At 38.4% G+C, this 72089-nt stretch overlaps 3 protein-coding genes and 1 non-coding gene across 4 annotated transcripts; all 4 read left to right on the plus strand.

Annotated features, from left to right (window-relative positions):
• The first annotated feature begins 2771 nt into the window (after nt 1-2771).
• LOC148561378 (small nucleolar RNA R71) lies at nt 2772-2879 on the plus strand. The gene has a single exon (XR_015887330.1). It is a non-coding gene; the product is annotated as a small nucleolar RNA R71 (small nucleolar RNA).
• Nucleotides 2880-32443: 29564 nt separating this feature from the next.
• On the plus strand, nt 32444-33079 carry LOC107646940 (uncharacterized). Its single transcript, XM_016351082.1, has one exon. The coding sequence runs from the start codon at nt 32444-32446 to the stop codon at nt 33077-33079; it is 636 nt and encodes a 211-aa protein (XP_016206568.1).
• Nucleotides 33080-33601: 522 nt separating this feature from the next.
• LOC148561379 (uncharacterized) lies at nt 33602-34892 on the plus strand. The gene is made up of 2 exons (XM_088490750.1): nt 33602-33852; nt 34481-34892. The coding sequence occupies exons 1-2, from the start codon at nt 33602-33604 to the stop codon at nt 34890-34892; spliced, it is 663 nt and encodes a 220-aa protein (XP_088346876.1).
• Nucleotides 34893-56749: 21857 nt separating this feature from the next.
• Nucleotides 56750-57706, plus strand: LOC148561380 (uncharacterized). The gene is made up of 2 exons (XM_088490751.1): nt 56750-56832; nt 57376-57706. Exons 1-2 carry the CDS (start codon nt 56750-56752, stop codon nt 57704-57706), a joined length of 414 nt encoding a protein of 137 aa, XP_088346877.1.
• The last annotated feature ends 14383 nt before the right edge of the window (nt 57707-72089 follow it).

Below are 72089 nucleotides of genomic sequence, written 5' to 3' on the forward strand. Positions count from 1 at the left end.
GACCTCAGGGATCACTTTCTTCTTGGCCACAACATCATAGAAGTGGTCTTGATGGGCTTTGGAGATGAACCTTTCCATCTCCCATGACTCGGATGTGGAAGCTTTTATCTTCCCTTTCCCTCTTCTAGAGGATTCTCCGGTCTTAGCTGCCATCAATGGTAATGGAAAAACAAAAAGCTTATGCTTTTACCACACCAAACTTAGAATATTGCTCGCCCTCGAGCAATAAACAAAAGAATAGGAGAAGAAGAAGAAGAAATATGGAGAGGGAGAGGGAGATGTGGTTTCGGCCAAGAGGAGTGTAGAGGGGTGTGTTGGGTGAATTTGATGAAGAATGGAGGGCTTTATATAGGGAAGGGAAGAGGGGGAAGGTTTCGGCCATATGGGTGGGTTTGGGTGGGAAATTGGTTTTGAATTTTGAAGGTAGGTGGAGTTTATGAGGTAGGTTTATTGGGAAGAGTGGGTGGATGTGAGTGGTGAAGGTTTAATGGGGAAGAGAGATTGAGGTGATTGGTGAAGGGCTTTTTAGGGAAGAGTGTTTATGGGGTTGTGTGAAAGAGAGTGGTGAGAAAAAGTGAGTGGAGGTAGGTGGGGATCCTGTGGGGTCCACAGATCCTGAGTGGATCCTATGGGGTCCACAGATCCTGAGGTGTTCAAGGAATTACATCCCTGCACCCATTAGGCATGTAAAAATGCCTTTGTACCCAACTCTGGGCGTTCAGCGCCAGGTTGGTGGCTATTTTGGGCGTTCAACGCCCATTTGTGTGCCATTTCTGGCGTTGAACGCCAGAACCATGCCTGTTCTGGCGTTCAGCGCCCAGAAGCTGCCCATTTTGGGCGTTCAGCGCCAGAACCATGCTCTGTTCTGGCGCTGAACGCCAGACAGATGCTCCTCCAGGGTGTGATTTTTCTTCTGCTGTTTTTGATTCCGTTTTTAATTTTTATATTTATTTTGTGACTCCACATGATCATGAACCTAAGAAAACACGAAAAACAATAAAAATAAGAATTAGATAAACATTGGGTTGCCTCCCAACAAGCGCTTCTTTAATGTCAATAGCTTGACAGTGGGCTCTCATGGAGCCTCACAGATGTGCAGAGCTTTGTTGAAACTCTCCAACACCAAACATAGAGTTTGGATATGGGAGTTCAACACCAAACTTAGAGTTTGGTTGTGGCCTCCCAACACCAAACTTAGAGTTTGACTGTGGGGGCTCTGGTTGACTCTGCTTTGAGAGAAGCTTTTCAAGCTTCCTCTCCATGGTTGCAGAGGGAGATCCTTGAGTTTTGAATACAAGGGAGTTCTCATTCCATTGAAGGACTATTTCACCTCTGTCAACATCAATCACAGCTCTTGCTGTGGCCAGGAAAGGTCTTCCTAGGATGATGGATTCATCCTCTTCCTTTCCAGTATCCAGGACTATGAAATCAGTAGGTATGTAAAGGCTCTCAACCTTTACTAATACATCTTCTACTTGTCCATAAGCCTGTCTTCTTGAGCTGTCTGCCATCTCTAGTGAGATTTTAGCAGCTTGCACCCCATAGATTCCCAGTTTCTCTATTACAGAGAGGGGCATGAGGTTTATTCCTAAACCAAGGTCACAAAGAGCTTTAAAGATCATAGTGCCTATGGTACAGGGTATTATGAACTTTCCAGGATCCTGTCTCTTCTGAGGCAATGTCAGTTGATCCTGATCACTTAGTTCATTGATGAACAAGGGAGGTTCAACTTCCCAAGTATCAATGCCAAATAATTTGGCATTTAGCTTCATGATTGCACCAAGAAACTTGGCAGCTTGCTCTTCAGTAACATCCTCATTCTCTTCAGAAGAGGAATACTCATCAGAGCTCATGAAGGGCATAAGGAGGTTCAATGGAATCTTTATGGTCTCTAGATGGGCCTCAGAGTCCTTTGGTTTCTCAGAGGGAAGCTCCTTATTGATCACTGGACGTCCCAGGAGGTCTTCCTCCTTGGGATTCACGTCCTCTCCTCTCCTCACAGGTTCGGCCATGGCGCTTATGTCAATGGCCTTGCACTCTCCTTTTGGATTCTCTTCTGTATTGCTTGGGAGAGTACTAGGAGGGATTTCAGTGATCCTTTTACTCAGCTGGCCTACTTGTGCTTCCAGATTTCTAATGGAAGATCTTGTTTCATTCATGAAACTTACAGTGGCCTTAGATAGATCAGAGACTAGATTTGCTAAATTAGAAGCATTTTGTTCAGAGTTCTCTGTCTGTTGCTGAGTTGATGATGGAAAAGGCTTGCTATTGCTAAACCTGTTTCTTCCACCATTATTAAAGCCTTGTTGGGGCTTTTGATCCTTCCATGAGAAATTTGGATGATTTCTCCTTGTTGAGTTATAGGTGTTTCCATAAGGTTCACCTAAATAATTTACCTCTGCTATTGCAGGGTTCTCAGGATCATAGGCTTCTTCTTCAGAAGATGCCTCTTGAGTACTGTTGGATGCAGCTTGCATTCCATGCAGACTCTGAGAGATCATATTGACTTGCTGAGTCAATATTTTGTTCTGAGCCAATATGGCATTCAGAGTATCAACTTCAAGAACTCCCTTCTTCATAGGCGTCCCATTACTCACAGGATTCCTTTCAGAAGTGTACATGAACTGGTTATTAGCAACCATGTCAATGAGTTCTTGAGCTTCTGCAGGCGTTTTCTTTAGGTGAATGGATCCACCTGCAGAAGTGTCCAGTGACATCTTTGATAGCTCAGATAAACCATCATAGAATATATCCAGGATGGTCCATTCTGAAAGCATGTCAGAAGGACACTTTTTGGTCAACTGTTTGTATCTTTCCCAAGCTTCATAGAGGGATTCACCTTCTTTCTGTCTGAAGGTTTGAACATCAGCTCTAAGCTTGCTCAGCTTTTGAGGAGGAAAGTACTTGGCTAAGAAAGCCGTGACCAGCTTATCCCAAGAGTTCAGGCTGTCTTTGGGTTGAGAATCCAACCATAATCTAGCTCTGTCTCTTACAGCAAAAGGGAAAAGCATGAGCCTGTAGACTTCAGGATCTACTCCATTAGTCTTAACAGTATCACATATCTGCAAGAATTCAGTTAAGAACTGAAAAGGATCTTCAGATGGAAGTCCATGAAACTTGCAGTTCTGCTGCATCAGAGAAACTAATTGAGGTTTCAGCTCAAAGTTGTTTGCTCCAATGGCAGGAATGGAGATGCTTCTTCCATGTAAATTGGAATTAGGTGCAGTGAAGTCACCAAGCATTCTCCTTGCATTGTTGTTGGGTTCGGCTGCCATCTCCTTTACTTGTTCGAAATTTTCAATTAAGTTGTCTCTGGATTGTTGTATTTTAGCTTCTCTTAATTTTCTCTTCAGAGTCCTTTCAGGTTCTGGATCAGCTTCAACAAGAATGCCTTTTTCTCTGTCCCTACTCATAAGAAAGGAGAGAGAAAAAGAAAAGAAGAGGAATCCTCTATGTCACAGTAAAGAGGATCCTTATTATTAGTAGAAGAAAAGAGGAAGAAATTCGAACACAGATAGAAGAGGGGGGTTCGAATTTGGTGATGATGTGAGGAAGAGATGTTAGTTAATGAATGAATAAATAGAATAGGATGAGAGAGAGAGAGGGAATTTTCGAAAATTATTTTTGAAAAGGAGTTAGTGACTTTTGAAAATTGGTTTTTGAAAATGTGTTAGTAAATTTTTTTTTTGAAAAAATAAAAATAATTAGTTAATAAAAAAGAAATTTTTGAAAAAGAGGGAAGATATTTTCGAAAATTAGAGAGAGAGAGTTAGTTGGGTAGTTTTGAAAAAGTTAAGAGACAAACAAAAAGTTAGTTAGTTAGTTGAAACAAATTTTGAAAAGATAAGAAGTTAGGGAGATAGAAAAGATATTTTGAAAAGATATTTTTGAAAAAGATAAGATAAGAAGATATTTTTGAAAAGATATGATAGAAGTTAGTTTTTTGAAAAAGATTTGAATTTTTTAAAATCTCAATTAATGACTTGATTCATAAGAAATCACAAGATATGATTCTAGAACTTAAAGTTTGAATCTTTCTTAACAAGCAAGTAACAAACTTCAAATTTTTGAATCAAAACATTAATTGTTATTGTTATTTTCGAAAATATGGTATAAAAATAAGAAAAAGATTTTTGAAAAATATTTTTGCAATTTTCAAAAATAACTAAGAATTTTGAAAAAGATTTGATTTTTGAAAAAGATTTTGAAAAAGATAAGATTTTCAAATTGAAAATTTGATTTGACTCATGAGAAACAATTTGATTTTTAAAAATTTTTGAAAAAGTCAACTCAAATTTTCGAATTTGATGAGAGAAAAAGGGAAAGATATTTTTTTTTTGATTTTTTGAATTTTTATGATGCAAGAGGAAAACACTAAAAGGATGCAATGCATGAAATTTTTAGATCAAAACAATGAATGCATGCAAGAATGCTATGAATGTCAAGATGAACACCAAGAACACTATGAATGTCATGATGAACATCAAGAACATATTTTTGAAAAATTTTTAATGCAAAGAAAACATGCAAGACACCAAACTTAGAATTCTTTAATGCTTAGGCACTAAGAATTCAAGAATGCATATGATAAACATGAAAAGACACCAAACAAAAAATCATCAAGATCATACAAGAAGACTTACCAAGAACAACTTGAAGATCATGAAGAACACTATGAATGCATGATATTTTCGAAAAAATGCAAGATGCATATGCAATTGACACCAACTTATAACATGACTCAAGACTCAAACAAGAAACACAAAAATATTTTTGATTTTTTTTTATTTTCTAATTTTTTTTTTGTTTTTTCGAAAATTATATGAAAAAGGAAAAATAAGGATTCCAAAAATTTTTAATATGAATTCCAGGAATCTTGCCATGTTAGTCTAAAGCTTCAGTCCAGGAATTAGACATGGCTCACTAGCCGGCCAAGCTTTCAAAGAAAGCTCCAGTCCAAAACACTAGACATGGCCAATGGCCAGCCAAGCTTCAGCAGGTGATCATGGATCAGCAGCAGGTGGATGAGCAATAACTAAATTGCTCTTGATAACAAATTGCAAGCCTCAGTCCAAAAGAATTTAGACATGGCTTTGCAGCCAGCCAGGCTTCACATGCTTCATGAAACACTAGAATTCATTCTTAAAAATTTTGAATAAAATTTTTGAAAAACATTTTTATTTTTTCGAAAATAGGTGAGAAAATTTTTGAGAAGAAAACAAAAAGAAAATTACCTAATCTGAGCAACAAGATGAACCGTCAGTTGTCCAAACTCGAACAATCCCCGGCAACGGCGCCAAAAACTTGGTGCACGAAATTGTGATGTCCAGGCTCAAACAATCCCCGGCAACGGCGCCAAAAACTTGGTGCACGAAATTGTGATGTCCAGGCTCAAACAATCCCCGGCAACGTGAGCAACTTGGTGCTCTGATCTCAATACATAATTGTCACAACTTCGATACAACTAACCAGCAAGTGCACTGGGTCGTCCAAGTAATACCTTACGTGAGTAAGGGTCGAATCCCACGGAGATTGTTGGTATGAAGCAAGCTATGGTCACCTTGTAAATCTCAGTCAGGCAGATATAAAGTGATAATGGTGTTTTCGAATATTATATAATAAAATAGGGATTGAGGTACTTATGTAAATCATTGGTAGGAATTTTAGATAAGCGAATGGAGATGCTTTTCGTTCCTCTGAACCTCTGCTTTCCTGCTATCTTCATCCAATCAGTCTTACTCCTTTCCATGGCTGGCTTTATGCAAGGGCATCACCGTTGTCAGTGGCTACATCCCCTCCTCTCAGTGAATAATATGCTCACGCACCCTGTCACGGCACGACTATTCATCTGTCGGTTCCCGATCATGCTGGAATAGGATTCACCCTCCTTTTGCGTCTGTCACTAACGCCCAGCACTCGCGAGTTTGAAGCTCGTCACAGTCATTCAATCATTGAATCCTACTCAGAATACCACAGACAAGGTTTAGACCTTCCGGATTCTCTTGAATGCCGCCATCATTCTAGCTTACGCCACGAAGATTCCGGTTAGGAGATCTTAAAGATACTCATTCTAGCTTAATTCATGTAGAACAGAAGTGTTTGTCAGGCACGCGTTCATAAGGGAGAAGGATGACGAGCGTCACACATAATCATCACCTTCATCACGTTCTTGGGTGCGAATGGATATCTTAGAAGCGAAATAAGAAGAATTGAATAGAAAACAGTAGTACTTTGCATTAATCTTTGAGGAACAGCAGAGCTCCACACCTTAATCTATGGAGTGTAGAAACTCTACCGTATGAAAATACATAAGTGAAGGTCCAGGCATGGCCGTGTGGCCAGCCCCTATGGTCTAAGAACAATGCGTTCAAAGATGGTCAAAAAGACTAGTAAAGGGTCCTATTTATAATAAACTAGCTACTAGGGTTTACATGAGTAAGTAATTGATGCATAAATCCACTTCCTGGGCCCACTTGGTGTGTGTTTGGGCTGAGCCTGAGTGTTGCACGTGCAGAGGCCATTTGTGGAGTTGAACGCCAGTTTCTGTGCCAGTTTGGGCGTTCAACTCTGGTTTTGGATCCTTTTCTGGCGCTGGACGCCAGATTTGGGCAGAAGGCTGGCGTTGAACGCCAGTTTACGTCGTCAATTCTTAGCCAAATATGGACTATTATATATTGCTGGAAAGCCCTGGATGTCTACTTTCCAACGCAATTGGAAGCGCGCCATTTCGAGTTCTGTAGCTCCCGAAAATCCACTTTGAGTGCAGGAAGGTCAGAATCCAACAACATCAGTAGTCCTTTTTCAACCTCTGAATCTGATTTCTGCTCAAGTCCCTCAATTTCAGCCAGAAAATACCTGAAATCACAGAAAAACACACAAACTCATAGTAAAGTCCAGAAATGTGAATTTAACATAAAAACTAAGAAAAACATCCCTAAAAGTAACTAGATCCTACTAAAAACATACTAAAAACAATGCCAAAAAGCGTATAAATTATCCGCTCATCACCAGCTACTTGATTTTCTGACCCTTTTCTATCTTTTATCTCAATATCAAACTCCTGAAGGAGCAACACCCATCTGATTAATCTTGGTGTAGAATCCTGCTTAGTTAGAATGTACTTCAAAGCAGCATGATCAGTATAAACAATAACCTTAGAACCAATTAAATAGGACCTAAACTTATCAACAGCATACACAATAGCAAATAATTGTTTTTCTGTAGTTGTGTAATTCTTTTGGGCATCATCTAACACACGGCTAGCATAGTAAACGACATGTATAAGCTTACCATGCCTCTGCCCTAAAACAGTGCCTATAGCAAAGTCACTAGCATCACACATTAATTCAAATGGTAAATCCCAGTCAGGGGGAGCTATGATGGGGGCAGAGGTAAGGTTTGCTTTCAGAGTTTCAAAAGCATGCAGACATTCAGCATTGAAAACAAAGCGAACATCAACAACCAACAATTTGCTTAATGGTTTAGTAATTTTAGAAAAATCCTTTATAAATCTTCTATAAAATCCTGCATGACCCAAGAAACTCCTGACTGCCTTAACATTAGCTGGTGGTGGTAATTTTTCAATTACCTCCACCTTTGCTCTATCAACCTCAATTCCCTTACTTGAAATTCGGTGTCCAAGAACAATACCTTCTGTAACCATAAAATGACATTTTTCCCAATTAAAAATAAGGTTTGATTCTTAACACCGTTTCAAGACAAGAGATAAATGCTTAAGGCAATATTCAAAAGAATTACCAAAAATAGAAAAATCATCCATAAATACCTCAATGAACTTTTCAACCATATCAAAAAAAATTGAAAGCATACGCCTCTGAAAAGTTGCTGGAGCATTACAAAGTCCAAAAGGCATTTTCCTGTAGGCAAATACTCCAAAGGGGCATGTGAATGCTATCTTCTCTTGATCTTGAGGGTCCACTACAATTTGATTATATCCAGAATATCCATCTAGAAAATAATAAAAAGCATGACCGGCTAACCTCTCAAGCATCTGATCAATGAAAGGCAGGGGGAAGTGATCCTTCTTTGTAGTAGTGTTTAGCCTCCTATAGTCTATACACATTCTCCAACCCGTGACTGTTCTTATAGGAATAAGCTCATTCTTTTCATTCTTGATCACTGTCATCCCTCTTTTCTTGGGAACTACCTGCACAGGACTTACCCAAGGACTATCAGAAATAGGGTAAATAATACCTGCTTCCCATAATTTCATTACCTCTTTTTAGACCACCTCTTTCATAGTTGGATTGAGTCTCTTTTGTGGTTGCACAACTGGTTTAGCATCATCTTCAAGGAGGATCTTGTGCATACACTTGGTTGGACTAATCCCCTTCAAGTCACTAATGGACCACCCAAGAGCTGTTTTATGGCTCCTGAGCACTGAAATAAGCGCTTCTTCCTCTTCAGGCTTCAGGGAAGAGCTAATAATCACTGGATAGGAATCATTTTCACCCAAGAACACATATTTCAGAGAAGGAGGTAAAGGTTTAAGCTCAAGCTTGGGGGCTTCTTCCTCTGCTTTAGGTGTGTGAACTATAGCCTTCTGGGGTGGTGAATCATCAACTTTAACTAATTCATACTCATAAATAGGATCCAGAATGTCATCAAGCACCTCAGCTTTCAGTACCTCTTGAACAAGTGGTTCAATAACATCTATTTTCATACACCCTTCAGAATCATTAGGGTACTTGAGAGCTGGTGCACGAAATCACAATCACACTTTTGCAATTCCGCACAACTAACCAGCAAGTGCACTGGGTCGTCCAAGTAATACCTTACGTGAGTAAGGGTCGATCCCACAGAGATTGTCGGCTTGAAGCAAGCTATGGTTATCTTGTAACTCTTAGTCAGGATATCAATAATTCTCAGATTTAATTGTAAAAAGTAAAAGAACATGAAATAAATACTTGTTTTGCAGTAATGGAGAATAGGTTGAGGTTTTGGAGATGCTTTGTCTTCTGAAGCTCTGCTTTCCTGCTGTCTTCTTCTTCATGCACGTAAGGCTCCTTCCATGGCAAGCTTTATGTTGGGCATCACCGTTGTCAATGGCTACTTCTCGTCCTTTCAGTGAAAATGTTCCAAATGCGCTGTCACCGCACGGCAAATCATCTGTCGGTTCTCGATCATGTCGGAATAGGATCCATTGATCCTTTTGCATCTGTCACTACGCCCAACACTCACGAGTTTGAAGCTCGTCACAGTCATCCCTTTCCAGATCCTACTCAGAATACCACAGACAAGGTTTAGACGTTCTGGATCTCAGGAATGGCCGCGAATAATTCTAGCTTATACCACGAAGACTCTGATCTGAATCATGAGGCTAAGAGATATTCATTCAATCTAAGATAGAACGGAGGTGGTTGTCAGGCACGCGTTCATAGGTGAGAATGATGATGAGTGTTGTAACGACCCAACTTCCAGCATGTCTAGATCATACTAGAAATCGAATGTTACCAACTTGTTTTTCCTTTTTGTATTATTAATTAATAAATATAAGCCTGTACGTTGTTAAAACCCCGCGAATTTTACAAGTAAATTTTTTTTAACAAGAATAATTTAAAGTCGCATACCTTCCATATATCAAGGGATAATTAAACATTCACATACATAAGACAAAAGATAACAGAATATGGAACAACACACTATAATATACATCATGTTACAGAAGTGGTTCAGTTATTTAAGCATAGAGCTATGGTACAGCACCCCTAAGTCAGTGACTCATATAGTATATACATATATGTACATAAGACGCCCCAGGGCCTGGCCTGACCAAAAGCCCCTAAGCTGGCACCCAGGTTAGCCTAACTCTGATATATGCCTATTCCCTCTAATCATGCTAACAAAAGTGAGGGAGACACTCTAATGTACTGAAGTTAGACTAGGCGTTTCAAAAAGTCTCCTCAATCCTGGTCTAGAGTACCTCACGAAAAATCACCGGGCGAATGGTGATGCTCGCCTGCTGGCGCCTCACCTGGCTCATCGTCATCGCTGCCAGAGGAGATAACTATGAAGTTAGGATCTTCCTCTGGATCTTCTTCTTCTTTGTCCTCTTCTTCTGCCGGAGTGATAGCAGAGGAACCACTGCTGGCCACAGGAACCATAAAAGGATAGCTACCAAACAAAATACAGTCGGGAGAAGGAGGTGGCGCCTCCATGATCTGATCATACTCATGTCCCTGCTGCTCATCAAAGACTGGAGGCTCGATCGGCTCAGGTAAAGGATCATGCTCGGGTGGTAACACAGGAACACCCCACTCATCAAGGACAAAGGGTGCAGGAGGTGCCTCATGGATATGCTGGGCAGGTATAGGCACATCAAGTAGAGGAGGTTTAGGTGGAGGAGGATAGTCAGGTGGAGGTGGCATCTGCTCCTCAGGATGAGGTATCCCAGGTCCGCCGGGGTGTAACCAAGATAAAGGAAAGTCATAGGGTGCATCAGGATTAAAGTATGCTGTCCTAATAGGGTACTGGAATGATCTACCACGAACTACATAATTACGGATACGAGGTACCGCACAGTAGATGTAATACTCGCCACGCACCGGGTCCTCGTGGATGTATGGTGGATCAATCTCGTAGAATAGGACTCCCGTGTCCATCTGTAGAGGTGTAAGGGGTAAGAACTGGGGAGTTCTTAGTAAGGTCGGGGTTTACAGTTAAGTTCGTTTATAATGTCCGTGGTCATAGAAGTATAAATAAATATAGAGTAATATGTACATAACAGCAACATAAATTAACACATGAACAAGAGAAAAAATAGGAAGTAAATGCACATTCACACATTAATATGCAATCACACAGTTATGCTCAAATAAACAAGGAATAGAACAAGAACACAAGAAGATTAGCAATAAATAATGCACAAACAAGTATGATGCATGTCTGTCCCTACTGCAGGTAATGAGCTCATTTGTCGTTTTCGACCCGCACCCGACGCAATCCGACCGTCCAAGTCAGATAAGGCCTTCCCAGAACTTAATCCCAGATTAAGTACCGCATACCCTCTACCAAGTGCTCTCGACTTGCAGGGCTGGTATTTGCTCAGGTCTCAATATACCGCAGGTATGCAAGTCAGGCCTCTACCAAGCATTCAGCTTGCAGGGCTGGTACTACTCTACCGCAGCCTGTCTGGGAAGCAACATCACAATACGGGCGTCCCCGCACAACATTCACAAGCATTGCCCGAAGGCTCATAATTCACATATAACCATACTTTCCATCATTTAGCAATCATCATAAATCAAGCATTACAACATCACAGAAAGCTCATTTTACAATTCTCTGTTTACTCTGTAAGGTCAGGTACACAGCTATATCACTTTTAACTCTTTTTCTTTTTAACTTAAACACAGGTTTCAAAATCTTGTTTCTTTACCTCATATACCTCTATATCTTCTCTTATACCTCTTTTTAGGTGTTTAGTAAAGGAAATTAGAGAATTCTCGACTCAAATCTGCCTTCCTGAGGCTTTCAGGGAAAACTGTCTTTTTATCAATATTTTATTATTATTAATAAAATAATATTATTATTAAAATAATATTATTAATAAAATAATATATTAATATTTTATTATTAAAATAATAATATATTATTTAACGTTCAAAAATTGCATTTTGACCCCCGGACTTATTGGAAATTGCACTTTGACCCCTATAACTTTTAATATTTGCACTTTAGCCCCTCAACTTTTGATTAATTAATTTTCAACTCCAAACTTTTTTATAATTGCATTTTGACCCCAAAACTCCTTGAATACACGTTTTCATGTTTTTCCAAAAACCAAAAACATTTTTTTTCAAAAGTTCATCAGATTTCTGCTTGATTTTCAGCTAGTTTTTCAATCTTTTCGGAAACCGATTTGAACCCGATTTTTATCAAACCAAAGAGAAACTTTTCAGCCATCAAATACACATCAAATAAGCATAAAAAATCATGATTTTCATGGCTGAAATGTCACGTTTTTCAGCAGCACCAACAGCCACTTCAAAACCATCATAAACATGATTTTCAAGCATTAAACAACAAGTTTCCATGATCAAACCATCACACAAACACCCAAAATCAAATCTAAAGCAACAAGATCTGGTTTAACACTTCAAGAACACAGCCAATCATTGACTAATTTACCAAACCTTACTTCCTTTGCTGCTGTCCAAGATTGCACCAAAAACAAGCTTCCAGAAGCACTTTTATGCCTATTTTATCATCAAAAACAACTTTAGAATCTTATGAACCATGAAGGCTGAAGCTTCATGATGATGAAAAGAAGGTTTTCCTCACCTTAAGGTAACTAGAAATCACGTTTTCTTGGAGCTTTTGGTGATTGAATAAGAGAACCTAAGAAAGAACATGAAGAAAACATCATTAACTTAAGGAACCACCATGGCCGAATCTTCAAGGAGGAGGAGAAGCCTTCATACCTTGATTTACTCCATGAAAAGTGACATAGAAATGAAGAGGAGGAAGAGGTGAACACTTTGGTAAGATTAGATTTTTGATAGGGGTTTCGGTTTGAGAAAGAACGGAGAAAGTAGCTCAGGTGTTCATGGAAACTTCATGGTTTTCTTTCATGGTGTTCTAAGCTTTTCCAAGAACAAAAATGATAGCCAAGCTTTCCAAGGGAGGCCGTGGCCTTTGGATGATGATTATCCAAAAGTTACTTGTCAAAATATCTCAGGAAAGGATAATTACTAAAGCTAGATGTATTAGAACTTAAGTAATTACACTACTAATGGATAAACATTAAGTTACTTAGTGTAAATGACACTAGTAACTGGATAATCATAAGAATAAAAGATATATGATGAAGCATTAGCAGTGCTAAGTTCATCTAAGAATGCCGGTATTATCCGTTACCGGTAGATTTCAAGCTCAGTTATTATATTACTAAACATAGATCAACATTAATCACAGTAGAGAAGATAATAATATAATATTCTGAATAAAATAATAATATATGAATATTATATTAATATAATTTTCTCTCGAAATTCGTGACCGGCTCGTCACATAGAGACTAACCACGGAAATCAGAATTTTGAAATTCGGGCCCGAAGTGGCTCAAAAACGCAACTCTTCGCGACGTGCCTACTTAGATTAGGAGAGGTGTCCTGTGCAATCAAGCTGCTGACTCAGCAGCTTGATGACGCAGCACCTGTGCAGTGGAGGTGCTGATATGCATAGAAATTCCTAAAAATTCTGTAAAAATTCCGTTTGATCCCGAAAAAGCGCCGTTTCTTCGGGGCTAGGCCGTTACATTCTACCCTCTAAGCTGTTTGTCACTTCGTTCCACAATTCTGACTGGTAGGGTTTGATATGTCAAGTCTGCTCACAGCTGTACTGTCTCTGGTTGTAAAACATGGCTTTCGTCGGGATTATACTTTTTGAGTTGTGAAACATGAAAAACATCATGAAGGTTTGACAAATAAGGAGGGAGAGCTGCTTGGTATGCTACTGGACCGACTCTTTTAAGAATTTGAAAAGGACCTAAGTATCGTGGATTCAATTTCTTAGTCCTAAGAGCTCTACCTATTCCAGTCGTAGGTGTCACTCTTAAAAAAATATGGTCACCTTCGTTAAATTCTAAGGGCCTACGCCTATTATCTGCGTAGCTCTTTTGTCGACTTTGGGCAGTTTGAATCTTCTCTCGAATGTGCTTAATCTGTTCGGTAGTTTCTTGTACCAAGTCTGGCCCCAAAATCCTGCCTTCCTCCTTGTCATACCAGTATAATGGTGATTGACACTTTCTTCCATAGAGGGCTTCATATGGTGCCATTCTAATACTCTGTTGATAACTGTTGTTATAAGCAAACTCAATCAATGGCAAGTATTTGTCCCAGTTACCTTGTTGGTCCATTACGCAAGATCTCAACATATCTTCCAAGGTACGAATTGTTCGTTCTGTCTGTCCATCAGTCTGTGGGTGATATGCTGTACTTAAGTGCAACTTCGTCCCAAAAGCTTTCTGTAGAGCTCCCCAAAATCTAGAAGTAAACCTTGGATCTCTGTCTGACACAATTGATGAAGGTATTCCATGCAATCGTATTATCTCCTGAATGTATAACCGGGCGAGTTTCTCCAAGCTGTGACCAATTTGAATTGATAGAAAATGCGCTGATTTTGTCAATCGATCTACAACTATCCAAATTGCATCATGCCCGGCAGAGGTTCTTGGTAACCCAGTAACAAAATCCATCGTAATCTCTTCCCATTTCCATTGCGGTATTTCCAATGGTTGCAGGGTTCCAGGTGGTTTTTGATGTTCCACTTTAATCTTCTGGCAAGTGAGACACTTTGAAACATACGTTGCTATATCTTTCTTTATTCCCGGCCACCAGAACATCTTCTTCGGATCTTGGTACATTTTAGTCGTTTCGGGATGGATAGAAAATCTGCTTTCATGAGCTTCGGTCAGAATATTCTTTCTCAAGTCCTCCTGAGCAGGTACACAAATTCTGTTCCTATATCTCCATATTCCCTCTTTATCTTGGAGTACCTCTTCCGGCTGGTCTGCCTTCATCCGTGTTAACAATGTCAGCATTCCTGAATTCTGGGCTTGAGCTTGCTGAATAGCTATCTTAAAGTCAGATGTTAATTGTAGTCGCGCCATAACAACTCCTCTTGATGTCTCTCTCATTCCTAATTTTAAGTTTTCAAAGGCTGAGATCATTTCTTCTTCCTTGATCATCATCCAAGATATACCCAAACTCTTCCGACTCAAAGCATCTGCGACTACATTTGCCTTCCCAGGATGATAGCTCAACTTAAAATCATAATCTTTTAAGAATTCCATCGATCGCCTCTGCCTCATATTAAGGTCTTTCTGATCAAAGATATACTTCAAACTCTTATGATCAGAGAAGACTTCAAATTGGGCTCCGTACAAATAGTGCCTCAAAATCTTAAGTGCAAAGACCACTACTGCTAATTCCAAATCATGTGTTGGATAGTTCCTTTCGTAAGGTCTTAGTTGTCTCTAAGCATAAGCTACCACATTCCTATGCTGCATCAATACACATCCAAGTCCCTTAGAAGAAGCATCACAATACACCTCAAAAGGTTCCTGTGGGTCTGGTAACACCAAAACTGGCGCCGTCGTTAACTTTTCCTTTAAAGTTTCAAAGCTTTCTTCACACTTCTCTGTCCACTAAAACGGAACTTCCTTCTTAGTAAGGCGAGTCAAAGGTAAAGCTATCTGTGAAAAACTCTTGATAAATCGCCGATAGTATCCTGCTAACCCCAAGAAACTACGAACTTCTGTAACTATCTTGGAGTGCTTCCATTGTACTACGGCCTCTATCTTTAAAGGATCTACAGTTATTCCATCTCGTGTGATCACATGTCCCAAGAATGCCACTTCTGTCGCCCAAAATTCACATTTTGACAACTTCGCATATAGCTTCCGTGCTCTTAATATTTGCAACACAATCCTCAAATGCTTTCCATGTTCTTCTTCTGTCTTGGAATAGATGAGGATATCATCTATAAAGACTACCACAAACTGATCTAGATACGGACGAAAAATGCGATTCATATAATCCATGAATACAGCAGGAGCATTAGTCAGTCCAAAGGACATAACCGCATATTCATAATGACCGTACCTAGTTCGAAAGGCAGTCTTAGGTATATCTAATTCCTTCACCCAGATTTGATGGTAACCTGACCACAAATCAATCTTCGAGAATACTGTCGTACCTCTCAGCTGGTCCATCAGATCATCTATCCTTGGGAGTGGATACTTGTTCTTGATTGTGATCTTGTTCAATTGCCGATAATCCACACATAACCTCATTCCACCATCCTTCTTCTTTACTAGTAACACTAGAGCTCCCCATGGTGATACACTCGGACGAATAAACTTCTTCCCCAGCAATTTATTCAACTGCTTCTTTAACTCTACTAATTCCAATGGTGACATCTGATACGGTGCTATAGAAATCGGTCCGGCTCCAGGAACCAGATCAATACTAAACTCTATCTCTCTCTGAGGTGGAAACTCAGGTATATCATCCGGAAAAACATCAGAAACTCCTTCACCACTCGGATTTGCTCCAAGTCTTGTTCATTAGTTTCTGAGCTAGCCAATAGTAGAATGTAACCCTCTAACCCACTATTACTAGAAATAACTCTTAGGGAATTCAAATAGAAAGTACAAGACTCAACTGGTTCAGTGTGCATTTCAGATGATGGAAATGTAGCAATTCGTTTAAAACAATCAAGGAAAACATGATGCTTGGACAACCAATCTAGACCTAAGATAATATCTAAACCACACAAAGGCAAACAAACCAGGTCATGTATAAAAGTCTTAGCCTCAATAACAAAAGGCACCTGTTGACATACTTGACTAGTCAAGGCATTTTGAGATGTGGGTGTACGAACAATTAGATTATAATCTAACATGGCGAAATCTAATCCCAACTCATGCGCAACAGTCTCAGAAATAAATGAATATGATGCACCAGAGTCATACAGTACAGTTAAGAATCGAGATTTGACATAACACTGACCTTGAATTAGGGAGTCTGATTTCATTGCGTCATCAGCAGTCATAGCAAACACACGTCCTTGCTGTCGCGGCCTCTCTATTCCTTGTACTGGCTTCTTCGGACAGTCCTTAGCCATATGTCCAGGCTGACCACAAGAAAAACAGATAACGCCTGTAAGCTGACAAGGTCTACCTCCATGCTCCTTTCTGCACTGCCTACATACTGGTGGCATCTGCGCCTGCTGAGGTCGCTTACCCATATCCTGTCTCGTTCTTCCTCCATTCCCTCTTGTAGGACGTGCATGAACATTTCTATTCTGATTGTACCTTCGTGAAGGCATTGCTCCCTGCTTAAAATTCCTTCCCTGAGGAGCTGTATACCGATTATAATTCTGAAAAGAGGATCCTGGGCGATTCATCCGAGCTGCAGCTATCTTCTTAGCACAGTCCTCTACTAGCTGACTCTTATTAACCAACTCCGCAAAATTCCGTATTTCCAATGGAACCACTGAGTTCAACAAATCTTCACGGAGTCCCCCTTCAAATTTCAAACATTTCCACTCTTCGAAATCTACTGGATTCCCTTGACAAACCTTGAAAAAACGACATAAATCTTCAAACTTCCTTGTATACTCAGCAACGGACATACTTCCCTGTTTCAACTACATCAACTCTATCTCCTTTGCCTCACGAGTAGCTCTAGGAAAGTACTTCTTATAGAACTCTTCTTTGAAAACATCCCACAAAATATTACCCTCATCTTGCTGCAGTAAACGTTGAATGCCCTGCCACCAGTGCTGAGCATCCCCTTCCAACATATAAGTAGCAAATTCTACATACTGTTCTTCCGGGACATGCTGTGCGCTCAAGGACCTTTCTATGCCTCGGAACCAATTATCAGCTTCAGTTTCTACAGTCGTACCCTTGAACTTCGATGGATTAACTTTCAAGAAAGTAGCTAATGTCATAGGCCTATCATGATTCATGTTATCTCCATCACCATTCCCACCATTCTCACCATTACGGTCATTGTTACGCTCTCCATTACGTTCCCCCAGAGGGTTAACTGCTCGGGTAGTAGCAGTCGCCGTTTCACGCACAGCCTCAGCCATAGCGTGAATCACAGCAAACAGATTATCATCGTTTCGTGGCGGATTGTTAATAGTAGACCATTCCCGATCGCTACGTCTCCGTGGAGGCATCCTGATTCTGTTCATACCAAATAATCAATACCAAGGTGATCAGTCTTAATACCTCAGATTGGGCGTGAACATTATCAGAATGAAAGCATAAAGACATTCATGCAACACATATCACATAGATACCCTATAAGCATGAGATACACCACAGAGCATGCAATCAAGCATGATTCAGTCCATTCCCCAGGCTCTAACAGGAAGAACCGCTCTGATACCAAATTGTAACGACCCAACTTCCAGCATGTCTAGATCATACTAGAAATCGAATGTTACCAACTTGTTTTTCCTTTTTGTATTATTAATTAATAAATATAAGCCTCTACGTTGTTAAAACCCCGCGAATTTTACAAGTAAATTTTTTTAACAAGAATAATTTAAAGTCGCATACCTTCCATATATCAAGGGATAATTAAACATTCACATACATAAGACAAAAGATAATAGAATATGGAACAACACACTATAATATACATCATGTTACAAAAGTGGTTCAGTTATATAAGCATAGAGCTATGGTACAGCACCCCTAAGTCAGTGACTCATATAGTATATACATATATGTACATAAGACGCCCCAGGGCCTGGCCTGACCAAAAGCCCCTAAGCTGGCACCCAGGCTAGCCTAACTCTGATATATGCCTATTCCCTCTAATCATGCTAACAAAAGTGGGGGAGACACTCTAATGTACTGAAGTTAGACTAGGCATCTCAAAATGTCTCCTCAATCCTGGTCTAGAGTACCTCACAGAAAATCACCGGGCGAATGGTGATGCTCACCTGTTGGCGCCTCGCCTGGCTCATCGTCATCACTGCTAGAGGAGATAACTATGAAGTTAGGATCTTCCTCTGGATATTCTTCTTCCCCGTCCTCTTCTTCTGCCGGAGTGATAGCAGAGGAACTACTGTTGGCCACAGGAACCATAAAAGGATAGCTATCAAACAAAATACAGTCGGGAGAAGGAGGTGGCGCCTCCATGATCTGATCATACTCATGTCCATGCTGCTCATCAAAGACAGGAGGCTCGATCGGCTCAGGTAAAGGATCAAGCTCGGGTGTAACACAGGAACACCCCACTCATCAAGGACAAAGGGTGCAGGAGGTGCCTCATGGATATGCTGGGCAGGTATAGGCTCATCAGGTAGAGGAGGTTCAGCTAGAGGAGGATAGTCAGGTGGAGGTGGCATCTGCTCCTCAGGATGAGGTATTCCAGGTCCGCCGGGGTGTAACCAAGATAAGGGAAATTCATAGGGTGCATCAGGATTAAAGTATGCTGTCCTAATATGGTACTGGAAAGATCTACCACGAACTACATAATTACGGATACGAGGTACCGCACAGTAGATGTAATACTCGCCACGCACCGGGTCCTCGTGGATGTACGGTGGATCAATCTCGTAGAATAGGACTCCCGTGTCCATCTGTAGAGGTGTAAGGGGTAAGAACTGGGGAGTTCTTAGTAAGGTCGGGGTTTACAGTTAAGTTTGTTTATAATGTCCGTGGTCATAGAAGTATAAATAAATATAGAGTAATATGTACATAACAGCAACATAAACTAACACATGAACAAGAGAGAAAATAGGAAGTAAATGCACATTCACACATTAATATGCAATCACACAGTTATGCTCAAACAAACAAGGAATAGAACAAGAACACAAGAAGATTAGCAATAAATAATGCACAAACAAGTATGATGCATGTCTGTCCCTACTACAGGTAATGAGCTCATTTGTCGGTTTCGACACGCACCCGACGCAATCTGACCCTCCAAGTCAGATAAGGCCTTTCCAGAACTTAATCCCAGATTAAGTACCGCATACCCTCTACCAAGTGCTCTCGACTTGCAGGGCTGGTATTTGCTCAGGTCTCAATATACCGCAGGTATGCAAGTCAGGCCTCTACCAAGCATTCAGCTTGCAGGGCTGGTACTACTCTACCGCAGCCTGTCTGGGAAGCAACATCACAATACGGGCGTCCCCACACAACATTCACAAGCATTGCCCGAAGGCTCATAATTCGCAGATAACCATACTTTCCATCATTTAGCAATCATCATAAATCAAGCATTACAACATCACAGAAAGCTCATTTTACAATTCTCTGTTTACTCTGTAAGGTCAGGTACACAGCTATATCACTTTTAACTCTTTTTCTTTTTAACTTAAACACAGGTTTCAAAATCTTGTTTCTTTACCTCATATACCTCTATATCTTCTCTTATACCTCTTCTTAGGTGTTTAGTAAAGGAAATTAGAGAATTCTGGACTCAAATCTGCCTTCCTGAGGCTTTCAGGGAAAACTGTCTTTTTATCAATATTTTATTATTATTAATAAAATAATATTATTATTAAAATAATATTATTAATAAAATAATATATTTATATTTTATTATTAAAATAATAATATTTTATTTAACTTTCAAAAATTGCATTTGACCCCCGAACTTCTTGGAAATTGCACTTTGACCCCTATAACTTTTAATATTTGCACTTTAGCCCCTCAACTTTTGATTAATTAATTTTCAACCCCAAACTTTTTAATAATTGCATTTTGACCCCAAAACTCCTTGAATACACGTTTTCATGTTTTTCCAAAAACCAGAAACATTTTTTTTCAAAAGTTCATCAGATTTCTGCTTGATTTTCAGCTAGTTTTTCAATCTTTTCAGAAACCGATTTGAACCCGATTTTTATCAAACCAAAGAGAAAATTTTCAGCCATCAAATACACATCAAATAAGCATCAAAAATCATGATTTTTATGGCTGAAATGTCATGTTTTCCAGCAGCACCAACAGCCACTTCAAAACCATCATAAACATGATTTTCAAGCATTAAACAACAAGTTTCCATGATCAAACCATCACACAAACACCCAAAATCAAATCTCAAGCAACAAGATCTGGTTTAACACTTCAAGAACACAGCCAATCATTGACTAATTTACCAAACCTTACCACCTTTGCTGCTGTCCGAGATTGCACCAAAAACAAGCTTCCAGAAGCACTTTTACGTCTATTTTAACATCAAAAACAACTTTAGAATCTTATGAACCATGAAGGCTGAAGCTTCATGATGATGAAAAGAAGGTTTTCCTCACCTTAAGGTAACTAGAAATCACGTTTTCGTGGAGCTTTTGGTGATTGAATAAGAGATCCTAAGAAAGAACATGGAGAAAACATCATTAACATAAGGAACCACCATGGCCGAATCTTCAAGGAGGAGGAGCAGCCTTCATACCTTGATTTACTCCATGAAAAGTGACATAGAAATGAAGAGGAGGAAGAGGTGAACACTTTGGTAAGATTAGATTTTTGATAGGGGTTTCGGTTTGAGAAAGAACGGAGAAAGTAGCTCAGGTGTTCATGGAAACTTCATGGTTTTCTTTCATGGTGTTCTAAGCTTTTCCAAGAACAAAAATGATAGCCAAGCTGTCCAAGGGAGGCCGTGGCCTTTGGATGATGATTATCCAAAAGTTACTTGTCAAAATATCTCAGGAAAGGATAATTACTAAAGCTAGATGTATTAGAACTTAAGTAATTACACTACTAATGGATAAACATTAAGTTACTTAGTGTAAATGACACTAGTAACTGGATAATCATAAGAATAAAAGATATATGATGAAGCATTAGCAGTGCTAAGTTCATCTAAGAATGCCGGTATTATCCGTTACCGGTAGATTTCAAACTCAGTTATTATATTACTAAACATAGATCAACATTAATCACAGTAGAGAAGATAATAATATAATATTCTGAATAAAATAATAATATATGAATATTATATTAATATAATTTTTCTCTCGAAATTCGTGACCGGCTCGTCACATAGAGACTAACCACGGAAATCAGAATTTTGAAATTTGGGCCCGAAGTGGCTCAAAAACGCAACTCTTCACGACGTGCCTACTTAGATTAGGAGAGGTGTCCTGTGCAATCAAGCTGCTGACTCAGCAGCTTGATGACGCAGCACCTGTGCAGTGGAGGTGCTTATATGCATAGAAATTCCTAAAAATTCTGTAAAAATTCCGTTTGATCCCGAAAAAGCGTCGTTTCTTCGGGGCTAGGCTGTTAGAAGTGTCACAGATCATCACATTCATCAGGTTAAAGTGCGAATGAATATCTTAAAATAGAAGCAAGCGTGATAGAATGGAAAACGGTAGTAATTGCATTAATTCATGAAGAATAGCAGAGCTCCTCACCCCCAACAATGGGGTTTAGAAACTCAAGCCATAGAAGATACAATATGAAATGTGTAGAATGTCATGAGGTACAAGATGAATTAATAAAAGTAGTTTTTATAGTAAAACTAGTGGCCTAGGGACAGAAAATGAGTAAGCTAGGGTATTTAATGTAAAAATCCACTTCCGGGGCCCACTTGGTGTGTGATTGGGCTGAGCATTGAAGCTTTCATGTGTAGAGACTTTTATTGGAGTTAAACGCCAGTTTTTGTGCCAGTTTGGGCGTTTAACTCCAGCTTTTAGCCAGTTCTGGCGTTAAACGCCAGAATTCTTAAGCTGACTTGGAATGCCGGTTTGGGCCATCAAATCTTGGGCAAAGTATGGAGTATTATATATTGCTGGAAAGCCCAGGATGTCTACTTTCAAACGCAATTGAGAGTGCGCCTATTGGACTTCTGTAGCTCCAGAAAATCCACTTCGAGTGCAGGGAGGTCAGAATCCAACAGCATCTGCAGTCCTTTTTCAGCCTCTGAATCAGATTTTTGCTCAGGTCCCTCAATTTTAGCCAGAAAATACCTGAAATCACAGAAAAACACACAAACTCATAGTAAAGTCCAGAAAAGTGAATTTTAAATAAAAACTGATAAAAATATAATAAAAACTAACTAAAATCTATTGAAAACATACTAAAAATAATACCAAAAAGCGTATAAATTATCCGCTCATCAAGAGCTTCAAAAACATTAAGGACCACCTGTTCTTCATTGACCCTCAGGGTTAATTCACCCTTTTGCACATCAATTAGAGCTCTACCTGTAGCTAAAAAGGGTCTACCAAGTATAATAGAGGATTTTACATCCTCTTCCATGTCTAATATAACAAAATCAACAGAAAAAATAAATGGTCCTACTTTCACAAGTAAATCCTCAACAACACCCACAGGTAATTTAATAGAAAGATCAGCAAGTTGAAGAAATACGAGTGGGTTTTACCTCCTCAATTTGAAGCTTTTTCATCAATGAAAGTGGCATGAGATTGATGCTAGCTCCAAGATCACATAAAGCCCTCTGAATGATGACATCTCTAATGGTGCAAGGAATTACAAAGCTCCCTGGATCTGGCATCTTCTCTGGAAGGTTGTGTTGGATAATCGCACTACATTCCTTGGTTAACACCATTGTTTCTTGTTTCTTCTAATTCCTTTTTTGGGTCAACAATTCTTTCATAAATTTTGCATAGAGAGGCATTTGCTCAAGAGCCTCTGCAAAAGCAATGTTGATTTGTAGCTTCTTGAAGACATCTAAAAATTTAAAGAATTGTTTTTCTTTGGAAGCCTTCTGAAGCCTCTGAGGATATGGCATTTTTGGCTTGTATTCAGGAGCCTTTGGCAATGTAGGATAAGTGTCAAGAGAGTCTAGGAACGGGTTGTCTGTATGCTTTAGAGGGGCGTGCTCCACTTCTTCCTTCTTCTCCTCTGGAGCTTCCTTTTCAACTAGCTCTTCATTGGCCTTTGTCTCAGAGCCAGCTGTTTTACCACTTCTCAATTGAATAACCTTGCAATCTTCTCTGGGGTTCACCACTGTATCACCTGGAAATGTACTTGCAGACCTCTCAGGTATTTGCTTGCTCAGTTGGCCAAATTAAACCTCCAGGTTTCTAATAGAGGCTCTAGTTTCCTGCATAAAACTCCTCATCATCTCCGAATTAGAATCTTCTTGGGATTTAGAATTTGCCTGTGGAGGTGATTGTTATTGATGAGGCTGAAATTGACGGTTACTGTGATTGTTCTATTGGAAGCCGCCCTGAGAATTATTGTTGAAATTCTAAGGTCTTTGAGGTTAGTCCCTCCACCCAAAATTTGGGTGATTTCTCCACCCCTGATTGTATGTCTTAGAATATGGATCATTGTTAGGATTTCTAGGACCACTCCCCATGTAATTGACCTGTTCAAAAGAGGATTGAGCATAATCATAATTATCATTTTGCACAAAATTACCTGTCATGTCATAAAAGACCTCTTGAGGTGGATTTTGGGTGTTGATAGCTGACACTTGCATTCCACCCATATGCTAAGAAAGTAGATTTATTTGCTGAGACATAAGCTTGTTCTGAGCAAGAATAGCATTAAGAGCTTCTACTTCCATAACACCCTTCTTCTGAGGAGCCTCAGATTTCACAGGATTCCTGTTAGATGAATATATATATTGGTTGCTAGCAACCAATTCAATAAGCTCAATAGTCTCCTCCGGTGTCTTCTTCTTGTGTAATGAACCACCTGCGGAATTATCTAAGAACATTTTGGACATTTCACCCAAACCTTCATAAAAGATATCCAGTTGGGTCCATTTGGAGAACATGTCCAGAGGGCATTGCCTAGTTAGTAGCTTGTACCACTCCCAAGCTTCATAAAGAGTTTTACCATCCTTCTGCCTGAAGGTCTGAACCTCCACCCTAAGCTTAGTCAGCTTTTTTGGTGAGAAAAATTTAGTAAGAAACTCAGTAACAACCTTGTCCCAAGTATCCAAACTCTCCTTAGGGTGGGAATCTAGCCATAGCTTTGCTACATCCTTCAGAGCAAACGGGAAGAGCATGAGTTTGTACACCTCTAGGTTCACTCTATTTGTCTTCACAGTATCACAAATCTGTAGAAAGTTAGAAATAAATTGATTTGGGTCTTCTTGGGGAAGGCCATGATACTGGCAGTTTTGTTACACCAGGGTGACCAATTGTGACTTCAACTCAAAGTTGTTCACAGCTATAGGTGGCACCACAATGCTTTTTCCATAAAGATCTGTAGTAGGAGCAAAGTAAGAGCCAAGCACTCTCCTTTGTTGCTCATTCCCATTCAGTTTTGCCACATTGGCATTAACAGCATTATTAGGATCCATAGTGGATTATGCAGCCTTGCAAAGTCTTGCTTGTTGCAAATGTCGCCTGAAAGTCCTTTTAGGTTCAGGATCAAAGTCTAAGAGAGGTTCCTTGTCTCTGTTCCTGCGCATAAATAGACAGAAGACAAGAAAAGTTGGGATTATCTACGTCAGAGTGTAGAGAATTCCCAGTAAAGTAACTTGTGTAAAAAATTAAAATAAAAATACTAAATAGAATAAATAAATAAATTTCAAAATTTGTAGGCAAAATTAGAACAGAAAAATTCGAAATTAACAAGAAAAATAAATAGGAAAAATTGAAATAAAAATAACTAGGGGACACCAAACTTAATTTCAGAAATTACGGAAAAATATTGGCACTAATTTATTTATTTAATTTTTTTCGAAAATACTAAAGCAAAATTTAAATAAAATTAAAATTAAAACGACTAATCTAAGAAATCAAACAACTAATAGTTGTTAATCACTATCAATCCCCGGCAACGGCGCCAAAAATTTGGTGCGGAATTTATAACCACAAAATAACCGGCAAGTGCACCGGGTCGTACCAAGTAATACCTCAGGTGAGTGAGGGTCGATCCCACGAGGATTGAGGGACTAAGCAATAATGGTTGATTAATTTACTTAGTTAGACAAGCAGAAAATAGTGTTTAAGAGTTCAAAGGCATTAAACAGTAAATTCAGAATATCAGAAGACAGGCAAGTAAATAAGTTGGAAAAACAATATGGAGAAGGCAGTTAAGGCTTCAGAGTTATCAATTTTCCGGATTGACTTTTCTTATTAATTTATTTTAATCATGCAAGATTTAATTCATGGCAAACTATATGTGACTAGACCCTAATTCCTTAGACCTTTCTAGTCTCCTCTAACTTTCATCAACTGCCAATTCCTTGGTCAATTAATTCCAATTAGGGGGTGAAGTTTAATTCCAGTTATTATGCCACAAAAATCCTAATTATCCAAATATAAGAGGATTATATATCACTATCCCATTAAGTCCAGATAATTAGAATTTAGGAGAAATTGATTTCAGGCTGTTGTTCAAGTAAAGAGCTTTTCCAAGTTATACAAGAACTCAATTAGAAAGAGGGTCATACTTCCATTCCACCCAAATTCATAAGATAAAGAATGAAAACAATTCTTAAATTATAAATCAGTACATAAATTAAAATACAAAAACAATAGAATCAATCCATACAAATAGACAGAGCTCCTAACCTTAACAGTGGAGGTTTAGTTACTCATGGAAAAGAGTGAAAACTAGGATTCTGATAAACTGTAAATTGGGATGAGGTGGAATAATCCTCAGAAGAGAAGTTTCTTTTCTCTTTTATATCTATTCCTAATTAATTTAAAATCTATTTATTTAAAACTAATATAATATCTTTTCCTATTTATAAAAATTAAAGTTTAAATTAGAATTAACTATAGCAATCAGTGTTTTCTGCGTTTTCTGCACGTGGCGCATGTCACGCGTACGCGTCAGTCACGCGTACGCATCGATGGTCTTCTTCGCGTGTCATGTGTACGTGTCAGGTACGCGCACGCGTCGCTGTGCAAATCTCCAAATCACGCGCACGCGTCAGGTACGCGCACGCGTCGCTCCTCGCTGGTCATCTCCTTTAATTCTTGTGCTCCTTCCATTTGTGCAAGATTCCTCTCCATCCTCTAAGCCATTCCTGCCCTATATAGCCTTCTTCTCTTTTTCTGCGGAAACTCCATCAAATCCAACCAAATGCTACCTAAAATAAATAGAATTTTACATGACTCAAAGTAGCATTCATAGTGGTTAAAAGATAATTAATTCTTGATTAAACTCAATCAATTTAATGCAAATTCACAAGGAAAAGATAGGAAAGATGCTCACGCATCACCTGTGCAATGCGCCTGCCACCTTTTAGAGATGCATGCTATCCATCTTCTCTTATATGGTAGAGAAATTCCTTGAAGTATTTATGCATGACATCTCTGTTTATGGAGACTCATTTTACTCCTATCTTGATCCTCTGACCCTAGTCCTAAAAAGATGCTAAGAAACAAACCTAGTCCTAAACTGGGAGAAACGCCACTTCATGGTAACTGAAGGCATTGTTCTTAGGCATCGGATCTTAAATAAGGGGATATAGATAGATCAAGTTAAAGTGGAAGTGATAGAATGCTTGCCTCCACCTACTAGTGTCAAGGCAATCAGAAGTTTTCTAGGACATGCAGGATTCTATAGGCGGTTCATAAAAGATTTTTCTAAAATCGGCAAACCCTTGTGTAATCTCTTGGCCACTGATGTTCCTTTCGTCTTTGACCAAGAATGACTATATGCCTTTGAAACTCTGAAAGCCAGGCTTGTCACTGCTCCTATCATCTCTGCTCCCAACTGGGACTTGCCATTTGAGCTAATGTGTGATGCAAGTGATCATGCAATTGGCGCAGTCCTAGGTCAGAGACATGACAAGCTCCTGCATGTCATTTACTATGCTAGTCACATATTAAATGATGCACAAAAACACTACACTACTATAGAAAAGGAGCTACTTGCAGTGGTTTATGCCATTGACAAGTTTAGATCATACCTAGTAGGATCTAAGGTCATTATTTATACTGACCATGCTGCTCTAAAGTATCTACTCACTAAGCAGGATTCTAAACCTAGACTTATGAGATGGGTATTACTCCTGTAAGAGTTTGATATAGAAATTAGAGACAGAAAAGGGACAAAAAATCAGGTGGCTGATCAGTTGTCCCATATTGAGCCAGTAGCAGGGACTTTTTCTCCCTCCACTGACATATCCGAATCCTTTCCGGATGAGCAACTCTATGCCATCCGGACAGTACCTTGGTTTGCAAACATTGCAAACTAAGAGGCTATACAGTTCATTCCTAAGGAGTTTACCAGGCAGCAAGCCTGAAAACTCATGCATGATGTAAAATATTACCTATGGGATGAGCCATATCTCTTTAAGAAATGCTCGGATTGAATAATCCGACGCTATGTGTCTGAAGAAGAGGCACAGAGAATCATATGGCATTGCCATGGCTCTGACTATGGAGGACGCTTTGGAGGTGAGCGGATAGCCACTAAGGTACTCCAAAGTGGCTTTTACTGGCCTACTCTCTTTAAGGATTCTAGAGAGTTCGTCCGTAACTATGATAGTTACCAGAGGCTGGCCATCTTCCTCATGGTCACAGCATGCCTCAACAACGAATATTAGAGATTGAGTTGTTTGACGTGTACGGCATAGATTTTGATGGGACCATTCTTGCCTTCATACTCAAATATCTACATCCTTGTGGCAGTAGACTACGTGTCTAAATGGGTTGAAGCAATAGCAACACCCACTAACGACACTAAAGTAGTTATGAAGTTCCTCCAAAAAAACATTTTCAGTAGATTTGTTGTCCCTAGGACACTAATCAGTGATGGAGGTACTCATTTCTGCAACAGACAGCTAGATTCTGTCTTAAGCCGTTATGGAGTTCACCATAAAGTGGCAACACCGTATCATGCCCAAACAAATGCACAAGCTGAAGTCTCAAATAGAGAACTAAAGAAAATTCTACAGAGGACAGTAAGTGACTCTAGAAAGGATTGTGCTAGAAAGCTTGATGATGCTATATAGGCATACAGACCAGCTTTCAAAACACCCATTGGAACTTCACCATATCAGTTAGTATATGGGAAGTCCTGTCATTTGCTAGTGGAACTAGAACACAAGGCCTATTGGGATACTAGATTTCTCAACCTTGATGCTAAAGCAGTAGGAAAAAAATGGCTACTCCAACTAAATGAGTTGGATGAATTCTGCTTAGATGTATTTGAAAATGCAAAAATCTATAAGCAAAAGGCAAAAAGGTGGCATGACAAGAAGTTATCTTCCAGAGTCTTTGAACCAGGCCAGAAAGTCCTGCTCTTTAACTCAAGACTCAAACTGTTTCCTAGGAAACTTAAATCCCGTTGTGATTACTAGTGTATCACCTTACGGGCACATAGAGCTTCAAGGTAAAGAAAGAAGGTTCACTGTCAACGGACAAAGGGTCAAACATTACCTTGAAGGAGATATAGAGTCAGGAGGCTCAACACTACTACTAACTTAAATACAGTGAAGTCCAGCTAAAGACATTAAAGAAGCGCTTGTTGGGAGGAAACCTAACTTTACTCAACATTATTTATTTTCTTTCATTTTGTTTTATTTCAGAGTCATGATCATATTCAACATTCAGTCATAACAGAGACAGAATTCACAGCAGTAATAACAGAACACTCTGGATAGAGTGTTAAAGTTGAACACCAGTAAGGGTATCCCTGCTGGGCATTCAACGCCCCCTCATGGGCAGCATTGCTGGCGTTGAACGCCAGCCAGGAAGCAGTCCGTAGGCGTTCAAGTGCCAATGCAAGAGAATAGGGAATCTGGAATTCCCTAGCCTCTCAGAACCAGTAGGTCACACAGAAGCTCCACCTACCCCACCTTCTTCTACCCTACTTTTCCCCATTGTTTATATTTGCTCGAGGACAAGAAAAATTCTTAAGTTTGGTTTTGCAAAAGCTTTCCTTTTTGACTTCTACCACTCCTAAGTATGGCACCAAAGAATGGTAAAACCTCAAAGAAGAGGAAAGGAAAGGCAGTTGCCCCCATGAAAAGAGGAAGGAGCAAATTAGAAAGCATGCACATGAGCCTGTGCAATCGCCTCAACAAAGACAAAGCAGTGTCATTGAAGAGATCATGCACTACATTGGATCCTCAAGGAGGAGCACTAGCCACCATCATTCAAGTGGATTCGTTCTCTTTATCTCCTTTCCTGCTGTATTTTTCTATTTTTTATCTGTTTATTTTCTGTTCTCTTATTCTAGTTGCATGATCATTTGCATTTGATGTCTTAAAGTTGTAAAATGTTCCTTATATCTCTCACCTTGCTTAAAAGAAAATTTTTATTGAAAAGAATTGAGAGATGCATAAATTTCAAGTCTAAAATAAGAGTAGTTTAAATATAATTGATGCAGTGTTATTTGCTTTTGTTTTCTGAATGTATGAATAAACAGTGCATATTTGAAGTTGTAACTTTAGAATGTTGGCTCTTGAAAGAATAAGAAAAAAGGAAAAGTATTATTGATAATCTAAAAAATCTAAAAATTGATTCTTGAAGCAAGAAAAAGTAGGAAAAAGAAAAAAAAAAAAAAGCATGCTGCAAAAGAAAAAAATTATATGCATGCAAGAAAGAAAAAAATGGCAAAAAAGAAAAAGAAAAAATAAAAAGCAGAAAAATCCATTACTGCCCAAAAATGCAGGAAAAGGAGGGCAGATTGTAAAAGCCAATAACCCTTTAAACCAAAAGGCAAGGGTAAAGGGGCCCAAGGCTTTGAGCATCAGTGGTTAGGAGGGCTCAAAGGAATAAAATCCTAGCCTAAGCGGCTAAACCAAGCTGTCCCTAACCATGTGCTTGTGGCGTGAAGGTGTCAAGTTAAAAGCTTGAGACTTAGCGGTTAAAGTCGTGGTCCAAAGCAAAAAAAGTGTGCTTAAGAACTCTAGACACCTCTATCTGGGGACTCTAGCATAGCTGAGTCACAATCTGAAAAGGTTCACCCAATTAAAGTGTCTGTGGCATGAATGTATCCAGTGGTAATACTAGAAAATAGAGTGCTTAGGGTCACGGCCAAGACTCTGAAAGCTGTGTTCAAGAATCAAAAAGAGCTTAACTAGGAGAATCAATAGTATCATCTAGACTCTAAGTTCCTAAAGATGCCAGCCATTCTAAGTCCCGCTCATCTAATTGGAACTAAGCTTCATTTGAAACTTAGAGATTTATTATATCCTAATTTTCTTTTTTTCCTACTGTATTTTTTAGTTTCTTGGGGACAAGCAATAGTTTAAGTTTGGTGTTGTGATAAGCGGATATTTTATAAGCTTTTTGTCATCATTTTCATATAGTTTTTAGTATGTTTAATTTAGTTTTTATTAAGTTTTTATAGGTTTTAGTGTTAAATTCACATTTTTTATTCTACTTTGAGTTTTGTGTTTTTGGACAATTTCAGGTATTTTATGGCTGAAATTGAGGAGTTGGAGCAGAAGTCTGATTCGGAGACAGAGAAAGTACTGCAGATGCTGTCGAAATCTGACCTACCTGCATTCGGAAGAGCTTTTCTAGAGCTACAAAAGTAAAATTGGAGCGATCTTAACAGCTATGGAAACTTAACTTCCAGAGCTTTCTAGCAATGTATAATAGTCCATATTTTGCTTCAGATTAAAAGGCCCAAAACTGGCGTTCAACGCTAGCTACCTGCCCCCTTCCAGGCGTCCAGCACCCAAAGAGCAGAGACCAATGTCGAAACGCCCAGAGAGGAACCCCTAGCTGGCGTTCCATGCCCAAGGAGCCTCATAGCACGTGGATCGCATCAAATCTCAGCTCAAACACTCATCAAGTGGGCTCCAGAAAGTGGATTTTAGCACTAAATAGATTGTTTTACCCTTACTAGTCATTGTTTAGTATTTAAGGGATTTTATTCATGTTATTCGAACACATTTACATCACTTTTACCATCATACACGTTTTACATTGTGTTGTACCTCAGTATGAGTTTCTAAACCTCCTGTATACTATGAATTAATAAAAGTATTACTGTTTCTTCTCCTATCCGTGATTGATGTGTTTCTAAGATGTATATCCAATCTTCATCGTGGTGAATAGGATGAGTTGAAAAATTAGCTTTGTTCATCACACTAAGATGAATGTGCCTGACAAACACCCGTGTCTACTTGGGTTTGTGTGAATACGTGACTAGAAAGCACAAGCCAACAGCTATGTTTATACATCTCTCAGACAGTTAATCCACGACTTCGTTGGGGACTTCTCGAGACACCAGTTCAGCCAATTTTCGGGGAGATTAGGGTCTCTGTGGTATAGGCTAGAATCCAAAGAAGCAGCATTCTCTGATTCGGAAGATTCGACCTTGTCTGTGGCACTTTGAGTAGGATCGCCAGGAGAATGACTTGCTAGCACTTCACCCTTTGCTAGATTGGATGACCACGACCAATGGCGTTCAACCTGTAGCAGATGAAATCAATGACCATGGCCCATGTTGTTGATCTCATACAGCCTGCCATAGAAGAGATCACTCACAAGCAGAGAAGATAGTACTACCAGCATTAATTCAGAAAGACTAAACAACTCTAACCCTTAACTGTTCTCTTTTCATAGTTTACCCGACTTTTGAGTTCTAATTACTCTTTTTCTCTATTTCCATTACTGACTCTATTTGATATAAAATGTAATTTATAAAATATTAAAACATGTTAAATTCTACTCCTTTTGATCTGCCTGACTAAGACCTGCAGGATAACCATAGCTTGCTTCAAACCACAATCCTCGTGGGATCGACCCTGACTCGCTCAGGTATTACTTGGACGACCCAGTGCACTTGCTGGTATAATAGTGCAAAGGTGTGGGGATTCGTGCTACCAGATACCATGACCAATCCAAGGGGAAATGCAAGGCCGTCACGTTAAAAAGTGGGAAGGTAGAGAAGAATGCGTCTTCAAGCCATACCTTACAAGAAGAAGAGGCTGACAAGAACTCAGAAATCAAAGAGGAAGAAGAGATACATACTCCTACCCCACCCAAGGAGGTCTTAAAGCCCTATGTACTAAAAGCACCATAGCCACCATTAGAGCGAATGCCACTCTATGGCAAGTTCCTAAAGGAGCTCATGACCAAGAAAAGGAACTGGGGAGAAAAGGAAACCGTAGTGCTCACAGAGCAATGCAGTGCTATTATACAGAAAAAGTTTTCCCAAAAGATGAAGGATCCTAGAAGCTTTCAAATCCTATGCATCATAGGGGACATTAGAATTGAGAAAGCATTGTGTGATCTGGGTGCTAGCATCAACCTTATGTCCTTGGCCATGATGAAGACAATAAGAATTGAAGAGGCCAACCTTACAAGAATGGCACTTCAACTAGCAGACAGAACATTCAAGTTTCCCCATGGAGTAGTGGAGGACTTGTTATTTAAGGTGGGTGACTTCATCTTCCTAGTAGATTTTGTAGTGCTTGACATGGAAGAAGAGGCCAATATATCCTTCATACTAGGGAGGCCATTTTTGGCAACAGCTGGAGCTATAATTGATGTACAAAAAGGAGAATTAGTCCTCAGGCCTCATGAAGAAAAGATGGTATTCAATGTGTTCATTGCTATGAGTAACCCAAAGGAGTCCATTGGAGAGTGTATGATGATAGACACAATAGAGACACTGTACCAGGGAGTTCTAAAAGAAGACAAACTTGAAGATGCAATGGAGCAAGAGCAATAAGCATCATGTAGTGAATTATAACAAGAAAGCATGGACAGTTCAATCATGTTAGACAAGGTAAGAAAGGAGAAAGTAGAAGCACCCAAGCTGGAATTAAAGACTCTGCCTCCAAGCTTGAAATATGCTTACTTGGGGAGCAATGACACTTATCCAGTAATTATCAACTTAACCCTAAGTAAGGAACAAAAGGAGGAGCTCATTAAGGTGCTGAAACAACACAAGAATGCCATTGGGTGGACACTCTCTGATTTAAACGGAATAAGCCCTTCAATGTGAATGCACAAAATTCTTCTTGAGGAGGATGCCAAGCCATCAATCTAGCCACAAAGAAGACTGAACCCATCAATGAAGAAAGTGGTGCAAAAGGAAGTGCTAAAGCTATGGAAAGCAAGGGTGATTTACCCCATCTCAGATAGTCCTTGAATGAGCCCTATTCAAGTGGTTCCCAAGAAAGGGGGAATCAGAGTTATGCCAAATGAAAGGAATAAGCTAATACGAACAAGAACGGTGACTGGATAGCGCATGTGTATAGACTACAGAAAACTCAATGAAGCCACAAGGAAGGATTATTTCACTCTACCCTTCATGGGTCAAATGTTAGAGAGGCTTCCTGGGCATGAATACTATTGTTTCTTGGATGGATATTCAACCTACAACGAGATTGTAGTGGATCCCAAGGACCAACAAAAAACATCTTTCACTTGTCCTTATGGTGTTTTTGCATATAGAAGTATGCCTTTTGGTTTGTGCAATGCACCTGCCACATTCCAAAGGTGCATGCTGTCCATTTTTTTAGATATGATTGAGAAATTTATTGAGGTTTTCATGGATGATTTTTCAGTGTTTGGTGACTCCTTTCCAAATTGCTAACACCATCTTGCCTTGGTGCTCAAGAGATACCAAAAAACTACCTTTAGTTACTGAAGAGGTAGTTCTTAGCCACAAAATCTCTAAGAAAGGCATAGAGGCAGATAGAGCCAAGGTGGAAGTGATTGAAAAATTACCTCCACCTTGCAATGTCAAAGAAGTTAGGTGCTTCTTGTGACATGCTGGCTTCTATAGAAGGTTCATTAGAGACTTCTCAAAAATTGCTAAACCATTAAGTTACTTGCTTGTCTCTAATGTACCTTTCATATTTGATGGAGAATGCATGCAAGCTTTTGAGGAGCTCAAAAGTAAGATCTCTTCTGCACCTATTATAGCACTACCAAGCTAGGAATTGCCTTTTGAATTGATGTGTGATGCATCAGGTTTTGCCATTGGAGCTGTATTAGGACAGAGAAGAGACAAGCTAGTGCATTTTATATATTACGCCATCAAAGTATTTAATGAAGCCCAAAGGAACTATACTACTACAGAAAAAGAACTCCTTGCTATAGTCTTTTCTTTTGAAAAATTCAGATCTTACCTTATTGGTTCTAAAGTAGTTGTGTTTACTAACCATGCAGCACTCAAATACTTATTAACCAAACAAGAATCCAAGTCCAGACTGATCAGATGGATCCTATTACTCCAAGAGTTCAATATTGAAATCAAGGATAGAAGTGGAGCAGAAAATAAGGTGGCAAACCACCTATCAAGGATCCCACATATGGACAATGAAGCTCACAGCCCTGGTGTAAATGAGAACTTCCCAGATGAGCAATTGATGATGCTTCAAGAGGCTCCGTGGTTCGCAGACATAGCCAATTTCAAGGCCATTGGAGAGCTCCCTACCAACATCAACAAGCACTTAAGAAGGAAGCTCGTCAATGATGCCAAGCATTTCATATGGGACGAACCATACCTCTTTATGAGGTGTGCTGATGGATGATGAGTGGATAATTTATACACTTTTTGGCATTGTTTTTACATAGTTTTTAGTATGTTTTAGTTACTTTTCATTATATTTTTATTAGTTTTTATGCAAAAATAACATTTCTGGACTTTACTATGAGTTTGTGTGTTTTTCTGTAATTTCAGGTATTTTCTGGCAGAAATTGAGGGACCTGAGCAAAAGTCTGATTCAGAGGTTGAGAAAGGACTGCAGATGCTGTTGGATTCTGACCCTCCTGAACTTGAAGCAGATTTTCTAGAGCTACAGAAGCTCAATTGGCACGCTCTAAATTGCGTTGGAAAGTAGAAATCTTGGGCTTTCCAGCAATATATAATAGTCCATACTTTTCTCGAGATTTGATGGCCCAAACTGGCGTTAAACGCCAGCCAGAGACCCTTTTCTGGCGTAAAACGCCGGAACTGGCACCAAAACTGGAGTTAAACGCCCAAATTGGCACCAAAGCTGGCGTTTTAGTCCAAGAATGGCCTATGCACGTTAAAGCTTCAATGCTCATCCCTAGCACGCACCAAGTGGGCCCCGGGAGTGGATTTCTGCACTATCTGCACTTAGTTACTTAATTTCTGTAATCCCTAGTAACTAGTTAGTATAAATATCACTTTTTACTATTGGATTCACATCTTGGAATCTCTGGACGTTTAGTCCTTAGATATTGGAGGTTGGCCTCACGGCCATGCCTAGACCTTTTTCTCTTATGTATTTTCAACGGTGGAGTTTCTACACCTCACAGATTAAGGTCCGGAGCACTGCTGTTCTTCATGAGTTAATGCAAGTACTATTGTTTATCTTTGAATTCACGCTTACTTCTTCTCCAAGATATACTCTCATACTTAATTCATTTAAGTCAGAATGATGGGGTGACCCGTGACAATCACCTACTATCTTCGTTACTCGCTTAGCCAAGATCCGCGTGCCTGACAACCACAAGTGGTCTACATGATGTTCAACGTAGTCATTGGACGACAGCCAGAGTATAATCTCTTGGGTCTCTAATCCATGATTTGCATTGCCTCTCCTGACAACAGAGCACCCGAATCTGTGAGATTAGAACCTTCGTAGTATAGGCTAGGACCAATTGGCAGCATTCCTGAGATCCGGAAAGTCTAAACCTTGTCTGTGGTATTTCGAGTAGGATCTGGGAAGGGATGACTATGATGAGCTTCAAACTTGTGAATGTTGGGCGCAGTGACAGTGTGCAAAAGGATAGAGAGATCCTATTCCGACGCTAGTGAGAACTAACAGATGATTAGCCGTGCGATAGCTGTACCTGGTATTTTTCATCCAAGACGAGAAATCCGATAGTTGATTAGCCGTGCAGAAACCGTACCTGGTATTTTTCATCTGAGAGGATCATACAGCTTGCCAAGGAAGGAAGCACGCATGATTGGAAGAAGACAATAGGAAAGCAGAGGTTCAGAAGCAACAAAGCATCTCCAAATGCTTATCTGAAGAATTACATAAGTATCTTTATTTTATTTTACGTTTTATTTATCTTTTAATTATCAAAACCTCATAATCATTTGAATCTGCCTGACTAAGATTTACAAGATGACCATAGCTTGCTTCAAGCTGACAATCTTTGTGGGATCGACCCTTACTCACGTAAGGTATTACTTGGACAACCCAGTGCACTTGCTGGTTAGTTGTGCGGAGTTGTGAAAAGTGTGATCACAATTCCATGCACCAAGTTTTTGGCGCCGTTGCTGGGGATTGTTCGAGTTTGGACAAATGAGGGTTCATCTTGTTTCTTAGATTAGGTAATTTTATTTTATGTTTAAGCTTTTTATTTTTAATTTCAAAAAAAAATACAAAAAAAAATTTAATAAAATCATAAAAACCAAAAAATTTTGTGTTTCTTGTTTGAGTCTAGTGTCAAATTTTAGGTTTGGTGTCAATTGCATGTTTTAATTTTTCTTTAATTTTCAAAAATATATGCATTGTGTTCTTCATTGATCTTCAAGTTGTTCTTGATGATTTTCCTTGTTTGATCTTTAAATTTTCATGTTTTTCTTGTGCATTTTCGAATTCATTGTGTCTAAACATTAAAAATTTCTATGTTTGGTGTCTTGCATGTGTTTCTTTTCTTAAAAATTTTCAAAAATATGTTCTTGATGCTCATCATGAACTTCAAAGTGTTCTTGGTGTTCATCTTGACATTCAAAGTGTTCTTGCATGCATTATTTGTTTTGATCTTAAATTTTTATGTCATGTGTCATTTTGTTGTTTTTCTCTTTCTTCATTAATTCAAAAAAATCAAAAATAATATCTTTTCCTTTGGTTCCTAGTTGAGCCTCAGATTCCTTTGGTTCCTCAAAGGGAAACTCCTTATTGGTCAGTGAACGTCCCAGGAGGTCTTCCTCACTAGGATTTACGTCCTTCTCCTCCTCTCTGGGTTCGGCTACTGATGCACGGAAACTTGTCTCTCAACAATTTTCCCTCGGCAAGTATACCAAATTATCGTCAAGTAAAAACTCACAATACAGTGAGGTCGAATCCCATAGAGATTGATTGGTCAAGCAACTTTAATCAGAGGAATGTTCTAGTTGAGCTAAGCAGAATTTGATTTGAGAATTTCAGGAAATTAAATGGCAGAAAAGTAAATGGCAGAAAATGTAATTGCTGGAAATAATGAACAGAATGTAAATGACGGAAAGTAAATTGCAGAATCTTAAATGGGGAATAGGGAAGATGAACATAAAAGTAAATGGCAGAAAGTAAAGAGAATGGGTAAGATCAGAAATGGGGAGTTCATTGGGCTCAGGAGATGCTATATTCTCCGGATCAAGTTCATTTTCATCTCTTCCTCAATTAATGCATTCATTGATCTCCTTGGCAATCTTAAGTGATTAAATTCCAATTCCTTGGTAATTCAATCTCTCAAATATTTATCAATACCCAATTCCTTGGTCTAATTGCTCATGAGAAGAGATGAAGTATGGTCACTGATTATACCACATGTATTTCCAAATCATCAAAGTATTGGGAGAATTATATGTCACTATATCCATCCAAACCCCAATTTGGTCCAACATGAGAAAGCATTTTTAGCATGATCTCTTCATTCCTCTTCCAAGATTCCAAAGAGATCCAAGTATAAATAGCTTCTTTTCTAAGACAACTACCCAATTGGATGAAGATTGAAAGCATTCTAGTAAAATTTAGAGAAAAGAAAGAAGAAGAATAATAAAAACTATTATTGATTCATCAAATTACAACAGAGCTCCCTAACCCAATGAAAGGGGTTTAGTTGTTCATAGCTCTAGAAATGGAAAGCAAAGATGGAAAATACATTTAAAAGTAAAACTAGAAGTTGCAGAGAAAGTAAAATTATGCAGAGAGTAGTTCTCCCAATGCCCCCAAAAGCTCCCTTACTAGTTCAAAACTACTCCTATATATACTACTCTTCTGATCTTCTAGTTGGCTCTTCAAGTCTTGGATATGGGCCTTTGGATCTTTAGTTGAAGCAGTTGCAGTCTTCAGTGGGCTCAACTTTGCTTGCAGAGAAAGTGTGAGTTAGGCATGGACGTTAGTTAGGACGTTAGTGGTGTTAACGTTAAGTGAAATTGTGGGTTCGAGAACGTTAGTGACGATCACCTTTTTCACTAACGTTCCTAACCCAAGATGGTCCACGTTAACTTCCACGCTAGTGGCACTAACATGATCACTAACGTTGCCTCTTGGTCCTTCGCAAATGTTATTGGCATTCACCTTTTCCAATAACGTTTGCTTGTTGCCCTTCCTCCCTACGTTAGAGTCCACGTTAGTGTATCTAACGTGACCCTTAACGTGGGCATGCCTCAGCTTCGAGAGTGTTAGTGACACTTACCTTTGTCACCAACGCTCCAAACGCCCCTTCTCACGTTAGTGCCTCACGTTAATTGTATTAACGTGGTGGTGATTGCCATCTCCAACGTTAGTGACAAAGGTGAGTGTCACTAACGTTGGCTCATCATTTCTTTCCCCCATGTTAGCTTCCACGTTAATGTAATTAACGTGGCAACTAACGTGACATTAACGTGGAAGCTAACGTGGCTAATAGTGGCTTGGTCCAACGTTAGTGACAAAGGTGATTGTCACTAACGTTGGCACTTCTTTGTTCCTTCCACGTTAGAGTTCACGTTAATGTAATTAATGTGACTCTTAACGTGGCTAAGTGTGCCCCTTTTTCCAACGTTAGTGGTATTCACTTTTACCACTAACGTTGGAGGTTTACTTCTCCTCCACGTTAGCTTCCACGTTAATGTAGTTAACGTGGCAACTAACGTGGGCTATGATGGCTCACGAAGGCGTTATTGGCGATCACTTTTCTTATTAACATTGCAAGCTAGCTCCCATTCCACGTTACTGGTCACGTTAGTTAGACTAACGTGGCTATTAATGTGGCATCTTCCTTGCTTCCTTTGTCCTGAAATCAAGCAAGTAAAGTGCATCAAAGCTAGGTTCTAACTCATAAGATCATGCATCATCCATTTTATCATTCAATTCATGCATAATTCTCATAAAATCATATAAAATTCACAATGTTTGCTTGAATCAAGATGTAAGTGATTATCTACCCAAAACTTGCTTATTAACTAAGAAAATGCATGAAAGTACCCTAAAATAGTAAAGAAAAGGTCAGTGAAACTGGCCAAAATGCCCTGGCATCACAACACCAAACTTAAAGCTTGCTTGTCCCTAAGCAAGTACTGAAACATGAGAATGATGAATGAAATGACAAGAGAAATGAGTCATTATTGTGGAAGTCATATCCTTGGTTTTATGGGGTTTCATGCATAGCAACTTAGGTTCATTCCTTTACTGGCTTTCAGACCTTTATCATGCCCTGGAATACTTACTTGATTGTACCCTATGAGACTTTTATGCATTGATCCCTTAGTCTTTTCAAGGTTTAATTGTGTTCTTAGACTAGGTGCTTTGTGAGAGGGCGACTCTTTAAGATAAGCTTTCAGCCAGCACTCCCGAACCAGTTGGTCTAAGGTGCTGGGTGTTAACACACCCCTAAGGACTTACTCCCTCAAGTCTCTTTCCCTCATACATACACATCACAGGTACATGATTTGTTATTTTCTTACTTGAGACCTTGGTGTCCAGCACCTCTTTGGGTTATTAAGTGTTCTGTAGCAAAGGTTACTCTTGATAGTGGACTTTCAACTGATAATCCCGGGTTAGTTAACCCAAGTTACCAAGTGATAAGGCACCCCTGAGGGCTTATTCATCCAAGCATATCCTTTACACAGGAGCACCACAGACACATGCCCCAAGATTCAACCCTTGGTGCCTAGCCTTATTTCTTATTCTTTTTCTTTATTTCTCAACTTTCATTCTTCTTTCCCTTTTTCTTATTAGGATCTTGTTATTTAGCTAGTCTTATGGGGTGTGTTTCAAGCATATGATTCAGGACAGATAGTTGCCTTCTTACCTTGTTGGTGAACCAATTTAGCTAAATAATTACTACACCACAAGCTTAAGAACTTACTCCACAAATTAAACATCACTCTGGTCTTTCATAACATCTTTTTTTATTTGACTTAAAGGACAAGCATACAAGTAAGCAAGGTGAAAATGCAGCAGGTAACTTGAAACAACACACATATGACAAAGGCGGGAAAAAACGAACATTAAATCTTAGTGATGTAAACTAAAGAGTAACTAATAATCAGTGATACATTCAGACTTCCACTTTGAGCATTTCCAAGCATATGGAATCAAATAACAATACAACCTTTTGGTGGTGACTTCTAGCCATCCCTTTGTTGTCATCGCCCATAGCTTTTGCATCCTTCTTTGCCTCCTTGGATGATGGTGCACCGTTTTTCCCGAAGATTTGATTGAATTCCTGCAAAGTTATTGGAAGATGCTTGTTCCCAAAGCACTTGAGAAATAGTTAGCATGCATGTATGCTTGTGAATTTCTGAACCTAATTTGGTGTGTGAACACCAAACTTAGTTCCTTGCCTAATGCAACAGATTGAATACATGCAGAGAACCTTATGTGCTTTTATTACTAAAACGACTATGAACTAGAAACTAAACTCTTGTCAAGTGGTTTCCCTGATTGGCTGGGACTAGCAATCTGCTCTTGAAGAGGTGTAGTGTGAGTTTAACTGAAATCTTTAGTGGAACACCAAACTTAGAATTACACATTCACTCTTGGATTATTTTGGTGTGCAACACCAAACTTAGCTCCTCGCAATACAGGGCAAACTACTTGTAACTTTTATTGAAATGATCATGAAAAGGAAACTACATTAGGTTGGGTTGCCTCCCAACGAAGCGCTCTTTTAGCATCGCTAGCTCGACGATTTCTCCATCAGTTAAGATGATATTTCACTTTGGGGTTTTCCCCCATGTTGCCCATGTAATGCTTGAGCCTTTGTCCGTTCACAGTGAAAGTCCTCCGTGATCTTTCCTCCATGATTTCTATGTGTCCATACGGCGAGACCTTTGTGACAAGAAAGGGTCCAGACCACCTTGATTTGAGTTTCCCAGGGAAAAGTCTCAATTTGGAGTTGTAGAGGAGCATTTGCTATCCTTTTTCGAAGCTCCTGGGTGTCAGATTGAGGTTATGTCTTCTCTTTGCTTTTTCTTTATAGATCTTGGCATTTTCATAGGCTTTAGATCTATGATGACATGTCACCATGTCATATTTTTCTATGCCTTTTCATACAAGAAATTGATAATTAGTGCTTAATTATTACATTCTTTTGTGCTTAAATGGTATATTTTCTTGATCTTTTGATTTTATAAATTTTGTAGGAAATAAGAGGAAAAAGAAGCAAAAGAGTACAAAATAAGCTAAAAAGAAGAAAAGAGGAATTTTGGGCACATTTTGGAGTTGAGGCACGCTTTGGAACCTTAGGACACGCTTTTAAAAGCGTGGTCCATTACCATGAAGCCATGGCATGATATATATGCCTTATGCATGCATTCAAGCCAATGAATCATGGCATTACATGAATGAACGTTCAAGTTCATTAATTAGCATTGCTAATAAAATTAATGCATGTATAAAGCATTTGATCATTAAAGAATGAATGATACATTAATACATTGGCATTAATTAATAAAGCCAATTGGCTAAAGAACATATCAAGCCCTTTCAACGTTAATGCAATTGGCTTTATTAATTAATTAATGAATGCATGCATGTTTTTTATTTGCCAATGAATAAATGAATGAGCATTAGCATTCATGGGCTTTCACAAGCAAGGAAGCAAGGCTGAAGAAGCCCAAGTTTGCGCCAACGTTTGCCTCAAACTTGAGGTCAAACGTTGGTGCAACATCCAGCCCTAGAGGAGGCTAACGTTTGCGTCCAAGTTTGCCTCAAACTTGGAGGCAAACGTTGGAGTAACATGTATCCCAGGGGAGGCCAACGTTTGCGACCAAGTTTGCCTCAAACTTAGAGGCAAACGTTGGCGCCAAAGTGTTCTTGGAGGGAGCACATTTGAGTTTACGTTTGATCTCAAACGTGAACTCAAACGTGAGTGACAGATAAATCCCGTTTTGCATAATTTTAGTAATCCAACGTTTGAGTTAAAGTTTGCCTCAAACTTTGACTCAAACTTAAAGGCTCCAAAGTCCAAATTGCAAACGGATTTCTTTCCAAGTCCAAGAGAAATCAATTAGGGCCATCTTCAACCCAAATCCAAAGCAAGCAAAGCCCATTATCATCACTCAAAGGCACAAGAGATAGATAAAATAGGAATTTCATTTAATTGTAATTTGTCTTTAATTTCACTTTCATTTTTATTTTCACTTTGTAAAGCTTATATAAAGGCATCATTTTCATCTTTGTGGAGGAGGTTGGCTCTAATAGAGAGCATTAGAGGCTGGCTTCACTAAGGAGCATTAGGATTTGAGAGCTCTCTCTTAGTTTTCATTTTTGTTTTGAATCTTGGGTTGAGAATTGAAGAAATTCTGTTTCAATCTCACCTTGAGAATTCTCTCTGTTTGCTTGTCTGCATAATTTCAGTGAATTTTGATTTGGATCTAAATTGTGCTTACTGCTTTCTTCTCTATTTTTCCTGCAATTATTCTCTGTTGGATCAAGGAAGGAATTGAGATCTAGACTTGTTTTCTAGTCTCATTGATTTCCTGAGATCTTGAATTTCTCCTTTAGATTTCACAATTGAGCTAGATTTAAATTATGTTTTAATTCTTTTGCATTTCTACATTTCCGTTTTGGCATTGAATCAACCTGTTTCTGAATTTCAAATCCTGAGAGTTCTTTAGTTTACTGCACGTCTTATTTTTCAATTTTGTTTTAATTCCCAGCATCCAATCCCTTTTATTTTTCATGCAATTTAACTCTTCGGCAATTGTTCTAAGTTCTGTTTACTGCTTTCATTTAAATTTCCAGTTGCTTGATCTATTGATTTCTTTAATTTCCAGCACCCAGCCCCCATTACATTTCATGCAACTTACATTTCTTGTCATTTAAGATTTTGCTCATTTACTATCTGCAACTTTTAATTCACTGCCATTTACTTTCTGTTGGCTACATTCCATCAAATTTCACTTCAATGTTAGCTTGACTAAACTAATCACCCACTAAAGTTGCTTGATCCATCAATCCCTATGGGATCGACCTCACTCTAAGTGAGTTTTACTACTTGATGTGACCCGGTATACTTGCTGGTGAGTTTTAGGTGATTGGAAATTCGTTTCCAAAATACCCATCAAGTTTTTGGTGCCGTTGCGGGGGATTGATTTAGATCAACAATGATTAAGTGGGTGAGAAGTCTAGATCAAGCATTTTCTTTATTTTTGCTTTTTGTTTTAAGTTGAAAACAAGGTGTTCGAGTTATTGCCTCACTAAGAAATCCTTCTCTGTGAGATGAATTTCAAATTTAATTGATGTTGCATTTTAGAAAATATAAATGGAGTTCAACTCATCTTATGGTCAAACAAAATTTTATGGGATATCACCCACCATCATCAATCTCTAATGGTGGCTGGGAATATCACCAAGAAAATACAAATTCTAAGCACTCCAATCCATGGAGATTTGCTTTAGAGACACAAGATGAGCAAGAAAACCATATGGGATATTTCCCTCCACCACAAAATGATGCAAGTCATGATTCTAATGGTGGCTAGGAAGGGAATTCTAATGCTTCATATGATATTCATCCAAAGATATCATCACTTGACCATGCTTCAATAGAAAGCCCCTTTCAAAACTCACCACCCAAACAAACTTCCAATAGCCAAAGACTCTCAAAGCTTGAGTCCATGCTCAAAAGATTTACGGAGGAGAAAGAGAAATACCAGAAAGAACTAGAAAACTCCCTCAAAAACATGGAAGTGAAGGTAGGCCAATTGTTGAATGCAAGGAAGGAGAAAATGGAAAAACAAGAACACAAGGTCCCTGTGTCAAGTGAAATTGAAAAAAAGGAAGAGGTGGTGAAAGTATTAGAACCTGAAACTGCACTTGAGATGACAAGAGAACCTGAACACTCATAACCTCCTCAAACTCCCCTGGACCAAAAAGTCTCAACAATTGAATTTGAGATTAAAAGATATGAAGAGGAGATGAAGAAATGTTAGGAAGATCAACAAATCTCCTCAATGAAAAAGCTATTAAGTCAAATGTTGAGTGCAAGGGAGGAAGTGGAAGAGCAAGAAAGTGAGAAGGACAACCAAAGAATTCCAAACTCAAGTGAAGCAAAGAAGTACATAGAAGAAAAGCTCATGGAACCACCAATTCAAAAGGCTCTGGATGAATACAAAATTCCAATAATCACACAGCAACCAAGTCTTGAATCCAAAGGAGTGAAGGCAACTAGCAAGAGCATCAATCCTGTCCCTGATTTAGTAAGCAAGATCAATCAAGCCATTCGCAAAAGGAAGCTTGCTGAGGAAAGGCCAAGACAAGGGACAGTAGCTGAATCTTCTCCCCTCTTAAGGTCATTCCTCTTAACAAACTGGAAGAAGAGGAAGAAAGTGAAGAACAACATGTCAAGCTAATGACACTAAAAGAGCACTTGTTGGGAGGTAACCCAACCGTAGGTAACATTTCTTCTCTGCTTTGTTTTCTTTCTGTGCTTTGTTTAAATTCAATAAATTGGCATATGGTTACATTCTAAGTTTGGTGTTGCCGTGAAACAATTTGTTTTCAATTCCTTTGGATGATGGCATCAATTCTACATGGAAGTGTCACACTAAGATTCTAAGTTTGGTGTGCCACTTATTTTTCTATGCAAGTCATCCAGCAGCACCACTTGTCTGCATAACCATAATGCCTTTGTAGTGTTAATTTTTTTTTGGTTTGACACTTTGTTATTCTGTTTACTCTAGTTATTTCTTTGTTTTGAATGCTTTCACTTATTTTGCTTCTTAACTATTTTAATTAATACATCACCAAGAAGTCCTTATTCATGACAGATTCTTCACTTGGTGATTGTATTTAACAAATAACAGTTTCATTTGCTTAGTCTTAGTTCAAATAAAATGAACATGTGATTGCATTCTAATTTTGGTGTTGCCATGCAACAAAATTTGGTTCCAATATCTGCTAGACACTTGCATCAATTCCAAGTGAAAGTGTCACACTAAGTTTGGTGTGCCAATTGTTCTTTATGCAAAGTATTATGCACACCTTCTTAAGTTTGCAATCACAATGTCTCTGTCTCTTGTGCCTTGATTTTTATCTTTATTTTTGCTTGCTTAGAACACATGTACCACTAACATTTCATTGTGTAAGACATTCATGATCCATCTTAGTCCCATAGCCATTGTTCTAATTGTTGCTTGAGGATGAGCAAGCATTCTGAGTTTGGCAAGGGAAAGGGAAGAATGGGAAGAAAATGACAACAATAGAGAAGATGAACTTCAAGGTTGTAAAGTTTTTTTTCTCTCATTTGTTTCCAGCACTTAAATTGCATGATTGTCTTTATCTTCCCTGTTTACATGTGTGGTATGGATAAGCATAGCCTGCATCTTGATTTGTAACATGTTGCCATGCCATTATGACTATCAACTTGAGTTTTGTAAAGTTTAAAGCAGTAAAGTATCATGATCATAAACAAACAAGGCATTAAAGAAGAACTTAGCATGTGCATACAAGTATTGGAAGGCTAGTATGGTTAATTGTTGCTCAATTGCATTAGATTTTATTTAAAGTTTTCATCTAGGATATTTTGTGAAATCTTTTGAAATCATGAAAACCTTGAAAAAGCAATTACAAATTAAGGCAAGAAAGAAAAAGGGAAAGAATGAGAAAGATGAAGGCTCTGAGTACAAATGACAATTCAATTGTTAAGTGCTTGTGGTGTTTATGTATCAAGTAAAATGCTTGAAAACAAAACACTTAGAAGTCAAGGCTAGACTCAAGTGCAAAAGCACTCCCTCAAAGCTCAAGGCTCTGAGCATCAATGATTAGAGAGTCAAGAAAAGAAACAAATGAGCTTAATGAAGTCCTCTAATTAAAAGCTTGTGGTATTTATGTATCAAGTGGTAATACTTGAAAACAAAGCATTTAGAGTCGTAGTTTTGTTATTAACTCATGGGGCAAAGCACCCAAAAGGAAAAGCTAATAAGAAAATTAAAAGCTTGCTTCAAGGAAGAAATATAAGAAAAAGATTTCATAAATTGAGCTAGATGGAAGCATCAATCATTTATATTTCTTTTGTGATTGTGGCATGCATAGAAAACTAGCCTACCATGAACACTGAGTTGCTATTCTTCTTACCTTGGATTGTCAATCTTTATTGCATGATTCTTTTCTTGCTTGGGGACAAGCAAGGTTTAAGTTTGGTGTTGTGATGACATGTCACCATGTCATATTTTTCTATGCCTTTTCATACAAGAAATTGATAATTAGTGCTTAATTATTATATTCTTTTGTGCTTAAATGGTATATTTCCTTGATCTTTTGATTTTATAAATTTTGTAGGAAATAAGAAGAAAAAGAAGCAAAAGAGCACAAAATAAGCTAAAAAGAAGAAAAGAGGAATTTTGGGCACATTTTGGAGTTGAGGCACGCTTTGGAACCTTAGGACACACTTTTAAAAGCGTGCTCCATTACCATGAAGCCATGGCATGATATATATGCCTTATGCATGCATTCAAGCCAACGAATCATGGCATTACATGAATGAACGTTCAAGTTCATTAATTAGCATTGCTAATAAAATTAATGCATGTATAAAGCATTTGATCATTAAAGAATGAATGCTACGTTAATACATTGGCATTAATTAATAAAGCCAATAAAAGCATGCAATATTAAAGCCAATTGGCTAAAGAACATATCAAGCCCTTTCAACGTTAATGCAATTGGCTTTATTAATTAATTAATGAATGCATGCATGATTTTTAATTGCCAATGAATAAATGAATGAGCATTAGCATTCATGGGCTTTCACAAGCAAGGAAGCAAGGCTGAAGAAGCCCAAGTTTGCGCCAACGTTTGCCTCAAACTTGAGGTCAAACGTTGGTGCAACATCTAGCCCTGGAGGAGGCCAACGTTTGCGTCCAAGTTTGCCTCAAACATGGAGGCAAACGTTGGAGTAACATGTATCCCAGGGGAGGCCAATGTTTGTGACCAAGTTTGCCTCAAACTTGGAGGCAAATGTTGGGATGGCATATGCACCAGGGGAGGCCAACGTTTGCGACCAAGTTTGCCTCAAACTTGGAGGCAAACGTTGACGCTAAAGTGTTCTTGGAGGGAGCACATTTGAGTTCACGTTTGATCTCAAACGTGATCTCAAACGTGAGTGACAGATAAATCCCGTTCAGCATAATTTCAGTAATCCAACGTTTGAGTTAAAGTTTGCCTCAAACTTTGACTCAAACTTAAAGGCTCCAAAGTCCAAATTGCAAACAGATTTGTTTCCAAGTCTAAGAGAAATCAATTAGGGCCATCTTCAACCCAAATCCAAAGCAAGCAAAGCCCATTATCATCACTCAAAGGCACAAGAGATAGATAAAATAGGAATTTCTTTTAATTGTAATTTGTCTTTAATTTCACTTTCATTTTCATTTTCACTTTGTAAAGCCTATATAAAGGCATCATTTTCATCTTTGTGGAGGAGGTTGGCTCTAATAGAGAGCATTAGAGGCTGGCTTCACTAAGGAGCATTAGGATTTGAGAGCTCTCTCTTAGTTTTCATTTTTGTTTTGAATCTTGGGTTGAGAATTGAAGAAATTCTGTTTCAATCTCACCTTGAGAATTCTCTCTGTTTGCTTGTCTGCATAATTTCAGTGAATTTTGATTTGGATCTAAATTGTACTTACTGCTTTCTTCTCTATTTTCTTCTGCAATTTCTGTTTGCTTGTTTTCTAGTCTCATTGATTTCCTGAGATCTTGAATTTCTCCTTTAGATTTCACAATTGAGCTAGATTTAAATTCTGTTTTAATTCTCCTGCACTTCTACATTTCCGTTTTGGCATTGAATCAATCTGTTTCTGAATTTCAAATCCTGAGAGTTCTTTAGTTTACTGCACGTCTTATTTTTCAGTTCTGTTTTAATTCCCAGCATCCAATCCCTTTTATTTTTCATGCAATTTAACTCTTCGGCAATTGTTCTAAGTTCTGTTTACTGCTTTCATTTAAATTTCCAGTTGCTTGATCTATTGATTTATTTAATTTCCAGCACCCAGCCCCCTTTACATTTCATGCATTTTACATTTCTTGTAATTTAAGATTTTGCTCATTTACTTTCTGCAACTTTTAATTCACTGCCATTTACTTTCTGTTGGATACATTCCATCAAATTTCACTTCAATGTTAGCTTGACTAAACTAATCACCCACTAAAGCTGCTTGATCCATCAATCCCTGTGGGATCGACCTCACTCTAGGTGATTTTTACTACTTGATGCGACCCGGTATACTTGCCGGTGAGTTTTACGTGATTGGAAATTCGTTTCCAAAATACCCATCAATCTAAACTCCTCCATTTCCTGCAACTTCAAGACTCTTTTTTCACCAGCGGCAAGGCTATCAAGATTTAGTAGCTTGAGAGCCCAGAGGGCTTTGTGTTCAAGCTCCAATGGTAAATGACAGGCCTTTGCATACACCAGTTGATATGGGGACATCCCGATTGGTGTTTTGAATGCCGTTCTGTATGCCCAAAGAGCATCATCTAACTTCTTCCACCAGTCTTTTTTTGATGCTCCTACAGTCTTTTCCAGAATCCTTTATAACTCTCTGTTAGATATCTCGGTTTGCCCACTTGTTTGGGGGTGGTTAGGTATGGCAACCTTGTGCTTTACCCCGTATCGTAGGAGAAGAGCTTCTAGTGGTCCGTTATAAAAATGGCTCCCTCCATCACTGATGAGCACTCGTGGGACTCCGAACTGGCTAAAGATATTCTTTCTGAGGAAGTTCATGACCACCTTGTTATCATTTGTTGGGGTTGCAATGGCCTCTACCCACTTGGAAACGTAATCCACTGCTACTAGGATATACTTGTTTGAATATGAGGTTGAAAATGGTCCCATGAAATCGATTCCCCATACATCAAACAGTTCCAGCTCTAAGATAAAATTCTGTGGCATCTCATTTCTTTTGGTTAGGTTTCCAGCTCTTTGGCATTCATTGCAGTTCTTTGCTACTTCCTTGGCATCCTTAAAAAGGGTGGGCTAAAAGAATCCGCTTTGTAACACTTTAGCTGCAGTTCTTTCCCCTCCAATGTGGCCTCCATAGCACGAGCAATGGCAGTTCCATAAGACCTCTCTTCCCTCTTCTTTTGAAACACATCTTCTAAGGATTCCATCTGAACACTTCTTGAATAGGTATGGTTCATCCCAAACAAAATACTTCGTGTCATTGATGAGCTTTCTTTTTTGATGTTTGTTGATTTCTGGAGGTAAAGCCCCAGTTGCCTTGAAATTGGTAATATCTGCAAACCAGGGTGCTCTGTGAACCATCATCAACTGCTCATCTGGGAAGAACTCATTTATACTTGTATCATGTGTTCCTTCTTTATCATGAGGGATTCTAGATAGGTGATCTGCTATTTTGTTCTCCACTCTTTTCTTGTCTCTAATTTTAATATTGAATTCCTAGAACAACAAGATCCATCTTATTAGTCTTGGTTTTGATTCTTGCTTTGCAAACAAATATTTAAGTGCTGTCTGATCTGTGAAAACGATCACTTTGGCACCAATGAGGTATGATCTAAACTTGTCAGATGCAAAAACTATTGCCAGCAACTCCTTTTCAGTAATGGTATAATTTCTTTGAGTGTCATTGAGGACTTTACTGGCATAGTATATCACATGGACCAAGTTATCTTTCCTCTGTCCTAACACTGCCCCAATTGCAAAATCAGATGCATCACACATTAGTTCAAATGGTAAGTTCCAATCAGGTGGGGAAATGATAGGGGCAGAGGACAGCCTCTTTTTCAAGTTTTCGAATGCTAGCATGCATTTTTCATCAAAGACAAATGGTGTATCAGATACAAGGAGATTGCTTAAGGGCTTGGTTATCTTTGAAAAATCTTTAACAAACCTTCTGTAAAAGCCATCATGCCCTAAAAAGCTCCTAATTGCCTTGACATCACTTAGTGGGGGTAATTTTTCAATGAGTTCCACCTTAGCTCTGTCTACCTCAATGCCTTGGTTAGAAACCTTATGACCAAGAACTATTCCTCCTGTCACCATAAAGTGACATTTCTCCTAATTCAAGACCAAGTTGGTCTCTTGACATCTTTTTAATACCAGGGCCAGGTGATTTAGGCAATTAGAAAAAAAACTCCGAATACTGAAAAGTCGTCCATAAAGACTTCAATGAATTTCTCTATCATGTCTGAGAAAATGGAGAGCATGCAGCGTTGAAAAGTTGCAGGTGCATTACATAGCCCAAATGGCATGCGCCTGTAGGCAAACACTCCATATGGGAAAGTGAATGAGGTTTTCTCTTGGTCTCTCGGATCAACCACTATTTGGTTATATCCTGAATAATCATAAAAAAATAATAATATGCATGTCCTGCAAGTCTTTTCAACATCTGATCCATGAAAGGAAGGGGGAAATAATCTTTTCTTGTAGCTTCATTGAGTTTTCTGTAGTCTATGCACATCCGCCATCCTGTGACGGTCCTTGTAGGAATGAGTTCGTTCCTCTCATTGGGTACTACAGTGATTCCTCCTTTCTTGGGGACCACTTGGACGGGGCTGACCCATGGGCTATCCGAAATTGGGTAGATCACCCCTCCTTGCCAAAGCTTCATGACTTCCTTCTGTACCACTTCTTTCATAGCTATCCTTTATTCTTTTATAAAATCCCTGATTTCTAACCCTAATTCCCAAATTGGAAATCAGAAACCCTAATCCTAATTTTCCCCTTTTCCCCAGCCTCAGAACGCAGCCTCCACCCCATCTTTCTTCCAAAACACCAACACCCAAACAAAAGAAAGAAACAAAGAAATGGAAAGGGAGAACAGAGAGCTTGGAATCAGAGAAGAGGGAGCTGCACTTTGCGCTGTCCAGCTCGCCGCCGCAGCACTTCGCCTGCGCCGTTATTCATGCCCATCGCCATGCAGCCGTTGCTAACTCGCCTTGCCATCACCAGCGCTGAAGCAAGGTCACATCGCCATCAGATTTGAAGCCGTTGAGGAGCTGAACGCTCGCGAGGGAGAGGACAAACACGAGGAGAGCTTGTGCGCGAAGGGTAGCACCGCTGTGTCTCTGTCGCGCCTTCATCACTATCGAAGCTGCACTTCGCGTCACCATCGTTGTGCCTCCACCGAACCCGTCACACCGCTGCTGTTGCGATGTCATTACTCTCGCGAGGGAGAAGAGATGCGTGAGGAAGGAAGCTCGCAGGGGAGAAAGAAGAGGCTGCCAGTGCCACCCGCTCTGTCACGTCTGATCTCTGTTATCACCGCGTCGTTGGCACCGAAGGTCCGCCGCCATTGTTTCCATCGCCTCCATGCTTCATGTTCATCGTAGGTTACTCTGCCGTTGCTGTTCTATTCTGCTTTTCCCTGGTAGCATTGAGTTGTGTTCTGTTGCCATTATTTGTTTTGCTATTGCCTTGACTATAACATGCCTCGTTTTCTTGATCTTCTTTAGCTGCCAATCATTACTGTCTTTGTTCGGTATTGCTGTCCTTATCCGGAACCACCGATGTCATTGTTGTTGCTTCCCCAGAAGAACTGAGGTTACTGCTACTGTTCCGGCAGTACTAGCTATTGTAAACTGGAAAGAGAAGGGGATCGCCACATTTAAATTCAACGGTTTCGACTAACTGAGGTAGGGGGTTTAAAATGATTTCAATTTAAGAATGCCTACAAGGTTTATTGAATAACTGCAAATAGATTTAATAGCTGTGAGTAATTGATTGATTATGTAATTATTGAATTGTGGCTGAAATTGTGATTGGAATGGTTGAGATTGTGATTTGGAATTGTTGATTTGTGATATTAATTGATTATGTGGATTGGGAATTGCTTGATGACTAATTGTTGAGAATTTCTGAATTTTAATGGGTTATGTTGGATTTGTTGCCGTTGAGTTGTTATTTGGTATATTGTAATGTTAATGAACCTATGCTTGGAGCAGGATGATCATTTATACCGCGTAGGTAACTTCTTTTATGTTATGGTCTAGTAAGGTATGAAAAATCAAACTGGTTCAGCATAGACTTAATGAACCTATGACTGGGTCAGGTTGGTCATTCATACAGTCTAGGAAACTTTAAAAGTTTTACAAGAAAAATATGGATTTAGGATATTGAGTAATTAACTAATGATTTTAAAGAAAGTTAGTTTCCTTTTAGATGTCTATGAATGCAGTTAACTATTTGCGCTTTATTCTTTACTTTCACGGCATTCTCGACCTCTACTGAGAACATGTGGTTTGGTTCTCACCCCCAAATTTTCCACCCTTTTAGCGACAGGTTTGAAGATGCAATTTGAAGCTGCGAGCGATCAGTAGGCTTTCTTTATGGTTTTAATTGCTTTCATAGAGTCCCCTCGCTCTTGTCCTTTGAGGTTTTATTTTAATAGAGGGGTAGGTGTTGTATTTGGGTTATATGACTTCTTATGTATAAGAATTATTTTCTATAATATTTATGTGATTATTATTATTTGTGAATGTTTGAATTATGACTTTAATGAATAAAAAAACAAAATTTTTTGGAATTTTCTTAAAACTGAAACGCGAACTCGATATAAAGGCTCGATAATTAAGTAGTTAATACTAGAGAAGGTTACGTAATGTTCTTTCTAGTGGAAATACCCTTACTTAAGCAAGGTATTTTGTTGGACGGGACGTTACAGCACCTCAAGGAAGCAAGACTTTGGGGGCTTCTCTAGTGCCAAGGAAATTAGCTCCACAAGTGCTCCACCCAAGATTTGAACCAAGGACCTCAAGGACAAGTAAAGCTCTTGCCAAGAGCTTTCAAGCTCTTGCAAAGAGCTTTGTTCTCTTGTCACAAGGAACCGTGCGCAACACATTGGAAGGAAAGGGAACCAAAGCTCTTGGCCAAAGCTCTTGCCAAGAGCCGAACTCTTCCCTGGGAGGTGCACCATAGGCTGAAAATTGAACTAAAAATCCAAATTAATTCATTTCTTCACCAAATCAAAAGCCCATCCAAATTCCAAAATCCAAGAATAGAAAGTGTATAAATAGGAGCTAGTTTAATGTAATGAAAACCTTTTGACACCTCTAGACTTTACTTTGAATTTTCCTTTTAATTGTCATTTTTCATTTCTGAGCTTTTTACTTTTAAATTTGGATCTTAGAGAATTGGGAAGGAGAATTGATCTCTCTTCTTCCTTGTTCTTGCTTCTGCACTCTTTACTTCTTGTCTTGGATCTTAAGTGGAGAATTGAAGAAATTCTGTTTCAATCTCACTTTGAGATCCCTCTGTTTTAGTTTTCTGCATAATTCAAGGAATTGGGATTTGAATTTAAATTCTGTTTATTGCTTCATCTTCTCTTTATTTCTGCAATTTGCTTTTCTTTACTTCTTTTGCAATTGTTCTTTTTGGATCAAGGAAGGATTTGAGATCTAGACTTGTTATCTAGTCTCTTCCACCCCTGAGATCTTCAACCATCTTTTATTTTGCTGCAAATTAAGCATCCTTTCTGTTTACTTCTCAAAGCATTTTACCTCTCTGTTTGAGATCTATTTCAATTCAATTCATCTTTTGCTCTTCTGTTTAATTGCAATTCACTTGTTCTTGTTTAAATTCTGCAATCCCAACTCCCAATCCCTTTTATAATTAAAGCAATTTACATTTCTTGCACTTTTAGATTCAGCCATTTACATTTCTTGCAATCTAAGTTTCTGCAATTTATATTACTTGTTCTTTAAGGTAGTGTTTGGTTGATGTCCATGTCTCAATGAGACATGGACACAGTGACACATGTCTGCTGTTTGGTTTGGTGAGATACAGAATTTTGATGGACACGGGAGGACACGGATGGACACGGAGACACTAAATTTGTGTACCTCCAATTTGATGAGACACTGAGACACAACTTGTGAGACACTAATTTTTTACTCTTTTACCCTTATTCAATTTTTTAATTTTCAAAATTTGTCCTCTTATCTCTTCAAATATTTCTTTTTTTTACTTCCTCTTTTATATTTTACAACCAAATTTGTTCTCCCATTTTTTTCAAAAAAAAATTATACATTTAATTTTTTATTTATTTAAATTTTAATTAATCTTTGATAAATTTTAGGCTTTGGTTTTCTATTTTTTTTCAAAAAAACTGTATATTTAATATTTGAATGATAATTTAAGATGATATTAGAAGAAAAAAAATATGAAAAGAAATAAAAATTTAATGATAATGATATGTAGCGTTTGAGGTGATAGGTGTTCAGTGGTGTTGATAAAATTGTGGTTAAATGAAGGGTAATTTAGTCTTTTTCAAATATTTGTGTCTTGTTCATTATTTTTACCAAACACAATACATAGACACAAATATTTTATGTCTATGTCTTTAATGTCTGTGTCTTTGTGTCTATGTCTCATCCTATACATCAACCAAACGGAGCCTAAGATCCAGCTTATTTACTTTCTTTGCTCTTTAATTTCCTGCAATTTACCCCTCTCCCTTTATATTTCAAGCAATTTAGTTTCTGTCAATTACACACAACTCAACCAATACTTGATTCGCTTGACTAAATCAACCACTAAACTAAAATTGCTCAATCCTTCAATCCCTGGGGGATCGACCTCACTCATGTGAGTTATTATTACTTGATGCGACCCGGTACACTTGCCGGTGAGTTTTGTGTTGGATCATTTTCCACACATCAGGGATCAGCCCTTCAATATACATGCATAAAATCCTTCTTGAGGAGGATGCCAAGCCCTCAATACAGCCACAAAGAAGATTGAATCCAATAATTAAGGAAGTGGTGCAAAAAGAAGTGCTGAAGTTATGGCAAGCAGGTGTGATTTACCCCATCTTAGACAGTCCTTGGGTGAGCCCAGTTAAAGTAGTTCCCAAGAAAGGGTGATCACAGTTGTGCCAAATGAAAGAAATGAGTTAATACCAACAAGAACAGTGACTGGATGGCGCATGTTATAGACTACAGAAAGCTCAATGAAGCCACAAGGAAGGACCATTTCCCTCTACCATTCATGGACCAAATATTGGAGAGGCTTGCTGGACATGAGTACTATTATTTTTTGGATGGATTCTCAGGCTACAACTAGGTTGTAGTGGATCCTAAAGACCAAGAGAAGACTTCTTTTACTTGCCCTTATGGTATTTTTGCATACATACGTATGCCCTTTATTATGTGCAATGCACCTGCTACATTCCAAAGGTGCATGCTGTCCATTTTTTCTGATATGATTGAGAGGTTTATTGAGGTTTTCATGGATGATTTTTCAGTGTTTGGTGACTCCTTTCCTAATTGCCTACACCATCTTGTCTTGGTGCTCAAGAGATGCCAATAGACTAACCTATTTTTGAACTGGGAAAAAGTGTCATTTTATGGTTACCGAAGGGATAGTCCTTCGCCGTAAAATCTCTAAGAAAGGCATAGAGGTAGATAGAGCCAAGGTGGAAGTGATTGAAATGTTACCTCCACCTTGCAATGTCAAAGCAATTAGGAGTTTCTTGGGACATGCTGGGTTTTATAGAAGGTTCATTAGAGACTTTTCAAAGATTGCCAAACCTTTAAGTAACTTAATTGTCTCTAATGTACCATTCATATTTGATAGAGAATGTATGCAAGCTTTTGATGAGCTTAAAAGCAAGCTCTCCTCTGCACCTATTATAGCACCACCTAGCTGGGACTTACCTTTTGAAATAATGTGTGATTCATCAGATTTTGCTATTGGTGCTGTTTTAGGACAAAGGAGAGACAAGCTAGTGCATGTCATCTACTATGCTAGCAAGGTTCTTAATGAAACCCAAAGGAACTACACCACCACAGAAAAAGAACTTCTTGCTATAGTTTTTACATTTGATAAATTCATATCATATCTCATTCGTTCTAAAGTTATTGTGTTTACTGACCATGCAGCTCTCAAATACTTGTTAACCAAGCAAGAATCCAAGCCCAGATTGATAAGATGGATCCTACTACTTCAAGAATTCAACATTGAAATCAAAGATAGAAGTGGAGCAGAAAATAAGGTGGCTGACCATCTATCAAGGATCCCACATGAGGAGAATGAAGCACACAGCCCTGGGGTAAATGAGAGCTTTCCGGATGAGCAACTGATGATGATTCAAAAGGCCCCATGGGTTACAGATATAGCAAACTTCAAGGCCATTGAGAGTTACCTTCTAACATCAACAAGCACATAAAAAGGAAGCTCATCAATGATGCCAAGAATTACATTTGGAATAAGCCTTACCTCTTTAAGAAGTGTGCTGATAGGATTTTAAAAAGATGCATATCTCATGAGGAAGGACAAGAGGTCCTTTGGCACTGCCATGGATCCACCTATGGAGGACATTTTAGTGGAGAAAGGACCGCAGCCAAGGTATTACAGTGTGGATTTTTTTGGCCTACAATATTCAAGGATGCAAAGGAGTTTGTGACAAAGTGCAATGAGTGTCAAAGGGCTGGCAACCTACCCAAGAAGAATGAAATGCCACAGAGATTTATCATAGAATTGGATTTGTTTGATGTTGGGGATTGATTTCATGGGACCATTCCCACCTTCATAATCAAACAACTACATATTGGTGGCTGTGGACTATGTATCCAAATGGGTGAAAGCCATTGCAACATCAACAAATGACAACAAGGTGGTGATTAATTTCTTGAGGAAGAACATATTTAGCAAGTTTGGGGTTCCAAGAGCTCTTACAAGTGATGGGGTAACTCACTTTTGCAACAGGCAACTTGAGACACTCCTCCTCAAATATGGTGTTAAGCACAAGGTAGAAACCCCATACGATCCACAAACTAATGGTCAAGCTGAAATTTCAAATAGAAAGCTCAAGAGAATCCTTGAGAGGACTGTTGGGAATGCAAGAAAAGATTGGTCCTAGGAGCTAGATGATGCATTATGGGCTTATAGAATAGCTTTTATGACACCTATTGGTATGTCTCCATACCAATTAGTGTTTGGAAAAGCTTGTCATGTACCAGTGCATCTTGAACATAGAGCATTTTGTGCTCTAAAGATGTTGAACTTTGATAATCAAGCTGCTGGAGAAAGAAGATTGCTGCAGCTCAATGAGCTAAAAGAATTCAGATCTCAAGCATATGAAAATGGCAAGATTTACAAGGAGAAAACAAAGAAATGGCATGATCAAAAGCTGGCAAGAAGAGAGTTTGTGGAGGGTCAAAAAGTGCTATTGTACAACTCAGGGCTCAATTTTTTCCCAGGAAAGTTGAAGTCAAGATGATCTGGACCATTTACAGTCATTAAGGCTTCTCCCTATGGTCATGTGGAGCTCATGGATGACAAAACACAGAGAACTTTCACTGTCAATGGCCACAGGCTTAAGCACTACTTGGGAGACTCATTGGATGAGCAAAGAATGAATTACAACCTCAGCTGAAGAGGAAGAACCGTCACGCTAGTGACGTTAAAGAAGTGCTAGTTTGGAGGCACCCCAACATTCATATCCTTTCAATTTCAAGCTTTTTTAGACTACTTTATGTTTAGTCACTTAGGTTGTTTGTTTTTTTAGTTTTAATCATTATATATATGGTTGATAGTTTCTTTGATTTAAGCTCCAATAGTTTCTAGTGTGCTGAAAGTGCAACCTTGCTTGCTACAATAAATGATGTTGTTAATTGGGTTGAGAAACTAACTAAAGAGCTAAGTTTGGGGTGGCCACCAAACCACTTATTTTGAGCTTACATAACACACAACTGAATTAATCTCAAGAAGTAAGCCCAAAATTATGTTTGGTGTGGCCACCACTAAGAGAGATCCATATGTTCATTCAAGCTCAGCCCAATTAATTAATATCCTAATGCATATAGTATATTGATGGGATGAATAAAGGGGATAATTAATTGTGTACATATGAAATGGAAGTGGATGAGTATGAAAGAATTAAATTTATTTCACTCATATTGTACACAATAAATTTCAATCATAAGACCAATTACTATATGCAATGAACTTAAGTTTGGTGTCCAAAAGACACATATTAATTGCTATTTAACAAGAGGAAATTGAAGCAATTTTTTTATCACTAATGAGGGTTGTAACTGAATTTTCAGGAAGAGGTGGGACCCACATGGCATTGAACACTCATCAAGTCAAGGAGTCAAAGTGTACTTCACACTTTGGAACTCAAAATTCAGAAGAAAACTGAACAGTTTAGGGGTTGGCGCCTCTCCCCACGCTGGGCGCCACTCCCAAGTGTGAAAGCTTTAAAATTTTTGCCCATTTCACACCTTCCAGAATCTTCCCTCCCTCCTCTATATAATGCACTCACCCAACCCTCTTCTTCACACTTCAAACTCCTCTTAGCCAAAACTCATCTCCCTTTGTTTTGCTTTCTTTCCCTTGTTTCTTGCTTTCTTGATTGGGACAATCAAGTCCTAAGTTTGGTGTTGAAGCAAACCTTTGCTTTGTTTTCTTTCTTTCCCTTGTTTCAACCCTTTTTATCACTCTTTAAACCCTCTTATCACAACCAAATAGCACCATCAAGAGCCACCGGTTCAAAGAAGAGAAAGACCAAGGAGGCTTCCTCGGGCTCCACAAGCTACAATGAAATCAAGTTCCTCTCATTCTTCCACCAAAACCTATTTTATGGGTAGGCGAGTGAGAGGCAAATAATCTCAGAAGTTGGCTTCCAACTAGGAAGAGATGTGCATAGGGAGAACAACATCGAAATCAATAATAGAGGCTGGGCACTCTTGTGCAACCCACCAAAGAAGGTGGTGGAAAGCCTAGTGAGGGAATTCTATGCGAATGCCATTCCTCAACCTGGGAAACCACATGACTACCAAAGCTATGTGAGGGGGAAGAGCATTAACTATAGCCCTGCCAACCTAGACAGAATGCTGAAGGTAAAGTGCACAAGTTTCACCCGAAGTCATGAAGAAAGGGTGAAACAAATTGATCCTGGGTTTGAAGAGATCTTGAATGAGATTTGTGTCATCAATGTCCAGTGGATTAATGAAAAAGATGGAAGGCCAAACCAGCTGAGAAGAATAGGCTTGTGCCCTCAAGCTAGAGGATGGTTAGACTTTGTGAGGTGATCCCTCAACCCCACCTCCAACCCTTCGAAGGTTACTTTGGAAAATGCTGTACTAATCTACAGCATAATGAAGGGGGAGAACATCAATGTGGCAGAGATGATAGCAACCAATATCCACAGGGTGCTGAAAAGCACCAAAGATAGCACAAGACTTGCCTTCTCAAGCATCATTCAGCAACTTTGTGATTAGGTTGGAGTGGAGAAGGTCATTGATGAAACATTAGTTGAGCAAGACAAACCAATAACTGCCAAGAAAATGGAGAAAGTGGTGGCTATCAACCCACTACAAAGAGCCAAGGAACACACGGCTCAAGTGCAACAGCCACAAGGGCCACCACAACAAGAGGAAGCATACATCCAAGCACCACATCCACAGCTGCTAGCACCAATTCCACATTTCCAAGCACAATTCTAGGAAGGATTTAATTGGGAAGAAATGCAAGGAGACATCCACAAATGAAAGGGGACATCAACCATCTGCGAGAAGACGTTACTCAACTTAGGGAGCAGCAAAAACAATGGGAGCAAATGCAAGAGAGTATCCAACAACTCCAAAGAAGTGTGGAGTACATGAATGAGCAACAAGGACAGTTCCATTAGGAAGAAATGCAAGGTAGCCTCAACAAGATAATGGAGCAAAATCAAGTGCAACAGAGGAACCTTGCTGAATTTAGGTCCCTCTATGAGGCTAGGACCACATCAAGGAGACAATATGACATAAACACACAAGCGAAGCTGAATCACTTGTGTAATGTGGTGGCCACTCTTAACACTGACTATCCAACTTTCATAATAGGAATGGAAGAGATAAGTGCTAGCCAAGAGGAGATACTAGCTAAGCACAAGGAAGATGAAAGAACATTCATGAGGAGGCTAGGCTTTTGGAAGCCAAAAGACACTCCTGTATAAGAAGGAGCCTCCACAAAGAAGAAGGATGGTGATGAGTCTTCCAAGAAGAAGGATAAGGGGAAGGGACCTATGCATTGAAGCTGCTTAAGAATATAAAGGTTGTTGAGTCCCATGGTTGAAAACTATCTTCACAATTTACTGTCCAGTAGTTATTTTGATATAGTAGTTGTTTGTTTATGAGTTTGAAATCTGTGTATGAGTCCTTTGAATTTCTGTTTTTAATTTGAGAAAGAAAATGTCATTTTCTTAAGTTTTCAGTGCATCAATAAAGTTTGTTTGTTTCCATAAAAGAATCAGTGATGAGTTGTTACAAAAATAAGAGTAAGAGACTAAGACCCAAGTGAGATAATTCAAATTTAGAGATGAGGGACAAGTATTTAATCATGAATAAAAAGCTGGAAGTAAATAGACCATGATGAACAACTAGACATAGAGGACATAACAAGTATATGCCAAGGATTACCCTTGAATATCCATAGAACCAAGAAGTAGTAAGAAAAACACCCAAGGCTCTGAGCATCAACTACTAGGATAAAAGAAAGAAACAAATAGCTCAAAGAGCCAAGATCCTGGTAGATGCTTGTGGTGAAGATGTGTCAAGAAGAGAGACCTGAGCAAGTAAATTCTTAGGGGTGTTTCAACACCTAGTACCCTAAAACCAACTGGTTTAGGAGTGCTAATTGAAAGCTTAATCTAAAGGGTCGTCTTGAGACAAAACACTTAGAGTTGTGGTCAATCAAGGAAACAAAAGAGGAATGAAAAGAAAAGAACAATAAAAAATAAATAAAACTTACTACTTCATGGTAACAATCAATAGAAAGGACTCTAGAGGCAAGCACTAAAAAGGGTCCTCAAAAGTCTAGGAGTTCATTGTGATATGGAATCAATAACAAGGTTCATGCATGAGTTGATACTCAACCTCTATCTTTAATTGTGAATACATTCTTTTAACGGTCAATTATCAATTAATTAAAAACAATTCACATTGATTTTCTTGGGGACAAGCAAAACTTAAGTTTGGTGTTGTGATGACTTGCATCATCTACCTCTTTCTCTTATCTAAAAGGACCATAGAAGTAGTAAAATCTCATTCAATTAGTGCAATTTCTTGAACTGAATGATGAATTTGATGGTACATTTCTTTGAAAGGGGCCTTGTTTGAATTTCAGGTGAAAATAGCAACAAAAGAGGGAGGAAGCAAGAAATGGGAGCCGGGTGTGTGTACCAGGTGTGTCACTTGGTGCAAATGCCAACAATCTGAATGGGCGTGGCATGCCAGCTATTGGGCGTGGCACGCCAATCAATAATTCCAGAGAAGAACCCATAAAGATTTCAATGGGCGAGGCATGCCAAGGAAATGAATGATAAACCCCAATTTTGTAGTTTATCTTGTGCTTAATTTAGGGGATTTTATCAACTTTTCCCATATTTATGCACTAAAATAGCATGGTTTTGTAAATTCTCCTTAAATTGTGCTTAAGAGTGAAAACATGCTTTTTAGACCAAAAAAATGATAAATTTAAGTCACTTTAATTCCATTTGATACCTTGATATGTTTGTTAAGTGATTTCGGGTTTAGAAGGCAAAGATTGGATTGAAGGAATGAAGAAAAAGCATGCAAAGTGGGAGAACTCATAAAGAAATGAAGGAATTGCTAATCTGTCAATTTTGACCTCTTCATACTAAATCGATCATAACTTGAGCTACAGAGGTTCAAATGAGGCGGTTCTAGTTGCGTTGGAAAGCTAACATTCGGGGCTTCAAAATGATATGCATATTACTATAGTTGCCTTGCACTTAGGCTACACCCACGCGTCGTCCATGCGTGCGTGTCGCAGGAACAGCATGGGCCATTTTTAAGAACTCGTGGCCAGCGATTTCTAGCTCATTTTGGGCCCAATCCAACTCATTTCTGATGCTATTGAACCCAAGGATTGAAGGGGGATGAACCAAGTAGTCATAGTTTAGTTTTTATCATGTTTTAGGTTAGAATTCTAGAGAGAAAAGCTCTCTCTTCTCTCTAGAATTAGGTTAGATTAGACTCAAATCTCTTCTTAGATCTAGATTTTAATTATTGTTTTCATCTACTTTTTATTTCAATTTCTTGTTGCTACATCTTTGTCCTCTTAGTTCTTCTTGTTAATTTCTTCTATTTTGCTACCTTCATATCTATGAGCACTTTGTTGATTTTAATTTCCTTTAATACAATTTCATGTTTTATGTTTCTTTATTGTTTAATTGCTTTGTTATTGTTATTTCCTTGCATTTGGTATTGTTAGATTTTATATTTCTTATCATTTTATTATGCTTTCCTTTTATGCTTTCCAAGTATTTGATAAAATGATTGGTTGGATTTTAGAGTAGATTTTTATCCTCTTGTCTTGGGTTGAGTAATTGGACACTCTTGAGTTATCAAACTCTTTTGTTGATTGATAATTGGAAGTTGCTAGTTGACTAGAATGCCACTAAAGCTAGTCTTTCCTTAGGATTTGACTAGGACTTGTGGACTCAAGTTGATTATATCCACTTGACTTTCCTTCATAATTAGAGATTAACTAAGTGGAGCAATAGACAATTCTTGTCACAATTGATGATGATAATATGGATACGACTTCTAATTCTCATTCCTTGCCAAGAACTTTCTTAGTATTTAGCTTATTTCTTTTGCTATTTACATTTCTTACCCCATGGTGCGTGGCAGAAGTTAGGCCAATTAAGAGATTGTAATATAAGAACAGCATTGCAAGTATAGCTCTTAACCAGCTAAAATCTGCCTCACCAATTTAGAAAGGTGTCACAAAAATTAGAATAAAAATACTGGGAGTATGAGTCCCAGGTCGTCTCCCAACGAGTTGCAAGAAAGGATGCTAATTTATTAATCAGGAGTTTTCAAGAGAGTTTGAGTTTGGATAATGAGCAATTAAATAATTGTAAATCAAAGCAATAAAAACTAAGAATGATTATTAATATTCTAGATAAAAAGCCTTGACTGGGGGAATGATTAATTGGAAGTTCTATCCTTGTTGGGATTTCTTAAGTGTAGTATTGAAAAGGTTGTTGTTTTCACTTAGTTAACCCTTACTAAATAAAGAAAAGTCAAGTGATTGAGCTAATTCTTATTCACAAATCCTAGTCCTCTCCCTTGGGAAGGTCTAGCGTTAGTAAATACAGAACTAGCCAACAACTTCCAGTTTAATAAGCACTTAAGCCTTCCAACTCAAGTGTCCCCTTTTAATCAACCCCCTGTCAAGTATGGAATCTACTCCATTGACATGAATGAAACGCTCATAAAAATATAAGAAGAAGACATGATAAATTGAATAAAATAAAGCTTTGAAAATTAATTAAAGATAAAAGTAATCCTTTTCACTAACAATCCATGAAAATAATCCAATTACTACTCTAAACAAGAATTAAGAATATGGAATAAATAGAAGAGTAAGTAAGGAAACAAACTAGAATAGTGTCTTCAACGGAGATAATGATTCTTCAGTATCCAAAAGCAAAACTAAATAAACTATGAATGTAAAAGAGAACCTAGAGGAAAAGTAATCCTCTCTAAATTCATATCTAAAAACCTAAAAAAAATATCCTAATGAGAATATGTCATTGTGTATATCCATCTCTCGAGTCTCTGCATGTTCCCTGGCTTTATTCTGTATTTCTGGGCCGAAAACTGGGTCAAAACGCGGCCCGAAATTGCCCCCAGTGTTTTCTGTTATTTTTGCAGATCGCGCAGGTCACGGGTACGCGTTAGTCACGCGTGCGCATCATTTGGAGTTTTCCTTGTCGCGCGCACGCGTCGTCCATGCGTGCGCATCATCTTGCAGAACTCCATTCCACGCGTACGCGTCAGGCACGCGCACGTGTCTCTGCAATTTTCTCCATTCTGCGCGCTCGCGTGAGCCATGTAGGCGCGTCGGTGCTCGCTGGTCATCTCCTTAGTTTCTTGTGTTCCTTCCATTTTTGCAAGCTTCATCTCCATTTTCTAAGCCATTCCTGCCCTATAAAGCCTGAAACACTTAACACATGGATCACGGCATCGAATGGTATAAAGGAGAATTAAAATATACTAATTAAAGATCTCTAGGAAGCAAGTTTTCAATCATAAAATAGTACTAGGAAGGGATTATAAAATAATGCAAATGATATGAATAAGTGGGTGAAGACTTGATGAAAACCACTCAATTAAACACAAGATAAACCATAAAATAGTGGTTTATCACCCCTTATTACAAAAACCCCAAAACATTCCTTCGTAGCCAATAATAAAGCACTTCATTGTAATTCATAGGGAGAACGACCCAGGATTAATACTCTTGGTTATTTTTATTGGGGTAGAACTAGTGACAACCATATTAAATTTGATGTGAGGATTCATTGTTGGTTTAGAACTATACTTGCAACGAGAATTTATTGTGAAATTCTATACCAACCAAAAATTCACTCATTAAAATGGCGCTGTTGCCGGGGAATTGCAAATGTATGCCTTGTTATTGGTTATTGTGTATATGTGAATATTGTGAATATCTTGATTTTTGGATTGCTTGTTAGTTTTTGCTAGTTTTACGACTTTGTTTCATTATTTCTTGATAGCTTTTGTCTTTATTTTCTCTTTTCACTATGAATTCTCACCCATTTGGCTATGATTGTGGTTACAACTACATTGTAGAAAGTAGAGATTACAATGATAATATGCATCAAAGATGGAACAATCATAGATGGGAGGAGCCTCAAGCATATGCTCAATCTTCATGGCAAAAACCTCCGCTGGTTTCTTATAGGTATAATTCCACTTCTAATGCATATCGATCTATTGGATGTGGTGATCCTCATTGTAGTTGTCAACAACCACCACCATATACCTTTGAACCCCTTCCTCAACATAGCCTTTAACCATACTTACAAGCCTTTTTCTACCAAATACCTTCCTATGACCCTCATCCATCATATAACCAATCACCCTTACCTCATCCTTGTGACCATTATGAGAGAAAACCCATAGAACCACCCATATTCCTACCCGTTTACTCCCAAGAACGACCTCAATATACACCACTTCCATATTTCCACCAAGAAGAATCACCTTCCTATCATGAACCCTTTCTCCAAAATGACGAACCCTCCTATCCACCCCAAGCCCCAATGGATGATTCTCTCGCTTTATTCCTTCAAAGGCAAGAAGAGATAAAAAGGAAGGTACAAGAATCCACGGTCGCCTTGATCAAGGTAGTAAACACTTTAGCCTCCCGATACTCATGCACTCAAGGCACTTTCATTGCCAATTGTGAAGAATCAATAGAAGAGTGTAGCATGAAGGAGAGATTAGAAACTCCGGTGGAGAATAAGGAGTGGGACTTTGTATTGAAACAATTGGAGGAAGCAATGATTTTTGAAGAAGAGGAAGAAGTGGTTGAAGATTTAGGAGATGTTAAAAGTCCATGGGAATGTAGCATCATGGAGCCCTCTTCCAAGAAGCTTGAAATTGATGTTGAGGAGGGTGTACAACTTCCAAAACATATCATGGTTGAAGACTTTAAAGAGGTTTATCAAGAGATAAACTCTATCATTGATGAATTCTTATCTACAATTGAATCCTATCCCATTGGACTTGAAATGGAGATTAAAGAAGAAGAAGCACAACCTCCCATGCCCTTGGTAAGCAATGAAGAAGAGATTGAGTTGGAAGAAAGCTACCAAGAGGAAGAGGTTAAAATTGAAGAAGCTTGCTTATAGGTGAAAGTAATCAAGGAAGAACACAAGGGAGTGGAGCTTGTATGGCCATTGGAAACACATCTCCCCAAGCCATCACCATCCATTCTTTCATTCAAGTGGGTAAATCTCTTATCCCTAAGCTTTATGATTCCACTTGAATATGGTTTGCTTGAGACAGATGAACAACTTATAGCTCTTTGTGGCTTTAAGAGCAAAAGGGAGATGGTTAGTGGTTGGCATTGTGAATCAAAGTTCATGATGGTTACATGTTCAAGGCTTAATAGCAAGGGTTGGTGTAGAAATAGATTGCTTGGGTCTAGGATGATGTTTGGTCGCTTGAGTGAGAATTCCAAGATTATGGCACCCAAATGGAATAATGATGATCAACTTGAAGACGGGTGTCAAAACAAAGTGTGGGATCCCGGATCGTACAAGGAGGACCAATTTTGGGAGCCCTTAGCTTGTGCGCAACTCCATCAAGGCTTGGTGGCATTAATTTTGAAGAATGGAGCTTATTGGAGACTCAAGCATTGGTGGATGTTCAAGGATGGCATCAAGCACAAGCCACCTTGATGAGGAACTCCCCATAAGTCCAACTTAAGGATAATAAATAAAAGTGCTAGGTGAGAGACACCCCACCATGGTAACATCTTTTCATTTTTCTCTTTGCAAATATTGGTAGAATTGGTTTAATTTCTTACTTTGTTTAGTTAGTTGAGTTTATTTGGTAGTCTAGTATGTTAAATAAGGTTTTATGGTATTTTGGTAGCTGTTTGGAGGTTTGGAATGCTTGGTTTGATGCAAGAACTTGGAAAAATTTTGAAAAAGAGAGTACCATGCCACGCGTACGCATCACTCACGTGTACGCGTGACCCCAAGTTTTTCGCCAATCCACACGCACGCGTCACCCACGCGTACGTGTGGAATCCAAAATTTCCATTTCCCATACAAATTCCAGAGAGTTGTGCGAGTTTTTGGGCTGGAATTGTGCCTTTAGCACAAAGCTACCCATGCGTACGCGTCACCTCACGCGTACGCGTCGACTCTCTGATTTGCCTACCACGCATATGCGTGGATCCCATTTCACCACCCCCACGCTTACGTGTCACTCCACGCGTACGCGTGGATTGCCTTATTTCACCACTCTTCTTTTCTCATCTTCTTTCCATTTCTTTCCTTCTTCTCTCTTCTCTTCTTTTCTCTCCCTTCTTCAACCATCATCCAACACTCCCATACACCATCAACCATTAGTTAGTTTAGTTAGTTAGCTATTTAGTTAGTTTCTTTTTTGTTTAATTTTTGTTTTCATGATAAATGTTGGATTATTAATTTTGTTTGCTGTATATTACTGCTTATTACTAACTGAATGCTATTTCAGCATAACTGTTTTTGGATATTCATTGTTGGATTTTATTGTTGAGGTTATATTTTGCTCTTTGATTTTAAGTTTCTTTGTTGAACATCTGTGAATACCAAGTACATGAGAATTACCTTTAACAAATGTTAAATCTTTCTGAATTTCATGATTTGGCCACCATGTGATTTGAACCATTTTCTTTGACTAGGCAATTTCTTGATGGATGTTGTGCATTTACCTCAATGCATTATGTTTCTTAATCATATGTATCCCTATGTTATGCTTATGCCTTAAATGACATGATTGACCATTAATTGTTTACCTATGTGCTCTACATATATTTGAAACTAGTCATGTTGGCATAATGTTTCTTTTGTGAAATTGGATTGGAAGCTCACCTAGGGACATCCTTTTGAAATTATCAAGCTATATGACCATGCTTGCTATGTGATTGACTTTTCACCTCTAGTTCTCTTTTACTACATTACGTAGCAATCGTGTTTCCCATCTTATGTCCACTAGGTGATGTGAGCCCAAATTCAAAGTGTGACATTGTTGATATGTGAGCTTTACATTTCGATTGGTTTACTAAGTTTACTTGCACAACAATCAATGTCCATTCATTATCCAATTCACAATTGCGTATCTTTGCTTGAATGCTTTTATGCTTATTTATTGCTTGTTTGGTTGTCTTAACCTTCAAGTTCTCTTTGAAGTATTTCAAGCACACTACAATGAGTGAAATGCATGTTCCTTTGGTGAAATTGTGACATAGCTCTCTATGCTAAAGTGTGTGTTCTAAACGGCGCCCAATTTGAAATTCACACACTACTATTCATTGATTTCACAATAATTCACTCACTCAATTCTAGTGATTATTACCTCATTCCAACAATTTACGCTTCCTTGCTTTTACATTTACTTTTCTCACTATCCTGTCTTCTATTTTTAGGATGAGTCCTTATAAGCAAAAATGGAAGTGAGGGAAAGAACAAGCAGCAACCGGTTGATCCACCAGCTGAAGGTGGCAACCCGGAAAGTCGCCATACCCCCTTGTTCATCTTTGAATGCACTGAGGACGGTGCAAACTTTTAAGTGTGGGGAGGTCGTCCGACCGATCGGCCTTTTTGGGTGACAAATTTCTAATCCCAACACTTTTTCATTTCTTTTTTAGGTCTTCTAGGATTTTTGTTGCATTTCTTACTTTGCATATATGTACATAATAAGCTTAGTCAAAATAATGAAAATTTTCAAGAAAACTATTTTAGGGAACCCTACCAATTGATTTGAGTAAAAATTTTTCATTGAACTTGCTTGAATTATATATATATATATATTGTGGAATATGATTTTTGAGCTAAGAACACAAGCATGTGAGATTTATGACTAATTGTGTGGTTACATCGTATAACCACTATCTTCCTTCTTGTGTGTATTATTCTCTTTCCATGATTGTAATCTTTGATTTGTTTGATTCTTTATGTCCATTTTTCCATGTATATATGCATTTATATGACTGAGGCCATTGTTTCATTAGCTCACTTACCCAAATAACCTTACCTTTTATCTTCCATTGTTAGCCAACTTTGAGCCTATGATAAACCCACTTATTCTTAATTTAGCACATTACAAGCCTTCAAGAGAAAAATAATAAATGTCCTTAATTTGGATCTTTGATTAGCTTAGGCAAGTGAGTGTGTGTATCATTCAAGTGTGGGAAAACTTGGGACATTGGTTGAGGTAAAAGTGTGTTTTGTATTTTCATTGAAAATCATAGGAATTGGGTACATACTCATGTATTAATTATGATTAAACCATATGCATTGATGCTTTGGTATATATTCTAGTTTGAAAAGAAAAAAAAAGAGATAAATAAATAGAAATATATATATATATTGAAAGAACAGAAAAAAAGAGAAAAAGAAAGAAATAAAAAAGGGGACCCAAAGTAAGGTTCAATAATAATCAATGCATATGGGATGTGATGAAAAAGGAAAATACATGAGTGTGTGAAAAAGTGAAGAATGGGTAGTTAGGCTTGTATTAGATTTTTATAGGTTGTTATATGTGTTTGGTCAGAGCTTAGGTTAATCAAAGATTCAAATTTTAAGCTCACTTGACCATATGTATCCCTACCTTTACCCTAGCCCCATTACAACCTATGAATAAGTCCTCATGATGAATGTATGCATGCATTGAATAATTTTTTATTGTTAGATGAAAAATAAATCCTGGAAAGCATGATTAGGGGAGAATTGAGTGATCAACCCCATACACTTGAGTGACTAGAGCGGATAAACTTCCGGTGAGGGTTCGATGCTCAATTCCTTGTTCCCGGCTTTCATGAGCTTTCTTCTTGCAAGTCTATTTGAACTTCATTTTTGTATTTGAATTGGTAGAATTTATGAATCATCATACTATGTTAGCCCTACTTGTTCATATATGTTCTTAGAGATTGATTTACTTTTAACCAAGTAGGTAGAATTATTTTGCATTTAGTTTCATGCATGTAGATAGGTTTATATAGTTTCTTTGCATTGAATAAATGTTCATACCCCTTTTTCTAGTCTTTCTTGGTTTAGCATGAGGACATGCTTGGTTTAAGTGTGGGGAGATTTAATTAACCCCAATTTTATGGTTTATCTTGTGTTTAATTTAGGGGATTTTATCAACTTTTCCCACATATTTTTATTCACTAAAATAGCATGGTTTTGTAAATTCTCCTTAAATTGTGCTTAAGAGTGAAAACATGCTATTTAGACACAAAAATTGATAAATTTAATTCACTTTAATTCTATTCGATGCCTTGATATGTTTGTTAAGTGATTTTGGGTTTAGAAGGCAAATATTGGATTGAAGGAATGAAGAAAAAGCATGAAAAGTGGGAGAACTCATAAAGAAATAAAGGAATTGCTAAGCTGTCAACCTTGACCTCTGATGAGAGAACTTTTGTGTGGTTTAGAATTTCCTCAAATGAATTCTCGTTGCAAGTATAGTTCTACACCAACAAACAATCCTCCCAATCAAAAATTTGAGTTGTCACAAATAACAAACCCCAAATAAGAATTAACCGGAGTATTTAGACTCTGGGTCGTCTCACGAGGAATTGCAATGAAGTGGTCAATTATTGGCTATGAAGTGGGGTAAGGGGAGTTTTGAGTTGATAAGAGGGCAAGAAATTGAATGACAAGAAAAGTAAATTAAGCAAGTAATTAAAGAGGACAAGTAAATAAGCAAAAGCAAATAATAAAGAGAGACATTCATGGCAAAGATTGAGAATATAGGCTTTCTATCCTAGTCATGCAATGATTAATTCATCTTATTTAGTTAACTCCAACAAATAGGGGGAATGTCAAACAAGACTAATCAATCATACCACAATAATAACAACAATTTATCTTATTACGTTATCCCCGACGATTGAGAAAAGTATCATGTTATCCTCATACTCGGAGAAAGTCTAATAAGACTAGCTAATCTCAATCCAAAAGTCCTAATCAACTCACTAATTAAATTAGCAAAAGATTAGCGTCAATGGAAACAATATTCCAAAAGTCCTAATCAACTCACTAATTAAATTAGCGAAAGATTAGCGTCAATGGAAACAATATTAGCTAACAACTCTAGATCACCAACATGAGTTGGGTTTTCATGACTCAAGATTGCCTAATTACTCTCTCCAAGCCAAGAATGTTCAAAAATCTACTCTAAAATCCAACCAAGCATTTTATCAAACACTTGGAAGGCATACATGGAAAGCTTAGTAAATGAGCAAGAATAGTAAAATCTACCAACTACCAATTGCAAGAAAAGTAAATCAACACTCAAATCATCAATAAAAGAACATCAAACATTAAATTTTATTAAAGAAAAGATCCAAATCCAACAAAGGGTTCATGAACATAAAAAAGACATAAAAGTAAAATTGACAAGAGAACTAAGAAGAATAGAGTAGTAGCAACAAGAAATTAAAAGGAGAAACTAAATTAAAATAAGAATTAAAAGTTAGATTTAAGAAAATTAAACCTAAACTACTCTAAATTCTAGAGAGAAGAAAGAGCTTCTCTCTCTAGAATTCTACCTAAAACATGATGAAAACTAAACTATGACTACTTGCTTTATTCCCCCTTCAATCCTTGGGTTCAATAGCATCAGAAATGGGTTGGATTGGGCCCAAAATGAGCTGCAAAATCGCTGGAGGCGATTTCATAAAAATGGGCCACGGACAGCATCAGCGCGCGCGCAAATTGTGCGTGCGCGCCCCTGAACGCGAAGCAACATATAGCAAAATTTATATCATTTCGAAGCCCGGGAGGTTAGCTTTCCAACGCAACTGGAACCGCCTCATTTGGACCTCTGTAGCTCAAGTTATGGTCGATTGAGTGCGAAGAGGTTAGACTTGACAGCTTTACGGCTCCTTCATTTCTTCATGAGTTCTCCCATTTTGCATGCTTTTCTCCTCACTTCTTTCATCCAATACTTGCCTTATGAACCTGAAATTACTCAACAAACATATCAAGGCATCGAATGGAATTAAAGTGAGTTAAAATCACCAATTTTAGTGCCTAAAAAGCATGTTTTCACATT

The sequence above is a fragment of the Arachis ipaensis genome, chromosome B6 (genome assembly GCF_059453495.1).
Source record: "Arachis ipaensis isolate K30076 ecotype BB chromosome B6, ASM5945349v1, whole genome shotgun sequence".
Lineage (NCBI taxonomy): Eukaryota > Viridiplantae > Streptophyta > Magnoliopsida > Fabales > Fabaceae > Arachis > Arachis ipaensis.

Coding starts and splice junctions, on each gene's coding strand:
- LOC107646940 (XM_016351082.1), top strand. CDS start 32,444: ATGCCACTCTATGGCAAGTTCCTAAAGGAGCTCATGACCAAGAAAAGG.
- LOC148561379 (XM_088490750.1), top strand. CDS start 33,602: ATGTGTATAGACTACAGAAAACTCAATGAAGCCACAAGGAAGGATTAT. Junction 33,853..34,480: donor GCACCTGCCACATTCCAAAG/GTGCATGCTGTC, acceptor TGAAAAATTCAG/ATCTTACCTTATTGGTTCTA.
- LOC148561380 (XM_088490751.1), top strand. CDS start 56,750: ATGAGGAAGGACAAGAGGTCCTTTGGCACTGCCATGGATCCACCTATG. Junction 56,833..57,375: donor GAGAAAGGACCGCAGCCAAG/GTATTACAGTGT, acceptor ATGGGCTTATAG/AATAGCTTTTATGACACCTA.